This window comes from Drosophila kikkawai, chromosome X (assembly GCF_030179895.1).
Source record: "Drosophila kikkawai strain 14028-0561.14 chromosome X, DkikHiC1v2, whole genome shotgun sequence".
Taxonomy (NCBI): domain Eukaryota; kingdom Metazoa; phylum Arthropoda; class Insecta; order Diptera; family Drosophilidae; genus Drosophila; species Drosophila kikkawai.
In genome coordinates this window covers 499416-571504 of record NC_091733.1, presented here as the reverse complement: position 1 = coordinate 571504, position 72089 = coordinate 499416, and the positions used below count along the sequence as shown (strand labels likewise).

The following is a 72089-nucleotide window of genomic DNA, read 5'->3' as shown; positions in this document are numbered from 1 at the left end:
CGCTCGAAGTTCCACCGCTTGCACCATCCACAAAGGCCGCGAAATCAGTCGTGTCTTCCCAGGTCACTAGAGCAACTGAAAGAAGGGCTCAAGCTGAGGGAGACAAGGCCTTGGTGAAATTCATGACCATAAGCGATAGGATGGGTCAGTTCGAAGCCAGATTCAACACCCCGACTGACCAAGGTCCGTCCATCCACACGAGTAGGGTTCGACTCGAGCAGATCAGGGCCCTCAGGGACAAGGTGGAAAGGGAGTAAGAGACGTGCTCCGAAGTACTGGCCAGTGTAAACTGCAAGGACTCAATAACAGTCATGCAATCCAAGTATGACTACTGTTATACCGTTTACGAGCGGTGCGCAGCAAACCTCAATGAGATCATTGAAGATTCACGCGCGCCACAGTCTGTTCAGTCCTCCAATCTGACGCCGTCTCAGGGCGGATGTGGCCTACCTCCAGTCGAGTGCGAAGTTTTCAATGGTGACTATGTTCAATGGCTCACATTTCGGGACCTTTTCTCCGCCATCTATATACGCAATCCTCGGCTTTCAGAAGTCGAAAAACTGTTCCATCTCAATGCAAAGACTAGTGGCGAGGCCAAATCCATTGTGGCCTTATCTCCGTTGACCAATGATGGTTTTGAGTCAGCGTGGATAAATTTGCAGAATCGGTTCGAGAATAGGAGGCTACTGGTCAACAGCCAATTGAAGATTTTGTTCAATTTGCCCTCTGTTGCCCAAGAATGGGGAAAATCCTTGAAGCATATAGAGAGCACAATCCAAGGTTGTTTAACGGCCCTGCAATTAGCAAGGGTCGAGACCACGAATTGGGATTGCCTGCTTGTTTTCCTGTGCTCTTCCAAGTTGCCAAAACTAACTTTGTCTCTTTGGGAGCAGTCCTTCTAAGTAAGTCTGAGATTCCACTCTGGGCTGAATTCCAGGCCTTCTTAAAGGATCGTCATCGAACGCTTGAGGCGATTGAAGAGTTCAAGCCGAACGCGAGCGTTCAATCCAGGGCACTGAGGGCTGACAATAGCTCGCGGTCAATCCAGACCTTTGAGAACAGAGTAACGGTAAACCCGCAATCCTGTAAACTCTGCGCACAGGAGAACCATCCAATCCGAGGATGTCCTCTATTCTTACGCATGTCAGTCACAGATCGAGAGAAACATGTAAAACAGCAGAAGTTGTGCTTAAACTGTTTCGCAAGAACGCATCTGCTCCGGGACTGCAACAGCACGCATAATTGCTACACCTGCAATGGTCGTCATAATACTCTCCTGCATCGAAGCAGCCCTCCGCCAGTCCATTCAGTGGTTATGCCTGACCAACAGTCCCATCCATCCACAGCAATACAGTCCACTCCATCGACGAGTCAAGCGAATGTGCAAACGTTTCTTGCCGTTAACACGCAAGGGGTCCTACTGAGTACGGCATTGATAGAAGTTTGCCATTTGGGCATAAAATACTCCGCACGGGCACTCATTGACTCAGGTTCCGAGGCAACCTTCATCTCAGAACGGTTGTTCAACCTGATTAAGTTGCCGTATGAGTCCATCCAGGCTCAAGTTTCGGGGGTCAACCTTTCCGTTGCCGCTCAGCCTCGTAAGAGGTGTCAACTCAACATAGGTTCTCCCGTCAAGCCCCATATCCAGATTGAAACCTGTGCATACGTATTACCCCAGCTAGCTGGTAATCTCCCATCCTACACTCTACCAGAGGCCTCATTAAAGGATCTTCCACCGTTGCAACTAGCAGATCCAAATTTCTTCCGGAGCTCGCAGATTGACGTGCTTATTGGTGCCGATATCCTGCCATCGATCCTCCTAAGCGGCTCCCATTCCAATATTTGTGGAACACTCCTGGGTCAAGAGACCATATTCGGGTGGATTCTTTGCGGTCCGATTGCAGCGAGTCCCACAAGCAGAATCTGCACCTTTTCAGCCCGATTAGCAGTCAAGGAATCCAAACTAGACAGCATCCTCACAAAATTTTGGGAAGTGGAGGATGTTCCAGTGAAGCTGGTTAAGGAATCCACCTCGGTTTGCGAGGAGAACTTTATCCGATCCACCAAAAGAAGCGAGGATGGAAGATATGTTGTTTCGTTGCCCTTTAAAGAGCCGGACAATATTAAGCTGGGACATTCCAGACCCATCGCACTAGCTCAGTACCTCTGAAACGAAATGCGACTAAGTAAAGATCTTCCATTGAAGGAGCAGTACGACTCAGTCATTCGAGAGTACTTAGACTTAGGTCATATGCACCAAGTCTCTCCTGACGACTCCAGCAGTTTTTATCTGCCTCATCACGCTGTCTTCAAACCAGATAGCACCACGACGAAGGTTCGCGTCGTGTTCAACGCTTCCAATCCCTCGTCAAACGGGAACAGCCTCAATGATATCCTTCATGCGGGGCCTGTACTACAGTCCGATCTGACTATTCAGATTCTAAAATGCCGTTTCTTTAAGTATGTTTTTAATGCGGACATCACCAAGATGTATCGGCAAATCCGGGTCAATCCTGATCACACGCGCTTTCAGAGAATCTTATTCCGCAACAAATACGGTGAGCTCTGTGACTATGAACTCGACACAGTCACCTTCTTGTGCGCCCATCCTGGCCATCAGACATCCGAGGCCAATATCCTTTGGCCAGCGACATCATTTCGAATTTTATGTACGTGGACGATGTGCTCGCAGGGGCTCACACTCGGCAGTCGGCAGTTTTAGCCATTAAAGAGCTTCGGCTGGCTCTCGAGAGTGCCGGTTTTCCACTGCGCAAGTGGACCTCCAACGAAAGGGGACTTCTACAAGCGATTCCGAGGGAACATTTGATCAGTGCAGATTTCCTTGAGCTGGAAGATGCCAGCACGGCGAAAACTCTTGGGATCCGTTGGCAAGCTACATCCGATAGTTTCTTTTTTGTTCCAATGGTGATCCCCCTGCAAACTGCCTACACCAAACGAGAGGTCTTATCTCAGATAGCCAAACTTTTCGACCCGGCAGGGTGGTTATCGCCTTTCGTAATCCGAGCCAAGATTTTCATGCAGGAAATTTGGCTATGGGAGCTAGGCTGGGATCAGCCACTCCCCACCGACCTTGTGACCAAGTGGCGAGAGTTTTTGAAAGGGTATCCGACCCTGAGGGAAATTCGTATTCCGAGATGGGTGCGTTTCCATCCTGCTACCAAGGTGCAGTACCATGCGTTTTGTGATGCGTCGCAGGACGCATATGGGGCTGCTATTTTCGTCCGAGTCGAAACGGCTGACGGCTGTTGTGCCCATTTGCTGGCATCCAAGACTAGAGTCGCTCCTGTCAGGTCCATCTCCATACCCCGCCTGGAGTTGTGCGGAGCAGTGCTGCTCACTGAGCTAGCAGCATCAGTAATTTCCGAATTGCCTCCTAAAGCTTATGAGATTTTTTATTGGACCGACTCTACCATAGTTCTTGCATGGCTAGGCAAGCCAGCATGCACCTGGACGACATTCGTGGCCAACAGGGTCGCAAAGATCGAACAGCGCACCAACGAAAGCAAATGGGGCCATGTACGATCCGAAGACAATCCAGCTGATCTGGCAAGCCGGGGCGTCTCGCCCCAAGAGCTTAAGGACAGCACACTTTGGTGGCACGGGCCGGCTTGGCTGCCACTCAAGCAGGAGCAGTGGCCGAGTGAACCACTGGTTAATCCGAAAACTGAGATGGAGCAACGGCCTATCAAATATCACAGTGCCACAGTGCCGCCAGCAGTGGATATCCTAGAGCGTTTTTCAACCTTCGACAGGGCGCTGCGGGTTTTAGCATACGTGATCCGTTTTGCGAAAAGTTGCAAAAAGGAAGATATACCCCCATCGTCAGCACTCACTTCGGCGGAGTTGTCCGACGTGCAAGAGCGGTTAATCGTGTTCACTCAAAAGAATGAGTTTCCCGTCGAATATAAGGCTTTAAGTAACAAGCAGCAAATTCCATTCTCAAGTACAATTTCTAACCTAAACCCCTTTCTTGACAGAAAGGGGGTCTTGAGAGCAAGCGGCCGTTTACAAGCATCTGACATGCTTAGTTATGATGAAAAACATCCTATCATCATCCCAGCGCGATGTAGGTTCGCGAAACTACAAGCCCTGTTTACCCATCGCATATCCTTGCATGGGGGGAATCAGTTAATGGTGAGACTGATGCCGTATAAATTCTGGATTCCTAAGCTTCAGAGATTGGTGAAACACACAATTCACTCGTGCCGAGTTTGTGTCATCCACAAGAAGAACCTGCAGAGGCAGTTGATGGGGGATTTGCCCCGGGCGAGATCCTCTTTCTCCAGACCATTCACTCATACAGGCATGGATTTCGCGGGGCCATTTGACATCAAGAGTTATGTCGGTCGAGCCTGCAAAATCACAAAGGGGTACGTCTGCGTTTTTGTTTGCTTTAGTACCAGGGCCATCCATCTCGAAGCGACGTCCGACTTGACGACAGAGAAATTTTTAGCTGCCTTCTCTCGTTTTTCTGCTCGCCGTGGGTGTCCACAACATGTCTACTCTGACAACGGGAAAACGTTTGTCGGAGCCTCCACGTCCTTATCCAGAGACTTTATGGAGTCAACCAGAACACTGGTCCTTTCCAAACACAGCCTTCAGAACTTGGCCTGGCATTTCAACCCTCCTGGAGCGCCTCACATGGGAGGGCTCTGGGAGGCGGGTGTGAAAAGTTTCAAGGCTCACTTCTACAAGCACACAGCCGCAGGGAAGTACACCTTCGAAGAACTATCTACCCTCCTTGCGAAAATTGAGGCCTGTTTAAACTCCAGGCCTATTTCGCCAATGTCCGAAGATCCCACTGACCTTGTGGCTCTTAGCCCCGGACATTTTCTAATCGGTGGACCACTTCTTGCGGTATCGGAGCCTCTGAGTGAGGAAAATCCTATTTCCATCATCAATCGGTGGCAGAGGTTGAAGGCCCTGCATCAGCAGTTCTGTGTGCGTTGGAAGGAGGAATACCTGAAGGAGCTCCACAAAAGGAACAAATGGAAGATTCCATCGCGAGATCTCCAAGCGGGAGACATGGTTGTGATCAAAGAGGAGAGCTTGCCAGCCAACGAATGGCGGCTTGGGCGTATCCAGTTGGTCTGTCCGGGCGCCGACGGCAAGGTCAGAGTTGCAGACGTGCTTACGGCACGTGGCGTCATCCGACGACCAGTGGCAAAAATGATTCGCCTCCCAATGGACGGCCCCATTGACCATAGTGACTCCTCAATAGATTAGTCCTTCCAATTGACATGTACTAGTCCTAAGTTGTGTCATCCAACGTCGTCGTTCCGTCCTCGTGTCTTGTTCATCCTCATCCATAACACTTCATTTTCATATTTATCCATCTCTCTTTTTAATTTAAACCCGTGTATACAATGGCTCCAACGACCCACCAAAATCCTCGTCGCTCATCCGGGAGCAATGTATACAGATGCCGAGTCTGCAGGGGAGTCCACGCTCTGAGGGTTTGCCAACGGTTTCTTCAACTGCCATCGGTGAAGCGGCTCCGCGCGGTACTAATTAACAAGTACTGCGCGAACTGTCTGGCACACGAGCATTCCGGTCGGTCGTGCCGCAGTACAGCGAGGTGTCATATATGCAATGAGGCTCATCACACGCTGCTACACATCCACACTGGGCAGCCTCGCTCTTCGCGACCCCGACAAAGGCGCAACCCACCCTCGGATTCTCGGCCTCAGCGTCAGCCACAGCAGCGCCAGTAGGCGCCTGTATCCGGATCTCGGCGGCCCGCCACGCCAATGAATATGTCTCCATCCCGCAGCCGGTCGTGCACGCCTATCCTGGCGCGCACGAGTGTTAGCATCCTCCCGACCGCGTCCGTGCTAATCGGAGCCTTGGTGGATCCGTGCTGTCCTGTGAGTCGCATCCACATCTCCCTGGTTAAAGCCCTTAATCTGGCCATCACGGGCATTGGCGAGCAACGGGTGTGCACCACCGAGATGCGCTCCAAGGCCTCCAAGATGAGCTTCTGATGCTGGTGGACGAGCAGATGCAGACACGAACGCCGGGGCAATCGCTGGATCCGAAGGTGCAAGATATGTTTCAGAATGTCACATTGGCGGATGACCGGTGGTTTCACCCATCTCTGGTGTCGGTTGTGCTGGGAGCGGACGTTTACGCTGACCTGATGCTGCCGGGTATCCTCCCGGGTCTGGACGGCTTGCCGATGGCACAAAATACGACGCTGGGATGGATCCTTTCTGGACGATGCTCCCTCTCGTAGATCGCAAGTATTCCTCTTGCGCGGGGGGGGGGGGGGGGGGGGGGGGGGGGAGAATGTTCAAGCTGAACAAGGGGCAATGTCGCCAGAGGAGCATCTCTGGGAAAAAATGTACCTGTCGCCATGTTAATTGCACTTTTTCTGGGGTACTCTGAAAATAAATGTCAAAGAAGACGGATCGTTTGTCCTCCTCATCATCATAGCGAACTCTACTTTCTTTTATTGGGGATCTTTTGGAATCGTACTGCCACGGCCCCCGACAGCTTCAAATATATTTAAGTGCTAGAAACATTAGTAAAGCTAAACGACATAAAACAAAAATACATGCGAATAAATAAAATGACCATATAAACTAGATAATTATTCCTTAGACCTACAATCGAAATATCTAAATAAATTAATGCCAAATTGGATAATTTTAAACTGAACTTGCGACCGGTAGCAAAAAAAATTATGTAAACATTGGTGGCGAATAAAATAAATCAAAAATAATTCCGTCGATAGCGTAAGCTTTTGTTATGCGCTCTCCAGTTAGATGCATATAATATAAGACAAAAAGAACAACAAAAACGACCCAGGCATATGCTCGCCTTGGCCTTGCACTTGAAATGCATTCGGAGCATAAATTAATGCTTTCTTATTGGAGCGGAACAGTGGGGAAAATAACCCAAAAATGCGAACGCGAGAATTTACTCATTTATTTTTTTTGGACTTGCAAACATTTTTTTTAACCTTATATTTCACTCACTCATACTTTTCTGATGGGGGAATCCATCCGTGATGTTGCCGCCAACCTGTGGAGTTAGAAAATATTCACGAGAATAAAAGTCATTGGGCCCACTTTACGCCAATTGGTTCTTTTGTGCACTTGTTCTGTTCTTTTCCTCACATAAAAAAACAACAACTAACTGAGCATGCAACGGAATTTTTCTATTGCTCTTTGCCGACGCACATAACTTTTTTAAATCTCACAAAAAACTAGACAGTAAGCTAACTTTCGGCACGCCGAAGTTTGTATTCCCTTACAGATATTATTTCATTACATTTTACCTATACTTATTATGTTTACAGTTTGACAGTTACAGTTTTACATTCACACTTCTACATTTTCTCTACATCTACCGATCGCTTCTATGGCAGCTATATGATATAATTGTCCAATTTTTATAAAACTTATACCAAAATTCTAGAATATATCTCAGAGTAGATGAAAATACGTTAAAAAACAACGAAGTTATAATTTTTTTCCCATTAAATTTCCGATCGTTCCTATGGCAGTTACATATATGATATAGTCGACCATATCTCAAAACTGATACAAAAATGTTGAAAAACAGTCAAGTTATAATTTTTTTTCTAAAACTGTATCGATCATTTGTATGGGAGCTATTTGATATAGTCGTCCGATCCGGCATATATAGCAGAGTATAAAGAAGACTATATGCAAAGTTTCATTCAGATAGCTTTAAAACTGAGGGACTAGTTTGCGTAGAAACGGACAGACGGACGAACAGACGGGCGGACGGACGGACAGACTGACGGACGGACGGACGGACAGACGGACGGACGGACGGACAGAGGGACATGGCTAGATCGACTCGGCTGTTGATGCTGATCAAGAATATATATACTTTATAGGGTCGGAAAGGTTTCCTTCACTGCGTTGCAAACTTCTGACTGAAATTATAATATCCTGCAAGGGTATAAAAACTAAAAAAACAACTAACACTAAATTTGCATGATTTAAGCCTGTTAGAGGGAGGCGGCTCTAACTCTGAAATGAACTCGAAATAGGAACACGGAGACTTGTCGGGGTTTTACGCGACGTGCGTCGGGATGTTTATTTGGTAAGATGTAAATTGGTACTAAAATACAAAGCAGAAAACTAAAGCTAGAGAGAGCGGACTCGAAGCTCTAGGGACTCGAAGTCCGGAGGAAGAGGGAGAGAAAAGGAGAGCGTACGGGATCACACTGCCTCCCGAAATTGAGCGCATTTCTGGCGTGAACATATAGGAGGCTGGAGAGAATCGATGGTTTCCTGAGTTCTGTGGCGCTCAGTAAGGAACGAATCAAGCTCTAGCCACGTCGGAATTTCGGTTTTATTTGGTAGGGATTGCTCCCATAAGGAGAGCGTTAGCTTCGGAAGCTTCGAGGAACACAAATAAACCAATAGACAATCCCAATTATCCGTAGGAAGGCCGGACAGAGTTAGGGATGTGAGGCAATTTTGAATTGTATTTTGCAGCTCCTTCAAGGCTGCCGAGGACTCACGTTCAATGGACTGAATGTTCAACAATTTCTTCAGTTGGCTGTTTACCAACGCGCGTTTATTTTCGAAACGCTCAGATAGGTTTTTCCATGCTGAGCGGAAACCGTCGTTGGTCACGGGCGAATTTGAAACTATGGAATGAGCGTCACCACTCGTCTTGGCATTTAAATAGAACAACTTTTCTACAGAGGTCAGCGTAGGATTGTCGATATAGACCGCTGTGAAAAGGTCCCGGAAAGTCGGCCAGCGAAGATAATCGCCCGAGAAAACTTCCGTTTAGCACGGAGAACACCGACAGCCAGACGGAAATGAATTTTGGAGCGCAGGAGGTTGGACTGGAGCTACTTTAGCAGAGATCGTATCGATCTGTTCCATGAGCTGGGCGGCACACCGTCCGTAAATAAAATAGGAGTAGTCGTATTTTGCCTTAAGAGTAGGCAAGGTGTCCTCCGCGCCCTCTAACACAACTAAAATCAGCTCTAAACAATCTTCGTACTCTTTCTCGACCTAATCCCATAGCGCTCGGACTTGGTCGAGATGGATTTGGCAAGAGTACTTGGATGGAGTGGGCGCTGCTGGACTGCAGACTCGGGACTCGAAGTGATTTAGACGGTCACAGATCAAAGTAAATTTGTCTAAAATTGAAGGAGCCATTCTGGATATTTCTTTATAATTTTTACTATAAATAGGTGCAGTGTCCTCTTTTAATAAAGTAGTAACACCGACTTTAAATTAGGATATAGTTTATTTAACTCGACTTTTAACTTGTAATTTAAGTTTACAAAATATGGATTATATATTTGTGCTTATCCGAAACGTGTGCGATCAAAGCGAGATTCTGGCGGCGACTCCTGAACGAAGAGTTGCCAGAGCTTAACACTGCAATCGACTGTTCTATCTAGTATTTTAAAGAAGGGAGCCAGAAACTAGTAGGTGAGACCGCTCCTGGTGACTCTGGCCACTCCATCAACACTACCGGATCCCACATTCGGCCTTCCTGACGTTTCATTCGACCCGAATGGTTTCATGTACTCTGCAACTGTCTTGGTTCTATATGGCCGTTCTCCTTCTCCGACTCTTTCAACTTCATAACGCCCATGATTGTTAATCTTAACTACCTTATAGGGACCTAAGTACTTTCCTTTCAACTTTAAGCCTGTTCCATAGTGGGTGCGTTTAATAGCTACTAAGTCATTTACTGCATACTGGCTTTCTACTTTTCTTTTAGAGTCAAATGCCTTTTTGTTTTCTGTTTGAATATCTTGAATATTCTGTCTTGGTTTTATTCGCAACTTCTCTCTTTCATCGTTTAGCTCTGATATTAAACATTCCTGCATCAACTCCTTTAACTCTAAGTTACTGGAAATACGCATATCGAGGCCTGTTAGAATCTTAAACGGAGACACTTTTGTACTCCTGGGCTCAGTGTTATTAATCGTCTGTTGTACCTTGCCAACCTGCTTATACCAGCATCCTGGACTCTCCTCACTCAGCTTAGACAACATTGCAACCACTATCTTGTGCATGCGCTCTACCTGTCCATTACCTCTGGGAACTCCTGTCGCAATTAGCAAGTGCTGTATCTTCTCCCTTTCGCAATACTCCTTAAACAAGTGTGAAGTGAAAGCAGCTCCTCGATCGGATACAATCCTGTATGGGTTACCAAAAATGACCGACTGACGCTCCAAGCAACTCAAAACTTCTTCAACCCCAGTACTTCGTGTAGGATATAACCATACGTACATAGAAATGGCATCCACTATTACGAGAATGTGATTATAGCGCTTTTTGGTCAACTCCATCGGGCCAACATGGTCTATATGGTACGTAACCAACGGCTTGTCACCTTTATCGATTGGTGTAAGGAACCCTTCTCGCCTACCAGCTTTGGCATTCACTAAGATACACTCGACGCAGCTCTCCACGATTCGTGCTATCTTCTCTTTAGCCTTCTGAATGTAGTACGACTTTTCGACCAACTCCTGAGTCTTTTTTGAAGAAAAGTGACCTTGCTTGTGCGCATTTCGAATGATCTCGTCTTCCATAAGCGACGGCACAACTAGCAACTCCTTATTCTGATCCTTGAATAAAATTCCGTTGGATATATAAAAATCTTCATACCCTTTCGGGGCTTTGCGTTAGCTGTCAAAGGCATCGGACGTGTTTTCGGCTATTAAAAAAGAAAAAGGGAAAATTACAAAAAAATAAATAATTTTCTCATGTTTTCGTGAAGTGCAAACGCATTTTTGCTTCGCTGCGAACTTCATTGTGAAGAATCTATGGACAAGTCCACCTCTGTGGCAAAAGCTATTGCTTTTCCAAATCCGACCTCTAAGGTCGTGGTGTCAGTGCCCTTACTTTCCGTTGTTTGTTCCAATCGCGAAAACCAAGTGAAACCAAAAGACAGTCGCATTTATTCTGGGTGCCGCCCGACTGCGTGGCTTGCGTCTTATCCACTTGGCTACGCTCTTTTTTTTTTGGAGGTCGGATAAAGGACCTATTTATACAACAAGTCAGTAAAGCAGTGCATAATGTCTAATCTTTCGGACACTGAAGAAGATCTAAACATCAGCGAGATCGTGGCTCGGCAGCAACGACAAATGAGTGAGGCACTTAATTGCTCATTAGCCGAATTCAGCCGGCGACTTGCCGCCTCCTCCTCCGGCAACACCGCACCAATATCAAACATTGATGTAGAACCAGAGCTAGCAGTCATAAATGGCGACGATGAAGACTGGTGGACCCCTAGACCGGCGAACAACAAACGCCGTCTCGTCTCCGGATCACCGAGCTCAGCCACCAAAATTCTGAAAAATTCCAATTGCCCTAATACTTCTACCAACCAATTCGATGAACTGTCAGACATGGACACAGACATCGAAGGTCCTCAAGCAGTTAGCCCCGAAGACCCAGCAATAGCTAGTACTTCAACCGGCTTAAGCTCTACCAACAATGCCGGAAGCAACAACAACAATCTCAGCCGGCCTGGGAGTCAGGAACATTTATCCACCCACAAACCACCTCCGATTGTGGTTGATAACTGTGAGAATCTGAACGGACTTATCAGATCCACAGACAAAATCGTTGACCCGACCAAATACTCCCTAAAATGTCATTCCAACAACTCTGTTTCCATCTTAGCTGCTGATTCTGATACATATAGAGCTATAACAAAATCCCTGACTCTTAAAAAAGTTCCTTTCCATTCTTGGCAGTTGAAAGAAGAAAGGACTTATCGAGTTGTCATCCGTGGTGTCCATCATTCTGTCCCGGATGAAAACATAAAGGAAAGCCTTACATCGGCTGGTCACACGGTTCGATTTGTTAACAGGCCCAGAAGCCGCTTCGACAAAACCAAGTTCGTTAACTTAGTTTTTGTTGAACTGGAACCAGCGACAAATAACAAAGAAATCCATGATATTAAAACGCTTTGTAGGCAACGGGTTCAAGTTGAACTCCCTTACAAATAGGATGATGTTGTTCAATGCCACCGGTGTCAAGCTTTTGGACATACAAAAAATCATTGCCAAAAGCTTTTCAACTGCGTCAGATTCGGCCTGCAACACGGTGTGGAGGCCTGCTTAAAGGATCTTCACCAAGTGAAGTGTGTAAACTGTGGCGGAGACCATACAGCTAGCTATAAAGGCTGCCTAGTTTATCAGCAAGTTGCTAATCGACGGATAAGTGTCACAACTCATCGCAGCACCGTTCCCCAACAGCCAGCCCATCCAATAGTTCGGTCTAACCTTGTTACTTCAAGCTCCTACGCTAACGCAGTTCGAGGGCAAGTTAGTCGCCCCCAGCACCATGCTCCTATGAATGTCCTGCATAGTCAACAATTTCCCCCATTGGGCAGCAACTATACTAAGAAAAGTCAGTTACGCCACCAAAAGGAACCGCCTCGACAGCAACACCAGCAGCAGCAGCGCCAGCAGCAGCAGCACCAGCAGCAGCAGCACCACCACCAGCAGCCGCAGCAGCAACAGCAGCAGCACCAACAGCAGCAACAGCACCAGCCGCAGCATTCACAACAACAACAACAGCAGCAGTCTTTCCCTCAACAACAGCGACGCAGCTCGCAGCAATCTTTCAACGACCATCAGTGGCAGCGCCAAGAGCAAATGTTCTTGCAATCGAACGAAAGAATTTCGGTCCTTGTCGCCCAGTTTGACAAATTATTCCAAATGATGGTGTCGATGATGGGTTTTGTCTCTAGACTCCTACCACAAACTTCTCCAGGAACTGCACAAGCAGTTGCTGGATTTTTCCCAGCTAATATAGTCCAACAATGAGTCAAATCGGACTCAAAATTGGTGTGTGGAACGCCGACGGGCTGGCCAACAAAGCACTGGAGCTAGAGCTTTTTGTTCATAAACATCACATAGATATTATGTTGGTCAGCGAAACACACTTCTGCTCTCGATCATATTACAAACTACACGGATATGACGTTCACCTATCTAACCATCCCGCCGATCGCCACCGTGGGGGTTCCGCAGTCATCATAAAGTCCTGTCTCAAACACTACCAATTTTTAACAATGGAACATCAAAGTGCTCAATGTGTCGCAGTCAAAGTCAATACGGATCAAGGTGAAATTGCTATTGCCTCTATTTATTGTCCTCCAAACTTCCAGCGCACCTATGAGGACTTTAGAACACTGTTTGAGGAACTAGGACCTAAATTTCTAATTGCCGGTGATTGGAATGCACACCATCGACTTTGGGGTTGTCGAAATTCCTCTGTTAGTGGAAGAGTATTAGCAAACTATATCCTCAGCTCTCACATTCAAGTCCTTGCAACCGGAGGTCCTACCCACTACCCGTACAGCCAGCGTACGCCTACTGAAAGAGCTCCAAAATAAATAAGAAGTCTTCATGTGTTGATTTTTTGTAAGAAACTGATTTTATTTCATTCAAACCCTAGCTTATATAGCTAACATGAGAATGTACATTGTAGATCTTAGTTCTAGACCCACGCATCGGACAGTTCCCGATCGCGAGAAATATTCTAAGCGCAATAAGGGTGCACATGTCAACCCGATCGTACATATCTTAAACAAACCCAGACCGCTCACAGGAGGTCATATTTCGGGTTACTTGTTACATAGGCTCAAGTGGCGGTTTCAAATAGCTATGCACACAAGTGCTAGACAGTGCACTGTGGCCGGGACTTAATCGCTAACAGATGCGTTCTTATTTATAACCGTGTTCATGTTTGAACATTCTGCCAAGGGCCAGCAAGGTGTGGGTGTATATTTAAATTAGTTGCAATCAAACATAAGTGGACTGTATTTATTTATATTATTAATTTTGCAACTAATATTTTACAACGCCTCTGTATCATGGCTTAATAAACAATTACAATTTCATTTTAATTTTTAATTCATGTTCCTGTGTGAACATTCTGCTAAGGGCCAGCAAGCTGTAAAATTTTAGGTTATCAACAAAAAATACAATACAATTCAAAATTATTTTTTTACGAATTACACATTTTAAGAATTTGCGTACGGACATCGAAAGCATCAGCTTGTAATTGCCTGCTTACGAAATCATAATAATTTTTTATTTTTTATTAGCTGAGTGCTTTTAGTACTCCCAGATACCTCCAAAGTGAGGTCCTGCCGGCGGAATAGGCGGAATAAAATGCCACTCAATTCTATCTTTTAATGGCCTTTGCCAACTTTCTAGCTGCGCCTACAAAATTTGTTCCGTTTATCGGAATAAATAGTAGCGCATTTTCCTCTTCTTGCGACAAACCTTCTGAGTGCTGCTGCAGTCAGTGTTGGATGCGTTGAGGTGCCGCCTGAATCCTCGCTGCTGCTGTCGTCGCTGCTGCTGTCGTGGCTGCCGCCTTGTCGTCGCTGCGGCTGTAGTGGTTGTTGCAGACTTATTTGTAGTTGCTGCCGTGCGGTCGTCCCTCCTTCTCCTTATTCTCCGTCAAGGGCTGGGTAACTTCCACACAAAATTTGTTTGTATTTTGTCGATTACTCGACAATAAAAAATTTTTCATTTTATCATTTCATCTTAAAAAACCAACCAATGGAGGTGGAACAATTTTTTTTTTTTTTTTTTAACAAAAAGGACTCTTTTTTATCCTTTTGCTTTTGGCAATTTCAAATGCCACAAAATAATTTTATTTATTATTTTCCAATTTAATGCACTTTTCTTTCCTTAGCACATTCACTACTGATGTTTTCTTTTATTTTTTTTTGAAAAAAAGGCCTCAGTACGCCTCCAAACCATATATTTCCATGGTATTTTATTCACTTCTGATGTTTTCTTTTATTTTTTTCAAAAGAAGGCCTCAGTACGCCTCCAAACCATATATTTCAATGGTACTGATGTTTTTTTATATTTTTTTCATAAAAAGGCCTCAGTACGCCTCCAAACCATATATTTCAATGGTATTACAGCAACCTTTAGCTATGTCAAGCCTAAATGGTGCTTCAATTTAAACATAAAAGACTCTTTTGTGTCTTTTTGTTTTATAATATTATTCTCTGTTCCTTACCACGGGTGGGGGGAAACAAGAGATCTTTATTTTTGCAGCCTTAATCTTTTAAGGTGCTGGTTTTAAAAACTCTGAACCTCTTACCACAGGGGGGAAAGTTGCAGAGCGGTCGAAGGACCAAAATGAAAGACCGCCCGAATTAGAGGACGTCTTCATACGTTGAGTTTTTGTAAGAAACTGATTTTATTTCATTCAAACCCTAGCTTATATAGCTAACATGAGAATGTACATTGTAGATCTTAGTTCTAGACCCACGCATCGGACAGTTCCCGATCGCGAGAAATATTCTAAGCGCAATAAGGGTGCACATGTCAACCCGATCGTACATATCTTAAACAAACCCAGACCGCTCACAGGAGGTCATATTTCGGGTTACTTGTTACATAGGCTCAAGTGGCGGTTTCAAATAGCTATGCACACAAGTGCTAGACAGTGCACTGTGGCCGGGACTTAATCGCTAACAGATGCGTTCTTATTTATAACCGTGTTCATGTTTGAACACCTACTGCAATTGATTTTGCCATATATGGGGGGATTCGCTCTGAGCGCCTATCCATCTCAGGGAGCTTGGAACTTTGTTCTGATCACATCCCCTTATTAATTGAGCTAAGAAGTGCTGCTCTCAAGGTCTCCCAAAAAACACATATTCTCCCTCGAAACGCGAACATTCCACGGTTTCAGGCAGCAATTAACCAGCTTGTAAACCTCAACATGGTCCTGAGCTCCCCTGAAGACATTGATGATGCCACTGAGATCTTTGTGCGTAACATTCACATTGCTGCCGAATCTTCAACCTGTGGACAAGGTTCAATAAACCCATCAGATCCACCTCATGCTCTTTTAAAACCTGAGGTCCTGGATTTGGTGAGGTCGAAAAGAGCCTTGCGTCGCAGATTCATGCGGTCGCAAAATCCGGCCGACAAAAGAGCATATCGTCGCGCTGAGAACGATCTAAAGAAGTTGCTGCATAAGACAAAAAATGACTATTTCTCAGATCTACTACGCAACGCAGACCCCACAAAACCGTATGGATTTAACCTCTGGAAAGCAGCAAAGTCAGTTAAACGGCAGCCCCCACGCAGAATCCCTATAAAGCGTGCTGACAACACTTGGTGCAGATCGGATGCAGATATTTCTCTGGCTTTTGCTGACGAACTAGAAGGTCGAGGAAGCAACACTGGCTTTTCTTAATACTTCTTGCCCAGATGTAGAGCCCATTCGTCATGTAAGTCCGGAAGAAGTTTGTCTCCAAATTAAAAAACTGCACGTTAGTAAAGCACCAGGATTTGACGGAATCGATAATAGAGTTGCCAAAGCTCTGCCCAAAAAGGGCATATTATTCCTTGTGCTCCTGTTCAACTCCATGTTAAGTATCTACCACTTCCCCACACAATGGAAGTGCGCAGTGATATCGATGATACCTGGCCAGGCAAACCGGAGAACCTTGTTGCTTCTTACCGGCCAATAAGCTTGCTGCCAACATTCTCTAAAATATTCGAGAGAATATTTCTTAGCAGAATGATGGCAGTAAGAAGTGTTCAGGATGCCATTCCAGATCACCAGTTTGGCTTCCGAAATCACCATGGAACGCCAGAACAGGCTCATCGAGTAACGCAGCATATCTTAGATGCTTTTGAAAACGGTCAGTACAGCTCTGCTATCTTCCTTGACGTAAAGGAAGCCTTCGATAGAGTGTGGCACAATGGATTGCTTTTTAAGCTAAAAACACTCCTGCCAGCTGCTCAATATCTCCTTCTGAAATCGTACCTGCTAGAGCGAAAATTTATGGTTGATGTGAGAGGTGAAAGATCATCCATTAGAAGCAGTCGAGCTGGAGTACCGCAAGGGAGTGTTTTGGGTCCTGTGTTATACACCCTTTACACCTTAGCGAGTGGACGAAGAGGTGGAACATATCCATAAATGGAAATAAATCGCAACACTGCAATTTTTCCCTGAGACACAAAATCCTCCCTAGGGTAAAATTTCAGGACACGCTAATTCCTCAATCTCCTCAGGCCCAATACCTGGGATTGATCCTGGATAAGCGGCTCACGTGGAGGCAACACACCACCAAAGTAGAAGCAGCATGCCGTGGAAAACTCAGAAAGCTAAACTGGATGCTAAAGCCCACTAGCAAGCTGAGCCTCAGCAACAAAGTGCTGTTATACAAAGCAATAGTTGTTCCTGCTATGACCTATTGCATCCAGATATGGGGTACTGCGTCCGACTCTAACGTAGTGAAAGTGCAAAGGGTCCAAAACCGGGCGCTGCGCACAATCACAAATGCACCCTGGTTTGCTAGAAATGCAGACATCGCTAACGACCTGCAAATGCTAACAGTGAGGGAGCAGATCAACAGGCACTCAAGTCGGTACAATGAACGGCTTCTGGCCCACACCAACCACCTAGCGGCATCATTGGCCATCCCCATGTCCAGACGAAGACTGAAGAGACGACATCCAGGTGATCTTTGGTTAAGAGGGAGGCAAAGAACCCGAGTCCTACACCAATAACTGAAATGCCTTTGTAAATTATAAATTGTTATTTATCGTTTACTGTTATGTTTCCATGTTATGTTTGTTATTAGTGTTAGTCCCTACGTTTTATAATCATTAATTTGGTTGATTAACGTATAAATAAATATGAACTTATATAAAAAAAAAAAAAAAAAAAAAATCATACCCTTTCGTCTCAACAACACTCTTCACTGCCCTAGTCCAATCATCCGTTTGCTGTGCTTCTCTTAAGCGATGTATTAAGCTATCCGTCACAACAAAACAATACACCCTGCTCAACGCATCCACATGTCTCATCTTGCTGCCTGACCTATGTTCGATTTCATAGTCGAAATCTTGCAAGTACATCGCCCAACGCGAAACTCTAAGCGGAATCTCTTTCTTTTTCATAGTCATGGCAAAGGCATTGCAGTCTGTGACTATTTTGAATCTTTTCCCAAGAACGTAAACTCGCCACTTTATCAAAGCTCCGATAACTGCAAGAACTTCAAGTTCATACGAATGATATTTCTCTTCGCAAGGTTTGATCTTCCGACTCATATAGAAAATTGGGTGCCACAAACCATCTTCTCTGCCTTTCTGAAGTAACACGGCTCCAAATCCGAACTTTGAAGCGTCGGTATGAATTTCCGTTTCAAGTGTAGGGTCATACAGTTTCAGAACAGGCCCACTGATTAACGCAGCCTTTAATTTTCCAAAAGCTTCTACTTGCATCTCTTTGAACTCAAACTTTTGCTTCCTTCCGCAACAAGTCAGACAACGGCTTTGCAATACCTGCGTAGTTTTCTACGAACCTTCGAAAATACGACGTCAAACCTAAAAATCGTTGTATTCCCTTTTTATCACGAAGAATAGGAAAATCAGCAACCGCTCTAGTTTTCTCCTTACCTGGTTTGATGGTACCATTTTCTACAATGTATCCAAGGAAATGTACTCTCTTCTTCAATAACTGACACTTGCTCCAATTTATACGCAAACCGTTTTCTTCTGCCACTTTCAAAACTCGCCCTAACTTCTGCACGCCCTGTTCTACATTCTTGCTAGCAATGATCACATCATCCATGTACACTACTGCATCGTCGTTTTTTATCAAATCCCGTAAGACAGCCATTATAAATCTGGTAAACACTGCTGGAGAATTTGTGATACCGAAAGGTACAAACATGAACTCGTACTGCCCACTCATGGTAACGAACGAAGTATACTTCTGAGATTCTGGTGACACAGGAACATGAAAGAATCCATTGGTCAAATCCAGGGTTGTGAAAATCTCTCCACCTTGCAGTTTTTCAATAACGCAATCCATATGTGCTGTTGGAAAGTTATCTCTGACTATCTTTTCGTTCAATTTACGGTAGTCGCAGCACAAACGCTTCTTACCATTCTTCTTGTCAACTAAAACAACTGGCGAAGCAAACTCTGACGTACTTGGTTTAATTATACCTTCCTTAAGCCATTCTTCGACCTGAGCATCAACTATCTTCTGATCGCAATAAGCCAAACGCCTTGGGTGTTGATATACTGGCAATTCATCTGTCAACAAAATCTTCATCTCCACTGGCGAACTATGATTTCTCTTCGGATTATAATTCTTCACCAACAACCCTACTTCTGCAGCGACACCTTCAGTTAAATGATCCAATTCCAACCCTAACTCTCGATCTTCTGTGCTTAACATGCAAAGGCTACCAAATTCATTCATTAATTGCATGCAGGAACTCTCTGTTATCTGCGCCTGGTCTTGTTGGATGCACTGCACCCTTTTCGAAAACACAGTTCCTTTCTTCGTGACCATCATGTCGACGTTCTCCAAGATTGTTGTCCCTAAAATAGCATCGAACTTCATATCTTCGTCTGGGATTACGTGGAATTCAATCCACATTTCTATGCCGTCGATACTGACTGGCGCTTTGAAGCTGCCGAAAGTCAGCACCTGACTTTCTCCAATTCCTGTCAAAACTCTTTGCCTGCCCATCAAGCTGCCTACGCCTACGCCAAGTTTTAAGAATACACGTCTACGCATTAAGCAAAGCTCCGCTCCTGTATCGATAAGTCCTTTGAATTCAATATTCGTGCAAAAAACCGATTTCAGCTCAAGACCGCAAGCAACTGGTTCACGAGCTTGCTTTGGGATTACTTTCTCTGCCTGAACCACATTGGTTCTCTCCTCAGTTTTGACTTGAGCCTCTACTCTGCACTGCGCTGCTCGATGTCCTGGCCGATTACATTTGAAACATTTCTCCTGCACTGGACAATCTCTTTTCATATGTGAAGGATCGCCACACCTGAAACATTTCCTCACAGAATCTGTTGTCTTTTCTTTGTTGAATTCGGTCCCTGCCTTACCGCTCTGAGAAGCGTACTTGTTGTCTGACTTATATGCGCTTCTTGCTTTTTAGTATGCTTCAATCTGCCACTTCAAGTCTTTTAAATTTCTAGCCTGGTACAACATAGATTTATTTGACCGTGCATCTGGAATTCCTTCTACGAAGTACTCAAACGTATAGGTTTAGCTATCTCCATTAAGGCATAGAGATACTCTTGCAAAGATTCTCCCTTATGCTGACGACGTTTTCCCAACCTGCGATGAATCTCTGCTGTAGATATTTGCACTCCAAACTCCTGCAACAACGCTGACTTCAAACTTTCCCAGTCATTAATATCTCTCTGGCTACGCACAAACATTTTTGCTGCTCCACTCAGTAACTGCTTTGCATAAACAAACTGCTGCAGTGAACTCCACTCTACGGTAGCCGCACAATCTTCAAGCTCTTCGATCCACAGATCTATATTGGGAACACCTACGCTGAGAAACACTCTCTTCGACGTCTTTCAAAGTAAACCATGATCTAGACTGTCCCTGCGCTTCTTGGCCATGTTGTCTAACTGCCCTGTTGCGGTTATTAGTCGGTGTGGAGGATGTTGACCTAAACTCAGCGGCCTCACCCTCATTCTCTGACTCACCCTCATCTATCAAACCATAATGAGTTAGCAATCGTTGTTGTAGTTCAGCTTTCAATCCGGTTGTATTCAACTGCAGCTCTGACAACTTCCGTCTCAATTCTTCCACTCGCAATGCCAAGATCTCGCTTCTCTCCATTTTTCCAATTTATCCTGCAGAAAATTACAGTTAATAAGATAACAAAGTGTTTTATCTCTAATATCTTTTGCGCAAATTGTAAACGATAACTCTGTCTTTGCACTAATGCATCAGACTGTACAAAAAAAACCTGTGGCAACCCTGTTTCGGGCTGCGTCTCTTGCTGTCTCTCTTCTTTTCGTGTTCACCGCTCTCTTCTTCGTCTTCTGCGCACAGCAACCAGCGACTCTGCTATGCCTCCAATTGGAATTTGCTTTGCCTGTTTGCAAAACCACGTGCCTTAGCTCTGGCCAACAAGGTTATGCTTGCACGCACTGACGATGCTCTGCTGCTCCCGTCTGCACCTTCACGTCTGCTCCGCTGCTTGTCCACCTCTAGATCTTAAGCTTGATCTGCTTCTGCTCCTCGTGTTCCTGCCCTGGCAAACACGCTCTTGCTTGCACGAACTGCTAACGCCACCAGCTCCTATGTCTTGTTTGTTCTTGTCCGCTTGATCTTCCTCCAGCCTGATCCGCTGCTTCCTTTACTTCCCAGCCTGCTACGCTGCTGCTCCGCAACTGTACCGCTGCCTCTCCGATGTCAAACTCAATTAGAATCGCCTGGCCGTCCACGTCTGCCTCCAATTCCGTGTTCCAATCCTGGCCAACACGTTCTTGCCCGCACGAACCGCTAACGCCACCAGCTCCTATGTCTTGTTCGCTCTTGTCTGTCTGCTCTTTCTCCAGCCTGATCCGCTGCTTCTTAATTCTCGCTCTTTACCAGCCTCATCCGTTGAATCTCCATTCGTTGGTCACCGCCACGCTTTTCTGTCTTTGCCACTCGCTGTTTCTGTCTTACTCGCCCATGTGTGTGTGTCTTTTCGCCTTCTGATGAAATTCTTTTTCGCCTTCTGATGAAATACTTTTCCGCTTCTCTTTCTGTCTCTGTCACTATCTGACCAATTTTCGTTCCTTTTCCAAAACTCTTGACCAGTTTTGAACTTGCAATTTCATCAAACTCCGCACCGCACAATATTTTGTTAGTTATGCATATTTTCCGTGTGTGAAATATGCGATTTAAGGTCCAAGTTGTCGAATGGTGGGCAATATCCCGGTTGAGCCCCCAAAAATGCAGTGTCCTCTTTTAATAAAGTAGTAACACCGACTTTAAATTAGGATATAGTTTATTTAACTCGACTTTTAACTTGTAATTTAAGTTTACAAAATATGGATTATATATTTGTGCTTATCCGAAACGTGTGCGATCAAAGCGAGATTCTGGCGGCGACTCCTGAACGAAGAGTTGCCAGAACTTAACACTGCAATCGACTGTTCTATCTAGTATTTTAAAGAAGGGAGCCAGAAACTAGTAGGTGAGACCGCTCCTGGTGACTCTGGCCTCTCCATCAACACTACCGGATCCCACATAGATATTACAAAAAAATTTATAGGTCGAAGTTGGATTGGGAATTTAGGAACCAATCGGACTCGTAATAATTATTTTTGAAATAATTATTATTTGTGGAAAATTGTATTTTTCTCGTATGAAATTTAAATCGGGAATGTTTGAATTAAATACGGAATTACGAAAATACGGTCACACTAATGCGGATATGGAAGCACACTTGGATTTCTAACTTAATCGGTTAGTTGGAATTTTAATATAAAATACATAATTTAAAATTATTTTATTTGTCTGGTCTTATTTGATTGACCAGTGCTGTATTTCGGAACCAATACGTGTGTGTGTCAGAGAACGGCAAGGGTGCCTGTTTCGACAACTCTATTCACACTTGTCAAAATTTTGGTGCCGGTGTTTCTTACCACCGGCAAATAAAGTAAACGAGTCGCACACACATAAACTTGCACGAGTATAACGAGTGGCATGTCTACCGAGCATTGATTTTATTCATTTTACACCTGGTACTTTTCGTTGCTCGGTGCCGGTGGCACTCACACACATAACTAAACGAGCGAGTAGTTGAAGCACACAAAAAATACTCGGGTGTTTTGAAGTCATCCGAGTAGTTTTTGTGTGCTTTGCCCTCTCGTTCAATTAGCATTCGGTTTTTTTACTATGTGTTAACGACGATAATCGCACTCTTCTCGCTCTTGTCAACGCACGTGAAAATCGACTGCATAACATTGGTTTGGTGACGCTAAAGACAAAAAATTGCAAGATGACTGAAATTGCACAAACATTAAAAAACAAAATAGATTCGGGAACCTACAAAGTGAACAAAAGAACAAAGGGAAAAAGCTTAATTTGGAACATTTTGTACGAAATTTTGAAAGAGGACGACACTGTGGTTGACGGATGGATTTATTGCGGTAAATGTAAAAAAATTCTAAAATACGTGGTAAACCAAACGTCGAACTTATCTCGTCACAAATGTTGTGTAGAATTGAAGCAACCCAAAGAAGTTAAAAAAGTGTCAGAGAGTGACAAAAAACAAGCCACAATAAAGTGCACGGAGTGGGTTGTGCGAGACTGTCGTCCATTTTCTGCAGTTTCTGGATCGGGATTCAAAAACTTGGTCAACTTTTTCATCAAAATCGGTGCCACCTATGGCGAAAACGTGGACGTGGACGACCTAATACCCGATGAGAGAACATTAAGCCAGAATGCGGAAAAACTAGCCATGGAAAAAAGGAAAATTGTTGCTGAGGATGTTTAAGATCTAATGGAAAGCGGAGGAGTGGCAGCAACGCAAGATATGTGGGCAGACCAATACGTCCAAAGGAATTTTTTGGGTGTCACATTACACTACCAAAAAAATTATAAACTTCATGACATCATTCTGGGAATAAAATCTATGGATTGTGCTAAATCTACAGGTGAAAATATTTTGGATAAAATAAAAAGCTTGTTTTTAGAATATAATGTTGAAAACATAAAAAACATAACATTTGTTACGGATAGAGGAGCGAATATTAAAAAGGCTTGGAAAACAATATACGTTTAAATTGCAGCAGCCATCTTTTCGCCAATGTTGTACAAAAATCTTTTGAGCAAACAACCGAATTGGCTGAAACCGTGCACGCTTGCAAGAAAATTGTAAAATATATCAAGAAGGCGAACTTGCAACACCGGCTTCAAACCACAGTGAAAGGGGCATGTCCAACTCGCTGGAATTCTATTGTCGATAATTGGCTGACAATAACACAGTTGTTAAGCGAGTCTCCAGGAGCACAAAGACTTATGGACGTCAACATATCCATATTGAAGCCGTTGGTGGAGTTGCTGCAGCATTTTGAGCGGATTTTTAAAGAACTACAAACATGCAGCTTGCCGTCACTGTGTTTCGTAATACCCTCCATTTCCAAAATTTATGAACTTTGCGATGCAAATATTGACGATTTTTCATCAGTTGCCGTTTTGAAAGAAAATATAAAACAAAACGTCGATGTAATTTGGAAAAAAAAATGTGAGTACCAATAACCGAACATTTTGAAGCTATCGACTGGTGGAAAGCTAACGAGTTCAATTACCCTCGGTTGTCGAAGCTTGCCTTTATACTCCATGCGATACCTGCAAGCAGTCCCGCCGCTGAAAGGGTGTTTTCGTTGGCAGGCAATATTATCACTGAAAAACGAAATAGACTGTCTCCCAAATCTGTTGACAGTATAATATTTTTGCACTCCTTTTTAAAAAATATGAATATTTCCGAATTTGAAAAATAGAACAAATGAAAATGTATACTGTTTTTTTTTTATTTACTTTAATGTATTTTGGTTGTACCATGTTGAAAAAGGAATCACAAAAATGAACTAGAGCATCTAGTCACCGGGAGTTGTTTTTGGCTCAAGTATTGTGTTCTAGCTTTTACTTACTAGAAAATTTCGAGCATTTCTCGCTCAACTTCAACACACACACCGAATCAAAATAAGACTCCTAGACGAACTACGCTTGTGTGCACAAATATACGAGAACTATTGTCGAGTGCTTACTCGCACCCTATTCTCGTTGCCGAAAAATAACTCGGGTGTCAAAAATACTCGGTGTTTATCCGGTGGTCCGGTTGATCCGGTGGTTTGCTGCCGCTCTCTGGTGTGTGTATATTTGTGCACTTGTCGTATGCAAGTGCAAAATAGCGGAGATAAGGATAGGCGGAAAAAATTGCCAAATATTGGAGCGTCGACTGGCAGACGAATTTGTATGTATGTACATATGTATATTTAATTAGGTGAAGCTCAGGATAGAGCAAGGGAGAGTAAATAAATTAAATATACAAATGAAGTTGGCGCTGCAGTGCAGTATTGAAATAAATTTACAATCGTAGTAGCTGCGGACAGTAATTGAAATATGTTGGATTATATGTTTATATTATTGTTGTAAATATATGTTTCGGATTTTTTTTTTTATTTTTAATTCGTTTATTGAAGCAAAGAATATACAAAAGAAGTGGGGGGATAGAGGGGTTGGGTCACACAGATATCGGGACGGTATGCTCGCGCGGTACGGCCGCGAAGCAATGCTTCGCGCGGGCGATGATCCCGACCTATGTTGCCTCCTGGTTCCTGCGTCGCTCCTCTGCTAGGAGCTCCGTCATAGCCTTCGCTGTGAAGTCCGACACGGCCTGCCAGTTCGCTTCGGACAACAACATCAGCGGAACTAGGTTTTCCGCTGAGATGGTGTTGCCCAGCCAGGCTTCCAGCGATGCTCGCTCACCGGCAAACCTCGCACAGTTAAACACCGTGTGTTCTGCCGACTCCTCCAGTTGTTCTTGGCAGTGCGTGCAGGAGTCGTCTTCCTCGTGGCCCAATCTCCGCAGGTAGCTCCGAAAGCAGCCGTGGCCGCTGAGGATCTGGGTCAGGTGGAAGTTTATCTGACCGTGCTTCCTCTTCAGCCAGCAATCCAACTGGGGAATCATCCGATACGTCCATCTTCCCTTGGACGCTGCCAAGGTGGCGTCTTTCGCCGCTAAGCGTAGCACCTGCTTGTCACGAGGTGTCAGCGTTCTACCAATCGTCTGGCCGTGGATACTGGCCCTCTCTGCTGCGAGCAGATCCAGTGGCGGAGTCCCGGCTAGGACAAGCGCGGCCTGGTCGGACACCGCCCTAAAGGCGCTGCTTATGCGTAGTGCCGCGAGGCGATGGGCCGAGCACAGTCCGCGAGTATAGGCCGGGGTCGCCAGTGCCTGTCCCCAGACTGGTGCCACAGAAAGCATGCTGGCTCGTGCTACGCTGGACAGCCACGAGTTTATGCGGCTGATGCTCCTGTCGCACAGCTCTTCTGCTCTTGCGAGTTCCTTGTCGAATACGGCTATGTCGTCGGCGAATCCCACCAGCTCGGTCCGACCTGGTAGCGGGAGCCGCAGAGCACCGTCATACATAGCGTTCCACAGCAACGGTGCCAGGACCGACCCTTGCGGCACTCCGCAGGAAAGCTCGGCCGATCTGGCACCGGCCTCAGAGTCGTACACCAGAGTCCTGCCTCTGAAGTAACTCTTCAACAGCTCTAAGAGGTACGGGGGTACCCCGAAGCTGGATAGTGCGTCTAGGATACAATCCCATCTCGCCGTGTTAAAGGCGTTGCGGACGTCTAGCGTGACACTCAGGCAGTACTCCTTCGCGCCTCCTTTTCACCGTTGTCCCGGCGGCTTTTGCGATGCCCACCACTTTTGAGATGGCATCAACCGTCGACGTAGCCTTCCTGAATCCAAACTGGGAGTCGGATAGATCGCCGGCCGCAGCAATTGCCGTCTCAAGCCTCGTCCGGATCAGCTGTTCCAGCACCTTGCCCGCCCAGTCAATCAGGCAGATAGGTCGGTGGGCGGAAGGGTCTTCTGGCGGAGAGCTCCGCGAATAGGTCCGGGCGAAGCGAAAGAGCAAGTCTCAGGACTCTGTTGGGGAAGAGGTCGGGGCCGGGGGCTTTCGCCTCTCTGATTCTCGTCGCCGCTGCCAGGATTTCCGTCTCCAGGACTGGCTCGAATCCTTCCAGTGAGTGTGTAGCCGTCTCCAGCGTGGCTCTGGGGTTATCCACCCTCGGGAATAGGTGCTCGACAATCCTGTCGATGCTCTCCGCGGCGTGGGGGGCGCCCTGTTTTGCCCCGTGGATCTTCTTGACGATGATCCTATAGGTGTTCCCCCAAGGATCGCGATCCGCGGTGTCGCACAGGTCCAGGAAGCATTTGGTTTTACTTTCCCGGATTGCCGCCTTAAGAGCCTTGCGGCACCGATGGCGACCGCCTCTCCAGGTGGGAGCTCGAGCGGTAGGAGCGCTGGTAGCGGCGCCTCGCCTTGATGCACTCCGTTCTGGCCGCGGCAATAGCATGGTTCCACCAGTACACCGAGTCCCTGTGACGAGAGTGGGCGCGCTTGGCGGTCATGCAGTTATCGCATGCGGCTTGCAGCTGGTTCATAGCAGACTCCGCCTTCAGCTCTGCACAGACGTTTGCTTTCAGTCTCTGCATGTGTTCCGCAAAGGATTGGATGTCCAGAGTGTCGGCCTTGTAACCCCTTCGTGTTGGGGGAGGCAGCGGTGTTGGATGCGCTCGCCGAGTGTCCAGCGCGGTGAGGATCGCTGCGTGATCGCTCCCCGTGTAGGCGTCGCTCAGGACCCAGGTGCACTGGCTAGCCCTGGAGCAGCTCACAAACGTGAGGTCAATCACCGAACTCGCCCCGGCTCTGCTAAAGGTGGGCTGCGCCCCAGTGTTGAGGAGGGTGACGTCGAGTTAAGAGAAGGCCTCGAGGAGGGTCCTGCCTCTGGCATTGGTGATGGAGCTACCCCACTCCACCGCCCACGCGTTAAAGTCACCGGCTATAAGTGACGGAGTGTGGCCTCTCGCGTCTGTGGCTAGCCGATCCACGGCGTCCCCAAATTCCGCAAGTTACATGCTCGGTGCCAGGTAGACACTATACATCCACCAGCTTGCCATCTTGGCACGCACGAAGTCTCTCTCTGAGCGAACGTCAGCCATTCGATTGGGTGTGTTGCCGCATGACCAAAGGGCAGCTTTGCCAGAGCTAGTGATGTTTTAGCGATGTTTTCCGATGTTTTTCGATGGTTTTGTTGATATCGATGTTGACCGATGCATCGATGTTGACCGATGCATCGATGTTTCACGAAACATCGGTCTCTAATTTCACGAAACGTCGGTCTCTAATTGTTATTGAGTCGGAGTTGGTTGTAAAGTGAAAAAATTACAAAATATATAAGAAATGCCAAAGTAAGTATACTTATTAGTTTTAAATGAATATATATGGCAATAACAAATTAGAGAATAACGTCAAAGACTAGCTTTTGTTGAAAATATTTCACCAAACTGAACACAAGCAGTGTTAAATGTACGATATGCGCGAAAATATTAAAAACGTGTGGAAACACTACGAACATGAAGGATCATCTACGTGCAGTACATAAAATAAATAAGGATGATGTGGAAATCGACCAGACTGAGCCAAAAAGGATTGCATCCCAATTGTCAATAATGCAAAGTTTCGAAAATGCAGCAGAATTCGGCAGCGATGGCCAAAAAACAAAACAAATTAACAATGCCGTTGTGTATATGATCGCAAAAGGCATGCAGCCGTTTTCCATTGTTGACAATGAGGGATTCATTAACTTAATGAAAACTGTTTCACCACGTTACAGAATACCCTCGCGGGGTACTATTACGAAATGGGTGGAGCATAAACACGTGCAGTTAAAGGAAATCAGCAAGACACTGCTGCAAGACAAAACTGTCACCATCACAATGGATGTGTGGAGCGACCAGATGACGATGCGAAGTTATCTGGGCATAACTGTGCATTTTCATGATCAACATGACATGGCGTCATTGACTATCGGTGTTTTAGAGCTCTCCGAGAGGCACACTGGAGCTTACCTCGGTAATATGTTGGAAACATGCTGCACCGATTGGAATATTGAAAAACACTTAGTGACTGCCGTTGTCACCGACAACGGAGCAAATGTTGTTAAAGCTGTGGAGCTAAGTTTTGGACGAAATAAGCACATATCGTGTTTTGCCCATACTCTAAATTTAATTGCGCGAGCTGCCATGCAGAAAAATGGAATAAGCTCAATTATTGTCAAGGTGAAGGAAATTGTCACTTTTTTCAAGAAAAGCTTCGTGGCAAGCGACAATTTGCGAAAACATACGGATAAAACATTAATACAAGACGTTCCTACGAGATGGAACAGCACGTTTTACATGATCCAGCGTTTTTTGGAGCTCAAAACTGTTGTGAATGATATTCTTTTAAGTGTGTGCAACGAATTGTCTATGTTGAACGGAAATGAGTTGCAATTGCTAAATGACTTCATTCCAATGCTTCGCTCGAGGAACAAATATAATAAGCGGAGATTCCTATTGCACAGCTAGCATGGTAATTCCAATGGTAAACATTTTGAAAGAAAAATTGGCTAATGTTACACCGAACATGCCAGATGCAAAAGACATAAAGGACTTCTTGCTACAGGAAATCGATAGGCGTATGGGCGCAATCGAGGAGGTATTATTAAAATCTAGCATAGTTAACTTCAATATTTATTTTTAATGTATTGTTTTAGGTCTCAATTCTGGCAATGGCAACTTTCCTTGATCCCCGTTTTAAGAAATTGCATTTCAAAGACGCGCAGGCATGCGAAACTTCAATCCAAAAAATAAAATCAATCGTCAAACCGATGGCAACCGAGAACGTCAAGGAAAACCTGAAAAATTCAACAAATAACAATTCGAGTTCTTTTTGGGACCATCACCATCATTTGGCAGAGTCGCACAGTCCCAATGGCGATGTAGATATTGAAGTAATGTCGTATCTGCAAATGCCATTAGCACCTTTTCACAGCAACCCTTTACAAATATGGGATGGTATGAAAAATTCTTATCCTAATTTACATAGAGTAGCTTTACAATTTTTACCGGTAGTGGGATCATCTGTTCCCTCTGACAGAGTGTTTTCAGCTGCTTCTAATGTTTTGAATCGAAAAAGAAATAGGATATGCCCAGATCGGCTAAGTTGAATTTTATTTTTGAAAAGCGTAAACAAAAAATATTATTTCTGTAATTCGAAAGACTAAGATTACTATGAAACTCTAAGAATGAAAAGACTGCTAGAAAGCATTATTATTTTTAAGTTTTTGTGCCTATGCAAAATATCTAAAAAAAAAAATGAAAGACTGCTATGAAATTTTGTTATATTTGTTTTAATGTTTATTGCCTATTTTATAATTTAAAAGAAAATGAAAAACTGCTATGAAAGCAGTATTATTTTTAATTTTCATATTCTGTAATAAATTAAGAGTGCTGTGAAAGCATAAATATTGAATTTATTCGTTTTTTATAATATAAAAATAAACAAAAAATATATAAATACTTCGGAAAGTTGTTTGAAGCTTTTATTCATAAATAATATAATAGAATTAAGCCTTTTGTAATTTAGTAGAAAATTCATCGATGCATCGAGCATCGATGTTTTTTTTAGCAATATTTTCCGATGTTTTCCGATGTTTTTTGTATACCGATGTTAAGGTATGCATCGATGGTCTATTTTAAAAACATCGACGAACATCGACATCGAAGTTTTCCGTCGAACTAGCATCACTAGCCAGAGCTGTCCACCGCCCAGTGAGGGCCAGGGCCTACCCTGTGCGCCTCGCTGATAGCGGTGACATCGACACCGCGTTCTCGGATCGATTGCGACAGCAAGTCGTGTGCTGCCGCGCAGTGGTTCAGATTCAGCTGAACCACTATCATGCCCTTTTTGTTTTGTCTGCTCTACTCGACGTCACCAGGGGGCAGTGGCGGCTACTCGCCTGGTGATTCATGTCGCTACGGTTTGACTCGGCGCAACTTAAGCAGCGCGGACTGTTCTTGCAGGCGGCTATCTTATGACCCTCCTGGCCACACCTGAAGCAGGAGCTGCTCCTGTCGGAGCTGCTGGTGCATCTGGCCGCTATGTGCCCTGTCTCCCAAGCATCTGGGGCGAGATTCTATCACCTTGATTCGACATCTCGTCCAGCCGACTTTCACCCTCCCCAGACTCTCTATGGATCCAGCCACGGTCTTTGGGACGGAGAACGTTGCCACCTGACCTCCACTTGCGAGGGAGCGGATGCTCTTGATGGTAACGGAACCAGGTGGGAAGTTAGCCTGTGAGGCGAGCTCTGCCGTAAGTTCCTCCCTGGTTACCAGCTCGTCCAGGTCCCGGATAAAGAATGTGGTCTGGGGTGACACAGTGCGGATCGGCACTCCTCCGCCTAGCACACTTCCAATCTGCTCCTTCAGCGCGGTGAGGGAAGGTTCAGAGGACTTTTTCAGCTCGATTAAGAGCTCGCCCTTCGCCGTTTTCCTGACTCTGTGGGGGTTATGATTATAGCATCATTTTTCCCCCTCTTTCGGCCCTCTCGGCGCATGGTTGAGGCCCGCGCCGTTGACGTCTGCACTGACTTCTCTACCGAGGGCATAGCTCGGGTCGTCGGTGGAGCAGTCTGGCTTCCCTGGTCCACAACTCGGATGGCATCACCATCAGCCCTGTCCTTGCTGTCGATCAGCGAAAGCTCTTCCTGGAGCTCCTTAAGCCGCGCAAAGGCATTCTTCATCGACTGGTTAATGCTTCGGACTTTCTGCTCGTTAACCTTGGCTAACAAGTCGTCCAGTATCAATCCCATCTCCTTGATCTGTGGCTTGGGCGCCTTGATCTTTTTGCGTGGGTGGGCCGCTACAGGGGGGCTAGGGGAGTCCCTTACTCTCTTTGAGGGTGGGGTTGACGAGCTCGCCTCCCGACCGATGGGAACCAGGACTCTCTCCGAGTCTTGGCCAGTTGCCGTGGGGCCGCCGCTAGGTGGGGTCCGCTTCAATTTGGACCGCTTTTGGAAGGCTCCCAAGTCATTTGTATCATCACTTGTCGCTGTTAAAGGAGCGCCGGCCAAGTGGGCCGCCGGAGCTACAGTGTGGGTTGGAATGTGGGTTAGGGCCTCCAGAATCCGTGCCCTTGCCGCGGGGTCAACCGCGGGTGGATTTCCACATTTGTGGCTGCCACCTGGAGTAATATTGAATTACTCGACATTCCTGGTTTTTGCATTTTAGCCCATTGCGGGGCTGCATTTTATACCTCCTGCCAGGTGGGTTAAAGACTGCCGGCCACTATGGCTCAGACGCAGACCAAGTAGCCGCCCAATGTGGGTCAGACGCTACCTGGGTTTAGAGTAGTGTGCAGCTGGTACCTGCTGCCAGGCTGGTTCCACTGCCGGCCACTATGGCGCAGTCGCAGATCGCGCAGCCTCCCAGTATGAGCAGACGCTGCGTGGATTCAGTCGTTGTGTGTGGTGATCGCTTCCACCAGATCGGGACGACACGCGGCCTCCCTCGCTGGTCGAATATTTCCCTCCGACTACGTAATGTTGGGGGTTATACCGCCCCGCCTCGGTCGCCAGAGCCCCTTTTTGGGTGTACCGCCAGGGCGGAGGGGATGGCAGTCGGTCAGATCCGTGACCTTTTCCACCATTTGGCCTCGTGAGCGAACCTCAATTCAGGCGGAACATAGCCAAATTCCGACTCCTTGCCCAGGACTTCGGGCTGCAGCCCGGGAATATATGCTACGAATTTCCGCAGCGATCGTTAGCTGAAGCTTGTAGCGAGCAGCTTCTGTTACGTGTCAGGGTTTTTACCCCGTAGGTGGCGCTAATGTGCACATATAGAGTGCAGCGGCGCTGCAGTGCTGCCACACAGCTGCATTGCGCTCGCTTCACTACACTGCACGCCAGCTGATCGAGCAATCAGCTGACGTGACCAGCACAATTTGGTGGGGGCATCCACATTATGACCCAAAGAGAGAAAGCGGCGTTGGAAGAGAAGGAAGAGAAAGTTTCGGGGAAGAAAGATCCCCCCTTACCCCTAGCCGACGTCCGTCTCGCCATAACATTGGCGCACAAAAGTGCCCACCGCGGGCCATAGGAGCCGTGCCTCGACAGGTGAGTCTGGAGACTACCCTCACACCGCATCCTGCGTACTGCTACCACTTTTTTTCCCCTAGGGGCACTGCCACAGCACGAGTCTTTGTCGGAGCACCCACGCGGGCGTCCGCACACCGCGACTTCTCGCACACCACCTCCCTATGTTTCGGGGTGAAGTGGACTGTATTTGTAGTTTTTATACCCTTGCAGGGTATTATAATTTCAGTCAGAAGTTTGCAACGCAGTGAAGGAGACGTTTCCGACCCTATAAAGTATATATATTCTTGATCAGCATCAACAGCCAGTCGATCTAGCCATGTCCGTCTGTCCGTCTGTCTGTCTGTCTGTCTGTTTCTACGCAAACTAGTCCCTCAGTTTTAAAGCTATCTGAATGAAACTTTGCATATAGTCTTCTATATGCTTTCGGACGACTATATCATATAGCTGCCATACAAATGTTCGATAAATTTTTAGAAAAAAAATTATAGCTTAGCTGTTTTTCAACATATGTGCACTATTTTTTAAATATGACCATTTTATATTATTTCTGAATTTTGGTAAACATTTTATGAAAATCGGATGACTATATCATATAGCTGCCATAGGAACGATCAGGAAATTAATAGAAAAAAAATTATAACTTCGTTGTTATACCCTTGCAGGGTATTATAATTTCAGTCAGAAGTTTGCAACGCAGTGAAGGAGACCTTTCCGACCCTATAAAGTATATATATTCTTGGTCAGCATCAACAGCCGAGTCGATCTAGCCATGTCCGTCTGTCCGTCTGTTCGTCTGTCCGTCTGTCCGTTTCTACGCAAACTAGTCCCTCACTTTTAAAGCTATCTGATTGAAACTATGCAAATAGTCTTCTATATACTCTCACTGCTATATATGTCGGAACGGGCCGGATCGGACGACTATATCATATAGCTGCCATACAAATGTTCGATAAATTTATAGAAAAAAAATTATAACTTGGCTGTTTTTCAAAATTTTCCATCATTTTTAGGATATGGCCATTTTATATTCAGGCCTGCTCCGGTAATCGTTAAATTATTTCGATTTCGTTTCGGGCGAAAACGAATCGTTTTCGTTTTTAGCTGCTCCGGTTTTCGGCAAATTTCTGCTATCGGAATGTTTCGTTTTCTCATCGTTTCTCACTGCTCAAGCAGCTAACTTGTGTTGTTGGTAATAAAGCCTAGTACTCTGACGAGAAAAATCCGCTGTATAAATTTAGACAGCGGCCAAACTCCATATAAAAAAAAACGGTGTCGAAAAAAGAAGAAGAAGAACTTTTAGCCACGTCGTTTTTTCCGGTACTCTGACGACGAAAATGAAGCCTGGGAAAATTGAATGGCGTTGCCAGATCAAGATAGTAAACAGCTGATATCGCGCTGTCTAAATAATTCATTTGATTTATTTAGACACCCCTAATGGAGGGAAAGTTGAAGGAAAAAAAAGGCATTGATAGGGGCTGTCAAGGGGAAGCCCATAATATGGAATTTAACCCACAAAGGACATTTTAATGACATATTTATTAATATTTTTAATATTTTTTTTGAATATTTGTTTACAAATAGCTGTCCAGTGTGACCAAAGAAAATCCTTAAACGCCATAAAAAGTACATTTTCATGGCATTTTAAGATTTTCCTTAATTTTTTTTGGTCACACCAGCTCGGTAGCGAAATAAACAGCGATTCCGCTGTCTAATTTAGACAGCGGGTTTTTCTCGTCAGAGTACTAGGCTTAAGCAAACAACGTAAAGTACTGCCTATTATACTTACAATTGCCCTTTTTCTAAAGCCTAGTACTCTGACGAGAAAAACCCGCTGTCTAAATTAGACAGCGGAATCGCTGTTTATTTCGCTACCGAGCTAGTGTGACCAACAAAAATTAAGGAAAATCCTAAAATGCCATGAAAATGTACTTTTTATGGCGTTTAAGGATTTTCTTTGGTCACACTGGACAGCTGTTTGTAAACAAATATGCAAAAAAAATATTTAAAATATTAATAAATATGGCATTAAAATGTCCTTTGTGGGTTAAATTCCATATTATGGGCTTCCCCTTGACAGCCCCTATCAATGCCACCTTTTTCCTTCAACTTTCCCTCCATTAGGGGTGTCTAAATAAATCAAATAAATTTTTTAGACAGCGCGATATCAGCTGTTTACTAGCTTGATCTGGCAACGCCATTCAATTTTCGCAGGCTTCATTTTCGTCGTCAGAGTACCGAAAAAAACGACGTGGCTAAAAGTTCTTCTTTTTCTTTTTTCGACACCGTTTTTTTTATATGGAGTTGGCCGCTGTCTAAATTTATACAGCGGATTTTTCTCGTCAGAGTACTAGGCTTAAGCCAGAAAAAGGCAAAAAATGGTAGAATTAAGCAAATCCAGGCACCTAAGATGCTGCCACACTTTTCACAGTTTTAATTCCGGTGGTCTCAAATAATTATTTGGTTAATTTGGACCATTTAAGTAATCACATTAAATAGCAATAATTATAAACAACCATTTTGGCGGTTCTTTAAAGTTATTAATGTACTCATTTATATTTTATAAGTATTTTTAACTGGCTGTTTCGTTCCACCAACAATATGGCAACCTTGGCGATAACTTTTTGCGGTGAACTTATCGACCTATCGCCAAAACGAGAAAACTGGTTGAACACGGCAAAAACTTTGTTGTCAAATCTTAGGTGGGGTCAGAAATAAATTTTTTAAAAAATAACTACGTGCCAGAATGATCTGGTGGTGGTGTGGAATAAACATCAATAGACCATTGAGTAAACTATTTTTTTCCTTTTGTAAATAAGATCTGATTTCATATAAAAAAAGCCATTTACTTTTCATTCCGGCCAGAAAAAGGTGCCCGTTTTTCAAATCGAAAAAATCTTTCGTTATCGATTGCCGGAGCACCAATTTCTCGTTTTCAAAAACGAAAACGAAAAAATCTTGCCGTTTTCGATTACCGGAGCAGGCCTGATTATTCCAGAATTTTGGTAAAAATTTTATGAAAATCGGACGACTATATCTTATAGCTGCCATATGAACGATCGGAAAATGATTAGGAAAAAAGTTATAACTTCGTTGTTTTTCAACATAATCTTATCTACTTTTAGAAATGATCTTCTTTTATTATTTCAGAGTTTTGGTAAAAATTTTATGAAAATCGGACAACTATATCATACAGCTGGCATATAAACGATCGGTAAGTGTAGAGAAAATGTAAAGCTGGGAATGTAAAACTGTAACTGTCAAACTGTAAACTTAATAAGTATAGGTAAAATGTAATGAAACTCTGTTTTGTGAGTTTTTTCAGTATTATAATCTATAATATAAACATAACAAGAAAGGAAGCTAACTTCGGCACGCCGAAGTTTGTATACCCTTGCAGATTGGTTTTGAGGTTTATATTATAGATTTAAATGCTGAAAACACTCACAAAACAGAGTTTCATTACATGTTACTTATTATGTTTACAGTTTGACAGTTACAGTTTTACATTCCCAGTTTTACATTTTCTCTACATCTACCGATTGGTTTAAATGGCAGCTATATGATATAGTTGTCCGATTTTTATGAAAGAGTAGGTGTAGGGAAAATGTAAAACTGGGAATGTAAAACTGTAACTGTCAAACTCTCAACATAATAAGTATAGGTAAAATGCAATGAAATAATCTCTGCAAGGGTATACAAACTTCGGCGTGCCGAAGTTAGCTTCCTTTCTTGTTCTTTCTGTTATAAATATGTGGATATATTTATGTATACTCAGAAGTTGAGGAAGTAATAGGAGATCAGTAGTGTGGACTGTAATGGAAATATATGTACGTATGTATATACATATATAAATGTAAATAAATGCAAGCGGAACACAGCGAACGTAAAGAAATTTTAAAACAATTCGGAACTGAAAGTTTCACTGTGGCTTAGGCATTCATTTAAACAAACACTTTCGGAATTTTGGAACCCGTAGATCTTGTATAGAAATTATTTGGATATAATTTCTCGATTTGGGGAAATGTCAATGTTGACAGCGATTGTAGTCTTATGGAGTGGACTGTATTGAATATGTATGTAATGCAAATAAATGCTAGCGGGAACACAGTAAACGAGAAGGAATTAAGAATAATTCGAAATTGGAAAGTTTTACTGTGGCTTAGGCATTTATTTAAGCAAACACTTTATGAATTTTGGAACCCGTAGATCTTGTATAGAAATTATTTGGATATAATTTCTCGAATTGGGGAAATGTCAATGTTGACAGCGATTGTAGTCTTGTGGAGTGGACTGTATTGACTATGTATGTAAATGTAAATAAATGCTAGCGGGAACACATTTAACGAAGACGAATTGAGAACTATTGGAATTAAATTCTCACTGTGGCTATTGCATTTATTTATTTATTTAAACACACACTTTTGGATTTTGGCACAAATTAAGAAAATGAAACCGAATTATTTTGGATTTTTGGAAGTTATTATGCTGCCGTAGTGTCGGATAAATCGGACTTGGATTTAGACAATAATCATACAGAGCAGTTAAGACGAATTGAGTTTCACAAAACCTAACTGTATGACCGGCAGCAATAATGTAATAGACTTATCTGGTGCGGTGTTAAAGCCACCGGAGCTGCTGGTGGATGAAATCCGGCTCTGATGGACCAAATGTTGGAGGGGGGGCGGCTCTAACTCTGAAATGCACTCGAAATAAGAACACGGAGACTTGTCGGGGTTTTACGCGACGTGTGTTGGGATGTTTATTTGGTAAGATGTAAATTGGTACTAAAATACAAAGCAGAATACTAAAGCTAGGGAGAGCGGATTCGAAGCTCTAGGGACTGGAAGTCCGGAGGAAGAGGGAGAGAAAAGGAGAGCGTACGGGATCACACTGCCTCCCGAACGTGAACAAAGCCTTTTCTGGCTGGGTTTTTCTCGACGATCATAGGCACTCCAGTGCCCTGGCTTTTCCCGCGGAACTCGGGCTTAACGGTGGCACTATTGGCCAGCTCACGAACGCGGCGATCCGACTCTAGCAAATCCGAGAGCAGAGTGAAATTTTATGCTGAGCATTTATGTTTGCATTTTTGCTCGAGCCTTTCCTTCTCCTCTAAAGCGTTATGTATGCCCGTGCGAACGCTGGGCCCAATACACAGACGATGGGACGTATGAAAAAAAAAACCACAAAAACAAAAAAAAAATGTCTTCTCTGCAGCGGCCTATGCACAGCCAATTGTCCGCCCGTCTGTCCGTCCGTCTGTCCGTCTGTCCGTTTCTACGCAAACTAGTCCCTCAGTTTTAAAGCTATCTGAATGAAACTTTGCATATAGTCTTCTATATACTCTCACTGCTATATATGTCGGAACGGGCCGGATCGGACGACTATATCATATAGCTGCCATACAAATGTTCGATAAATTTTTAGAAAAAAAATTATAACTTGGCTGTTTTTCAATATTATTCCATAATATTGAGATATAGCCATTTTATATTATTCCAGAATTTTGGTAAAAATTTTATGAAAATCGGACGACTATATCTTATAGCTGCCATAGGAACGATCGGAAAATGAATAGGAAAAAAATTATAACTTCGTTGTTTTTCAACATATTCCTATCTACTTTTAGATATGAGCTTTTTTTATTATTTCAGAATTTTGGTAAAATTTTTATGAAAATCGGACAACTATATCATACAGCTGCCATATAAACGATCGGTAAATGTAGAGAAAATGTAAAGCTGGGAATGTAAAACTGTAACTGTCAAACTGTATACATAATAAGTATAGGTAAAATGTTATGAAACTCTGTTTAGGGTCTGTTTTCCGGCATTATAATTTATAATATAAATATGAAAACCAATCTGCAAGGGTATACAAACTTCGGCGTGCCGAAGTTAGCTTCCTTTCTTGTTTTTCTTTAAATTTTCCTTCCTTTTTTTATATAGGCTGCAAGCCACTGGAGAAATTAGGTCTGAGACCGCAAAAATAGGAAAAGAGCGAAATTCGCTGGGCGATCGCCGGTGGACCCCCTTCGTGCCCGCTTCGGCTTTCTTTGGACCGCTTATCCAGAGAAATGACAGAAGCCACTGTTGCCTCTTTTACTCCGAAACCTTTTGAGTCGCGCCCCCTTCTAGTTCCGCTATCTGTTATGCAGATGGCGCTAGCTATTTTCCCAAACCTAGATGGCGCGAGCCGAGGCTGCCACAAGCGCTACACAAGTTCAGATATTCCAGCTCCAAAAGTGACGACTCAAATCGCCACCAACAGAATATAAACGAATCCAGATTAAAGAAATTAAAGCCACAAAAGTCTGAATCGCGCAATGCCAAGCGTTTGAGAAAGTACCAGAGAGCCGTAAAATTAGTTTACGCTATAAGATATAAATCTGCAGATAATCGCCCTTATGCTGAAGTAGAAATCTTGGGTCGCCAGATTATGGGTCTGTTAGACACGGGAGCTGCAATCAGCATAATAGGAGGAAGCTTGGCCGAACAAATTATTAAAAGCAGAGTTCCATTTAAAAAAGGAGGATCTTTGGTCAGCACGGCTGATGGCAAGAGTCAGGAGGTCATAGGCCGAATAAAGGTCCCCATTCGTTACAACGACCAAAACAAACCCATGGATTTATATATAATTCCATCTCTTAAACAGGATTGGTATTTAGGAATTGATTTTTGGTCTTTATTTAATTTATTGCCACTAGAAATGGTAGTCTCAGAAATCAACTCCGATTCACACGAATTGTCAGCTCAGCAGAATGAAAAGTTGCAAGCGATAATACAAAAATTTCCATCTTTTGCTATTGTTGGGTTGCGAAAAACTTCTAAATTGTCACACTCCATAGATATCGAAGACGCCAAGCCAGTGAAACAGAGGCATTTCCCAGTCTCGCCGGCTGTAGAAAAGCTTATATACGATGAGGTGGATCGGATGTTAAAGCTGGGAGTAATAGAGGAATCCGATAGCGCCTTGTCGTCTCCGGTAGTGTTGGTCCAGAAGCCGGGTAAAGTTAGGCTTTGTTTAGATAGTCGCAAGTTAAACGCGGTTACCCGGAAGGACGCTTATCCGCTCCCGCAAATAGATGGGATTTTGGGCCGCCTCCCCAACGCAGTGTATATTTCAAGTCTTGATCTCAAGGACGCCTATTGGCAAATTCCACTCGAGTCGGAATCCAGGGATAAGACTGCCTTTACCATACCAGGCAGGCCATTATATCAGTACCGGGTAATGCCTTTTGGTCTTGCAAATGCGTCCCAGACCATGACACGCCTCATGGACAAAGTTATTCCGGCAGAGTTGCGATACGAGGTGTTTGTATATCTTGACGATTTGCTGATCGTGTCAGACAGTTTCGAGTCGCAAATGAAGGTACTCGGGATTGTCGCTGGCCATATAAAGGCGGCAGGTTTAACCTTAAATGTTGAAAAAAGCTAATTTTGTCGAAAATCTGTAAAATATTTGGGTCACATCGTTGGTGAGGGTGTTATTCGGACGGATCCGGAAAAGATTTCCGCGATGAAAGAATTCCCGTTGCCCAAGTCATTGAAAAGCCTGCGGAGATTTCTCGGCATTGTCGGTTGATACCGAAAGTTTGTGGAAAACTTCGCATCAGTGGCAGCTCCGCTGACAGATCTGCTTAAACCAAAGCAAAGATTCATAATGACACAGGAAGCAGAGAAAGCCTTCGAGAATTTAAAGCAGAAGTTGTGCTCAGCTCCGGTGTTTCAAAGCCCCGATTTCTCCAAGCCGTTCTACGTGCATTGCGATGCAAGCAACACTGGTGTAGGAGGAGTGCTAGTGCAGAGAACTTCGGATGGAGATGAGTATCCCATAGCCTTTGTTTCTAAGAAGCTAAACAAAGCGCAGAGAATTTATTATGTAACGGAGCAGGAACTCTTGGCAGTTTTAGTTTGCATTAAAAGGTTTAGAGCACACATTGAAGGACACCAATTCACAGTGGATATATACTTGTTGTGTTGAACGTTGAGGTTGTGTTTCTGACCGCGCTCCGTCTGATAATCCTTTCTTCGGTCGGTACCGTCGTGTATTTAGCCTGAAAAGTATCCAAAAGTGTAGTGCGAGGCTCCTAGTACCCTGGTACGTACCTGGTACTGCTCCTGGATCGGCCCCCGCAGTCTTTCCCGGTTGCCAAATCAACCTGGGCACTTGATCCACAGGAGGGACCCGAGGTAAGGGAGGCAGTGGAGGAGCTTCTTACAGCCGCGCTTAACAGCACAAGCATTTCCAGTGTTGGAAAACGCGCGTTGCTTAGCTTTCCCGCCTTATTATCTTAAAAAAAAAACATTGGCGCAAATAAATAAATTGTTTGTTTACTTATTTTAATAAACAAAGTTTATTTCCCTGAGGCCGTGCACGGCTGCGCAGTCGGCTGGCGGGAAAAGGTCACGGAGCCGACTAAAATCCGATCCCCCGCGCAAGCGGTGTCCCGAGCAAGGGACATCGGGGACCGAGAAGGGGCGGTATAACTCCCGTCGCATAGCCAAGGGGAAATCCTTGGCCAGCGTGGGAGCCCTGCGCGGACCGACAAGTCGGCCATGGAGAAGGATGAAAATCCCTTTGCGTGCGGCTCGACTCTAGCGAGGTCGCCCTGCCAAGAGAGGGAAGGGGATGAAGCAGAGGCCTTCAGGAGAAGCAGTAAGGTCTCCCGATCGCCCATAGTGCTAAGCTCTACGCCGCCCCCCAAGAGGACGCGGGATCCTGCGAGCCCGACCAGCTCGCAAAGAACTACGCCGGCCAAGAAGAGCAAGGCGTCAGAGGAGGCAGCTAGCGTGCAGGATCTCCAGGCGCTGAGGAAGCTGTTGCAGGAAGTCTCCACGAAGATGATGGATAAGACGACGCGCTACATCACCGTCTCCACGAGGGAGCTGCGGCGCAGCGCAGCAGGGAAGCGTGTAGGGGCCCAGGAAGCCCAAAAAAAAAAACTCTAGGAGCGCAATCGGAGCGCCACCCCAACATCGACTGTGAGGTCTCCGAGGACGAGGTGATCCGGACGGGAAGGAGCGTTCGCCCCAAAAAGGCGCCTGGGCCGGACGCAGTACCTAACAGGGCCCTGAAGCTGGCTATCGCGCTTCACCCAAAGGAGTTCGCCACCCTATACGCCAGATGCCTTCAGGAGGGTACATTTCCGGAGAGATGGAAGAGGCAAAGGCTCCTGCTGCTGGCTAAGCCAGGCAAACCGCCTGGGGAGCCATCCTCCTACAGGCCTATCTTCCTTACCGACACCACTGGCAAGCTGTTCGAGAAGGTGATAGCAGCAAGGCTGAATTCCGCCATCGAGAGGGCAGGGGGCCTCTCTCCTAACCAGTTCGGCTTTAGAAAGGGGAGGTCAACGCTGGACGCGATCGAGATGGTGAAGGAGATAGCGGAAACTGCAGGAAAAAAATCAAAACGGCGGAGGTCCTGGTCGGCAATAAAATCCCAGAGGGCTATCAAATACCTGGGTGTCCTCCTCGATACAAGGCTGTTCTTTAAGGAACACCTCGAGTTCGTCCAGTGGGACTGCTGGAGCACTTTCTCGGATGCTGCTAAACACCAGGGGACCAAAGCAGAACACCAGAAGGCTGCTGGTAAGCGTTGTCACCTCCCAACTGCTCTATGCGGCGCCGGTGTGGGCTGAGGCGGGGCAAAGAAGAAGTCCTTTATGCGGGGAGTCGAGTCAACATATAGACTCTGTGCAATCCGAGTGGCGAGCGCCTTCCGTACGATTTCGGACGACGCGGTCCTGGTGCTAGCCGGCCTAGTCCCACTGAAGGAGTTGGTCCGCGAGAAGTCGGACATTCGCGCTGCGTTGCACAGTCAACAAGGACCCGAAAGAGCTACGACTGCTGAGCTGAAAAGCGCGGCCAGGGCAAGAAGCTATGCCCCGTCATTGCCTATGTTTGTTGTATAGTATTGTTAAGTGTAGTTTATAAATAATAAACGAATATATAAAAAAAAAATAATTCACAGTGATCACAGATCATGCTTCTTTAAAGTGGCTGATGTCGCAGACTGATCTGCATTCCAGTGGCTCGTTGGGCATTAAAACTCCAGGGATTTGATTTTAAAATCGAGCACCGAAGCGGAAGACTGGGTGAATGAGGAAAATGTAGCTGCTTCAAATGACGACCAGAATTTGATGGTGGATTTAGATTCAGCAAAGTTTAAGTCACCAGAATATTTAAGGTTTCGAGAGGGAATCGAGGCAAACTTGGAGAAGCTGCCCGATCTTAAGTTGGTGAATGATCTAGTCTATAAACGGATGGAGCATTGCACAGGGGAAGGAATTCACGACCAATTCAGTTGGAAGTTGTGGATCCCGCAAAACTTGGTCAATGACGTGCTAAGAAATGCACATGACCATCCTTTGGCATCGCATGGTGGAATCCACAAGACCCTGGAGCGCGTAAGTTGATATTACTATTGGCCGAGTCTAGTGAAGGATGTCAAGGCTTACGTTTTGGGATATAAAATTTGCAAGGGAACTAAAGCTTCGAATATGGTCCAGAGATCACCTATGGGAAAGGCTCCGGAATCCGATAGATTCTTTCAAAGGTTATATGTGGACTTTTTAGGGCCCTATCCCCGCTCTAGAAGTGGCCATATAGGTATCTTCATCGTCTTGGATCATTACACTAAGTTTGTATTCTTGAAGGCGATAAAGAAGCAAACGGCAGACGTCGTCACCAATTATATGGAGCAGGAACTATTCTATACATTTGAGTTCCCGGAGACGGCTATATCTGACAATGGGTCGCATTTCAAATAGGATATTTTTCAAGATTTTCGCAGGAAGCACAAATTTGTTCACACTCTCACGGCGGTGTACTCGCCGCAGACGAGCGAGTTAACCGGTCAGTGATTACTGCAATTCGGTCGTACGTTCGTCCGGATCAAAAGAACTGGGACGAACAACTGAGCAGCATTTGTTGTGCCCTGAGAACCAGTATCCATTCTGCAACAGGAGCGTCGCCGTATTATATGGTGTTTGGTCAGCAGTTTATGGGCTCTGGGGCTAGTTACAAATTGCTGAGGACCTTAGGACTGCTGGAGGACAAGGCCATGTCGTTCAATAAGGAAGACTCCTTGGAGCTAGTGCGTGCTAAGGCTCGTGAGATACTGCAAAAACAAAATGAGAGAAATGAGCGTTTATACAATCTCAGGTCCAGGGCAGTATCTTACGCGGATGGCCAAGAAGTTTTCAGGAAGAATTTTAAACAGAGTAACTTCCAGGCCGGGTATAATGCCAAGCCTGGGTCCAGCCTTCGTAAAGGCGCGAATTCGCAGGAAACTTAGCAATTTGTACTATGAATTGGAAGATCTGCAGGGTCGGCTGGTTGGAAAATATCACGCCAAGGACATAAAGCAGTGTACGGCTGCCTCAGGCTTTGGTTGGTATCAATCTTGGGAGTCTGACCCCCAAGTTTGATATTAAGCGGGGACATTTTGTAGCGTCTGATGCAGCGCTGAGGTTGAGATAATTCCCTGGCGCCATCTAGGGAGTATCAGCGAGGCTCCGAGCTTTCGCGATGCAGAGATGCTCAGCGGTGCTGGAGCGAGTTCACCTCGGAAGGGGGAAACGTCAGTTTTAAGCTGCGACCCGAAGGGGTTCGAGAGATAGGCAGAGGGTTCCCGCTCGATTCGGGGCTTCTCCAATTTCGGATGGATCTTGGCAGTCGAGCAGTTCGGTGTAATTAACTTAGAATTGAAAAGACGAAGAGAAGTATAAATTTTTTTGCTGTTCATTTCGCGTTGACGCTGCCAAGGCAGAAACAATTAAGCCTAGCGCTGAGTCCCCCTTGGGCTTGGCGCTTAATAAAAGCCCAAAAACCAACAATTTTCGGCGAGGAAGTAGAGCTGATTGGATGCGGATCAGCAGCTTCAAGCTGCATCCAGCCTACCGCTATAGCAGCAGCGTCGACTAAGCAGCAGCAGTTCCCAAGAAGATCAGCGGCCGCAGCAGCCCCGTAACCCCCTCTTCGTCCAAGAACAGATAAGCTCATTTTATATGTTTCGCTTTTCTCGCGCATAACCAGAAAGGCATAAGGTATTGTCAAAAAGATTACAAAAACAATTTACTCGTCCACATGAGAGATTAAAAGGGCATTGTCCAAAAATCACAAAAACAATTTGCGTGTCCACCTGAAAAATTAAAAGGGGCAAAGCGAAAGGTGATAGATCCGCCAGAATGGACGTTATCTCCACTCCGTCTTCCTCTCGGAGGCCCGCCGAAGGGGCAGAAGACAATAATTGTTCGTTTCGAGCGGAGGCGCACTTACGATCGCTGCCAAAAATAACCGCCAATTGCTCAGAAAAATTTTAGAATATTTTTATTTATTATTTTTTTATTGTTAAGTTTAGTTAAGAATGTACGTTGAGTAATTTATTCTCGGCCTAAATGTGAGTGCAAAAGGAAAAGAAAGAGAATGGTAGAAAATTAATATGGCGACGTGGATATGAATTTTGCCATGTAAGCCTTTCATTTTTAATTGTTGTTTTAGTCGACCTTTCTTTTAAATTGTGGCAAGCGAAGTGAGGATCTTTTTAGTTGTGTTTTTGGTGTGTTTTTACTCGGCCTAAAATGATTAGGCTGACGTTTTGTTTCTCGGACAGTGGTTGTAAAACGGCCTGAATGGTTATGTGCAGATATATCTTTTTCCCTTCCTCGACGAAAGCGCTTTCATCGGTGGAAAACTGTTTTAAGTTGGTGAGCAAAAATTTGATTGTCTTTTATTCAAAACAAATTATGCGAATAAATGATTTAATCCATAATCAATCAGTTGCCCCAAAATTAAATCTAACAACCCCACTGTGCGCACCATAAAAGTTTGAGCTAACAAAAAAAATCAAACCCAAAAACATAAAACATAAATATTGCACTTCAAGACCCCACATACATATATGAAAGAGAATAAATAAAACAAGAAAGGAAGCTAACTTCGGCACGCCGAAGTTTGTATACCCTTGCAGATATTATTTCATTGCATTTTACCTATACTTATTATGTTGAGAGTTTGACAGTTACAGTTTCACATTCCCAGTTTTACATTTTCTCTACATCTACCGATCGGTTTATATGGCAGCTATATGATATAGTTGTCCGATTTTCATAAAATTTATACCAAAATTCTGAACTAATAAAATAAGCGTATATCTCAGAGTAGATAAAAATAGGTTGAAAAACAATGAAGTTATAATGTTAGTTAGTCGTCTGATTTTCATGAAATTTTTACCGAAATTCTGAAATAATATAAAATGACCATATCAAAAAAATGGTGCAAAAATGTTGATAAACAGCCAAGTTATAATTTTTTTTCTAAAAATTTATCGATCATTTGTATGGGAGCTATATGATATAGTCGTCCGATCCGGCCCGTTCCGACATATATAGCAGTGAGAGTATATAGAAGACTATATGCAAAGTTTCATTCAGATAGCTTTAAAACTAAAAGACTAGTTTGCGTAGAAACGGACAGACGGACATGGCTAGATCGACTCGGCTGTTGATGCTGATCAAGAATATATATACTTTATAGGGTCGGAAACGTCTCCTTCACTGCGTTGCAATCTTCTGACTGAAATTATAATACCCTGCAAGGGTATAATGAAACGTTTAAAAACTATAATATTTTTTGCTTGAGAACCCAATTCCTTCTTTCGATTTCTTTTGTTCTTTTTGTTAGCCATATATTTGTCGCCAAGGGATAATTCCTAACGTTATAAATTTAAAGATTAAGAGAATCGCACATAAATAACCTAATTTTTGTCGACATTTACCTATATTTTAAAATTTATTATATTATTTACACTGGTATTTATAATGTTTTTAGTTCGTAATAAATAATATTTATAATGTTTTAAACAACCGTAATTTGTTTGCCTCCACCAGCATGCCAACCACGTAAGAGGTTTTTTTTTTTTTTTTTTTTATTCGCGGGGGGTCCCGCTTCCACCTCCCGGCTAACCGACCGAAGGGCGCAGCCGTGTGACATACGGCACGAATCGCGAACTAGATAGACGCGTTAGAACGAAAGAAAAAAAGAACGAGGAAACATTAGGAGAGAACAAAATAAAAAAAATAAGGATAAAAAAATAGACTATAATAAAAATACATATATAAACAAAGACGCATGCAAAATAAATAAAAAAAAAAAATATAATATAATGTTACTATATAATAAGTACGATAAATAAATAAAAACGCATGCAAGATTAAACTAAGATGATACACTATGAGCTAACTCTACAAGTATTAAAGTTTTTAATATGGAAGGGTTATCACTACGAATAATAATATCAGAGAGGCGCTTGTAATCCGTACATAAAACCCTAAAGGGTTCATGTACTTCAAACTCCCGCCTACAATGATTTACTGCTAAAGGGATAAGGGTTCTAGATGTTAGTCGAGGAACGTTGCGACGACCCACGTCGCAACACAAACACAAACAACAACAAGACATGAAGTCACCTACCTAACTTGTACATAAAAACATAGAGTAAGGAGAAACACATGAAGTATACACAATTTAGACATGAAGTCACATTCCTCATTTGTACATAGAAACATAGACTAAGACATAGATTAAGAATAAAAACAAACTACACGAAACGACCAGATTCAAATTATGGCGGGCGCGGGGAAAGACAAGAAGTACGGGCACACTGGCACCAGGTGGCAACGCCAACCGAAACATGATGCACCCAGCCCTGAACAGCTGACACTAATCGAGTAGATCCGGTCGATCCGGTAACGCTCTGCCTATCGACCAAACGGGAGTTATCGATTATCGATCAAGGGAGAACAGCTGTCAGCCGGCTATATAAAGCGGCGCACCGGCCAGTGCAGGTTCACTTTTGCAGAGCAGCCGAGCAGTGAACTGGTGAGTTAACAAGTAGTACTAATCGTAGACTTAGCAATAGAATAAGGTTTGGCCCTGGCGGCGGACCTTAATAGCAAAGAAGGTAGGAAAGGTGAAGGTAGCGTTAGGTCTAGATCTGGCCCCCTGCAGGCGGATCTAACGAAGTAGCTGGGAGGAGCGGAGTTTGGCCCTAGTTGGCGGACTTCGCACAGATAGTCAGCCGTGGGACGAGGTCGGGCCCTTGCATGGCAGATCTCGCGGAAACAGGGTATCGAGCGCGGTCCGTATGACCTCGCCGTATAGGTAGTATAGACTTGGGGTTCTGACCTGGCCCTTGGATGGCAGATCAGGAATAGGGGAGGGCGTCGAATGAGGTTCGCCACATTCGCCAAGCAAGCATAGGAGGGGAGAAGATCTGGCCCTTGCCGGCGGATCTTGATAGCTACAGGGTAGCAGAAAGGCGTTAGGGACGGTGCGAGCTTAGGCACAACGATCGCTCACCTCGAGTGACGTCACCCGGACCCACCTACCGTGACCACGACAGCGGCCAGCCGCAACGGTCACGCACCCTAGTCGCGTCGCCCGAACAGGGTATTTACAAGCCGACTACGATACAGTCGCATCGCCCGAACAGGGTATTTACACGCCGACTACGATACAGTCGCATCGCCCGAGCAGGGTATTTACAAGCCGACTACGATACAGTCGCATCGCCCGAACAGGGTATTTACAAGCCGACTACGATACAGTCGCATCGCCCGAACAGGGTATTCACAAGCCGACCACGAGACAGTCGCGTCGCCCGAACAGGGTATTCACAAGCCGACTACGATACAGTCGCATCGCCCGAACAGGGTATTTACAAGCCGACTACGATACAGTCGCATCGCCCGAACAGGGTATTCACAAGCCGACCACGAGACAGTCGCATCACCCGAACAGGGTACTCACAAGCCGATCACCGACGATCGCATCACCGATACAGGGTATCGCCACGCCGACGATCAGCAGTCGCATCGCCCGAGCAGGGTAACCACAAGTCGACCCACTGGACCCTAGTCGCAGCGTCGCATCACCCACCACCGGGTATCATCGTCAGCCAGCCGGCTGAGCACCATCGAAGACCGGGACACGGATCTACCCGCAACCAGGGTATCAACAAGACACCCCCACAGCAGCAACCACACTGTATTCTTTCCACAGGTTTCACTATATATCTTGATCAATAAAGCGTGTATTAAAATTACCTCTCTCCTCTTGCCTATTTACTGATTATTGGGACACGAGGGACTCGGACACTACAAATTTTCTGTACGAACCCCGACTCCGGCGAGCTAGGCCGAGCACCCCAAAAGAGGGTCGTTACAGTGGCGCCCAACGTCCTGAAAACCTCGTAGTCCTTAATAACAAAGTAAAAAACCATGGCAACAGAGAAGTTAACCCGCGGATGGGTAACAAGTCTAAACAAGACCCAGCTGGAAGAATACATAAGGGAGTTTGGAATGGAACCAGAGCTGATAGTGGAAGACCTACGACGCCAGCTATCAGACTTCATAAAAAACGGAGACCACGACGAGGGAAGAGTCAACAGGCTGAGAGAACTAAGCCAGCGACACGCAAAGAACAAACAAAGCCCCGTAGTGGAGGTAAACTGGGAAGTGATCACAGCAATGCTACAGGCGGAAAAAGAAAGGAAACCAACAAACAGCGCGGATACAGAAAAAGACTTGGAGGAAGCAAGCTCCGAAAAAACTCAAGAAGGCTCGCCAAAGCCGGAACACAAAAGGAACAGCCAATCGGAACGCGCGTCAGCCATAAATACCATCCGATGATGGGGCGAAACATTCGACGGGTCAGGAGACGCGTTAGAGTTCATAACACGGTTGGAAGAACTGGCAGCAGCCTACGATATAGGGCTAGAAAACATTACAGCGGCAGCAGTGGTAATACTGAAAGGTGCAGCCCTAGACTGGTGGCGGACAAACCCAGAAAAGATCCACGATTGGGCAACGTTCAAGGCACAGGTTACGCGGTATTACGTACCGGCGGACTATAGGGAACGAGCAATGGAGCGGATAACGAGACGTCAGCAGTACGCACAGGAACCCGCAAAAGACTACGTACGGGAACTACGGAAGATGATGTCGCACACCACACTAAGCGAGGAACAAAAACTAGAATGGACATATAGGAACAGCACCGTGGAGTTCAAGAGATATGCCAAACGTAGTGAAGTACAGTCGCTACAGGACTACCTAAGGCTAACGGAGGAATTCGAAGCCTTAGGAACACAGTATCCACAGCAGACACAAGCAAGAACGGCAGGAACACCCAACGTAAACAACCTGTGCAGACGATGCAAACAACCAGGGCATATGGCGCATCGGTGTAACAACCCGGCGAGACTGTTCTGCTGGATATGCGGAAGGGACAACACAAGAACAATCGACTGCTGCAGAAGATACGTGGGAAACGGAAGAGGCGCTGGGAGACAGGTGGGACACCCAGTGCCAACCCAGACATACCACCAGAGACGATGATCAGGTTTGACGGCCGGAAGATCATCGCCCAAGTCAAGGTGGCAGGCGTGCAGGTCGAAGGAATAGTCGACACAGGCGCAACGAGAAGTTTCATAAGTGAAAAACTAGCGGACAAACTCCGACGGTATGGCGAAGTCCAACCAACAGACGAGGTAATAAATCTAGCGGATGGAACTACAACGACGGCCACAGAAGAACTACGTCTAAAGATCGAGCTAGGGGAAAGAAAAGCAGAAATAACGCTACTAATTCTGGACGACGTTATCGGAGGTATACTACTAGGGGTAGACTTCTTGGCACAGTGGGATACGACACTGCGGTGCGGAGGATTAACCACTCAGCTCAAGCCACAGACTGGAAAACAGCAGAAACACCAGAAAGTAGGAATAGCGGCAGCAGAACCGACAGAGGCAGAAGTCGAGGAATTCCTAAAAAGGCAGCTAAAGCTGATGGGTGAAATCCACGGAACAAGTCACAAACACAAAAGTAGTTGAATAACCCGGGTTTCGGGACCTTTGATGTCGGTAAAAAGGGTAATAAAAATGCAATTAATGGATTAGCTGTCAAAATTAGAGTGGTTTAGATAATAAAAATGCACTTAGTTAGGGGGAGATATGAACCTGTCATAAGAGGGGGTAATAAAGATGGAATAAATTAGGGTCAATGCATGTAAAAGGACACTTGAGATCAAGTGTTCAAGGGGTTCCCACAGGGATATGGATACGAGTGCGAATGCAACGGACCGATCCCGGTAGCGACCCCGGATCGATGCACGTGCACCGACGACCCCTCACTTAGAGGGTGAGGCAATTGAAAAAGGGCGCACCGGGGAGATCCTGCACCGACAGGAGTGATCCTGACCCACACGTGTACGTTCACCCACGTTGCACGGCGGCGGTCCTGCTCCGCCCGGATAAGGCAATTGAAAAAGGGCGCACGGCGGCGGTCCTGCTCCGCCCGGAGTGATCCTGAGCATCCCGTGTACGTTCACCCACGATCCTCGTTTGAAAAAGGGACAGGGTGTAAGTGAAGAAGGGCGCCAGACGTGAACGTTCAGGCAACATCCTCACTTGATAAAGGGACGGGGTGTAAGTGAACAAGGGCGCCAGAGTCGAAACATGTTCCCACCCATGACTCAGGACTGTGATTTTCCCTGTGAGATACCTCACTTGATAAAGGTCACTTGTTTTCCCACTGAAGGGCCGCTGGAAAGAGGATCAGAGCAGTCAAATTTTCCCACCCTCATCCCACCTATACTAGATCAAGTGCGTGCAACAACCTGCTCAATTAGCTCACCAAAGTAGGGATGGTGAAGGATGCACTTGTAACGGTTTCTCAACAGTCGGTGCAATGTGAAACACCCCATCCACCCAAACTCAAATCCACAGTCAATCTGAAAAGTAAAGGCTGCAAAAGAAATATCCCATATCCCATTTCCACCATTAAAAAAATACTATCTATTTATTTATTTTTTTTTTTTTAAATATAATTTTATTTTTCAAGTATAATAATCAAAAGCGATGTTCCAAATTGACATACATTTTCATAATTTTTAATGATTTTTGTGAGCGTACAGTAAAGAAATGGCAAGCACATGTATCAACTCCATCCTCGACATTATCGTGTGCCCAACAACAAGATGTGAAATGTTGTCCATGAATATTAGAAACCAGCGGTGTATCAGCCATCCTTTTATAAAAATATTTGAGCGACTCCTCCAGATATTGCTCATGTTCGGTGAAAATTTGATGTTTAAACATTTTCATGAAATTATTTATTTTTATTACAAGTTGTTGAATGCTATTACTGGTTGAGATGATGTCTTTGTTTTTTAGTGCTAGCATTTTGATGGATCCGTGTACGTCTACTTGCAATGAATTCAAAAATTTAAATGAAGTAATCCTTTCCAAATTGTTAGACGATACGTTGAACCAATCCAGTTAGTGGCGAGTATTCAACTAGTCGATCATGGATGAGAAGGCAATATGCCTTTGTATTTATCTCACTCGCAACAGTTAGCTCAGTGGAAATTTTTATATCAGTCGCTCCTGATTTGACACTCTCGTTCTGGTATGAGAGATCAACAACCACAATAGGAGCCTTCGACATGAATTCCATCGGAGATAAAAGAGCTCGGGGTTCTCGATTGTAATAGCTCTCTTGAAATTTTGTATACATGTCATACAAGACAGCAAACCGATTCTCATTATATTTAACATTCAAAATCTCATAGGGATATACTTCAGAATTAAGATATACCTTTGCATTTCTCAAATTGTTTGTAATTAGTTCTCCATTCAATGTAAATGCAATAACAGCAAAACGTGGACGTTCTCTGTTTGCAGACATCTTGACATTCCATATATGATGTGTTCCCTGAACCAATGTCGGATTTATATAACAATCCCAACTCCGGAATGCGAGTGGGAGGCTAGCTCCACTCTTTACTACATTAAACATTTTAATTTTAGCACTGTCACTTGGAACGATGTGGGGGATCTTCCAACTTATACTATTTATAGCAATATTATGGATTTTTCCATCAACATTTTTCACAAACATATCATCAGGGTTTTTCGTAAGTAACAGAACGAGCTCATGTTTACAGTTTAAAACGACTTTCTTATAGTCTTCAGCGAACCCCATCAACATTTTTAAAGGTACAGAAAAACTGAAATGTCCTCCAGAAGGGATATTGTCCCCGCCACTCCACCCCGCATTGCGATAAGCCGCTCCTTCCTGTTGGCCGACTGAGAGAAAGTTCTTAATAGTCGTTGTTATTCCAGTAAAACGCGTCCTATCCAATTCACAGCCATTCAACTCATATCTTATTTCATCCAGAAAATAGGCCATGCAATTATTTTTGAGCAAACCGCTAACGCCATTTGTACTAGTCTTTCCTGTATTTGAGTCAATAATTTTGCTAAGCGTTCCTTCAAAATGGAGAAAACTTTCACATGGAAGGACATACAAATCTTGGTTTTGCAAACTGATCCGTACTTCATCATTTGCTTTGAAGTTCTGCTGATATGGATAATATGAATGAAACTCTTTTTTAATAATAGATTCATCGTTAGCAGGCTTTTCCTGGACATAAAAGATCTCATTCATTTGAATATTAGTTGATAAACTTTATTTAATATTAAATCCCAACGATTTCAATATCAATTTATTTTTTAATGTGAGGGCCGGGCGTTGATGTGAAGATGATGGTGCTTTCACTTCAGCTTTAGATTTGATAATGTTATCAAAGGATCGATGAGTACCCCTTTTATTGTAAATAATCATTCTGTCGGTCGTAAGTGGAGACGGATTGATACAGTTTCTCCACGCAAATTAACTAAATCTCCGTCCTGATCAGTTATCCGTATTTCTAGTGTGCTTATTTCTCTGGTGTTCACAGGCAAATAAATCAAATTTCGTGGTGTTATGTTCATTTTATATCCAGGGGGGACATTGATTCCAAATTCATGAAGCACATGATTTGGTTTATTCCCTACATATGACCCGCTTATAATGTTGCATTCCAATCTAACAGAATTTATTTTTAAAATATTGACCGGATTATCCGAGATGTAAACTTCTTTCTCATGTGGTCTTAATTTTCGTTTATTAAATCCGAATAAACGACCAATTGATCGTTCATGATTAAAATATACGGTCTCATTTTTAGTAATAACTTGAACTTGTAAAGTGTTGATATTACACTCTATTTTTATACTGTCTTGAAGCTCATACTCCTTGAGCTTATTAATAATATATTTTGAAATATCATCAAACTCATATGAGCCAATTGGTATTTCAATGACTTTGTTCCCAATATGAAATAAGTTGTTCCCCTTATCAACATTCGGTATAGAATTGAATGTATAAAAATCAATTAGAGCACATTCATAATTACGTTTTAGCTCAATTTGTGGGAAAAAATTCTCGCTAAGTACAGATGTATTCCCATTTAGAGCTATTGTCAATGATGTAGTCATTATGATGCTTGAGTCTGAACTGACTTTATTCACAATAATATTATTATATTTATATTATCATTATTATTTATTCAAGTATAATAAATTGATCGAATCCTTTTCTATATCGTCCAGCTTTCATATCATCGTCTTTAGAGATTACAAGAAATCCAAATTTATCGACCCAACACTTTCGTGAAATTTCCATGAATGTTTCAAAATTCATATCAGAATGAACATGATCTCGATATATGTGACGAAGGTTCATATCGTCCTGCTTAAACATTATAATAAAATTTGCATTATCTCGTATTAAATGTTTTGGAATATGTGTATACGTTTGACATAAATAGAATGAATCAATATTTCTATGTCGCCCCATACAAAAATAATTGCGAATAGCAGTTTGCTTTTCACACGCTACGTCATCAAACACCATGATGGAATTGTTTTTAGCTTCCTCTGGTGACAAAACACTGTCATTCGCTGAAAATGTATAATATCCCATTCCTCGTATTGGTTTTACAAGTTTTTCCAAATACTCATATTTCGGTTGATATAAACTCTTTGAATACACGTATATATTTTCGAATTTCAGGCCGTTTGGGTCCTCGATTAAGGCAATCATCACATTAGTTTTTCCGCAATTGGAGGGACCTACCACCAAAGCTCTGATCGTGTTTGGGAGCAGTGAACTGTGACGCCGATGTTTACTCTCCCCATCACCACCACTTTCAATGTTTTTTACTATGATTTTTTTATTTTGTCTTAATAAACGCATGTTTTAGAGATATGTACTTCATTCAAAGACAACCAGTCGTTAATTGAGGTTGATATAAAATGGGTAAACATTTTTATAATATTACCAGTCATAAATCAAATGTCAAACAGGGTACAGGTCTCATAAATAATTTAATAAACACTCTTCCCTTTGAGGCTCATATACCTGGGTATAATTACTGTGGACCTGGTACGAAGCTAGAGAAACGATTAGCTCGCGGTGATCGGGGGATCAACGGCTTAGACGAAGCTTGTAGGGAACACGATATAGCATATTCAAATACAAAGGATTTGGGGGAACGTCATAAAGCAGACTCGATTTTAATTGATAGGGCTTGGGATCGAGTAAAAGCAGCGGATAGCAGCATTAGTGAGAGGGCTGCATCATATTTTGTTACAAACATGATGAAGCTAAAAAAGAAATTTGGTATGGGAGCAAAGCAACAGAAAAAGAAAGTGGTGAAAAAATCTCTTGCATCAATCATCAAAAAGGCAACCACCGAATTGCGAAAGCATAAGCCACTTGACATATTGAATGCTGTTAAAGTGGCACGCAGTGCAGTATCGAAATCAATGGGATGTAAGAAAAATGTTGTAATTCCACGGGTAATAGCAGTTCCAAAAGTTGGTGGTTTTTTACCATTGGTACCTATTTTAACAGCCCTTAGCGCTGTGGGTAGTTTAGCGTCAGGTAGCGCTGCAATTGTAAAATCAATTAACAATGCAAAGATGGCAAAGGCACAACTTGAGGAAAACCAGAGACATAACAGAAAAATGGAATCTGTATCGTTGGGTAAAGGCTTGTACCTGCAACCATACAAGAAAGGCTATGGCATATCATTTTCAAAAAATAATAATAAACAAAAAAACTATTAAATGAGCTACCCAAGAGAGCACTTTCCAATTTTGATATATTGAAGTTTGCCTTTAAAAATATTCCACATTTTCGGGGGGTTTATATGAGAGATGAGATACCCAAAGTACCACATTATTCCGAGTGTGGAATAATAAATTTAGCAGACTCATCATCAGAAGGAACGCATTGGGTGGCGTATTATAAGAAAGGATCAGACTCGTACTACTTTGACAGTTTTGGTAACTTGCAGCCGCCTTTAGAAATAATTAGATATTTAGGGGAAAAAATAAGATATAATTATCAGCGTTTCCAAAAATTTGGTACTTTTAACTGTGGGCATTTATGCCTTAAATTTTTGCTAGACTGTAATTCTTCCCATACCCTTCGTAACCACTTCACATGAAGTGGACACTTTGACCTTTTACAAAGCTAGACGTTCTATCCCTTGAGACCGAATACCATAGTACAAGTGGATAGCAGTGGGAGGAGAAATATGCTCCTTGGCGGGTATAAATTCAGGGACCTCGTCTAGGAAAAATATCATTCAGCCACCAGCATCAGCAGCAAAAACAGTAGCAGCAACAGCAGCATCATGAACCAGTTCACCACCACCACCACCAGCTCTACCAGCTCCACCAGCTCTACCAGCTCCACCAGCTCTACCAGCTCCGCCAGCTCCACCGACTCTAACAACGCATCCAGCTCCACCAGCTCTACCAGCTCCACCAGCTCCAACTCAACCGCCTCCAACCTCCCCACTGGGGTCACGCAGGAGGACATCGATGCCCTTTTGAGGGATATTGAGGAAGACCCTCAGATGCAGGCCTTCAACGCCTGCAGAGTGAAAAGGAAGTTTACCTTTCACAAGCTGCCGATGAATATACCGTTTCATATTTATTCGGCCAGGCGGGTGACGGGAAGGTACGGCACCAATATTATGGTGGAACTGGATACAAGGAATGTATTCCTCCCGGAGAGGTTCTCGCGCCTTAGTGATGAGGTAATCCAAAACATTTCTTCAGGGTCGTATTCTCTCCAAAAGCTGAAGGATGGGAACGTTAAAATAGATTTAAGTACAAATTTCAATAAATAATAAAAAAAATTAAAATTAAAAAAAAATTACAAATTTTTTATTGGGAAAAGGGACTTGGGAAAATTCTTTTTCAGCCTTTATATTTCAATAAATAATAAAAAAAAATTAAAATTAAAAAAAAAATTACAAATTTTTTATTGGGAAAAGGGACTTGGGAAAATTCTTTTTCAGCCTTTATATTTCAGTTAAAAAATGAAAACAAAAATAAATTAAAAAAAAATTTTTTTATATATATAAAAAATATTACAAATTTTTATTTGGGAAAGGGGACTTGGGAAATTTATTTTTCAGCCTTTATATTTCAGTTAAAAAATGAAAACAGACCTCAGACCTGGTAAACAGATCAGGTCTGATTATCAGGTCGGTTTATCAGACCTGATACGGCTTATCAGACCTGGTAAACAGATCAGGTCTGATTATCAGGTCGGTTTATCAGACCTGATACGGTTTATCAGACCTGGTAAACAGATCAGGTCTGACTATCAGGTCGGTTTATCAGACCTGATACGGTTTATCAGACCTGGTAAACAGATCAGGTCTGATTATCAGGTCGGTTTATCAGACCTGATACGGTTTATCAGACCTGGTAAACTGATCAGGTCTGATTATCAGGTCGGTTTATCAGACCTGATACGGTTTATCAGACCTGGTAAACAGATCAGGTCTGATTATCAGGTCGGTTTATCAGACCTGATACGGTTTATCAGACCTGGTAAACAGTCTGATTATCAGGTCGGTTTATCAGACCTGATACGGTTTATCAGACCTGATAAACAGATCAGGTCTGATTATCAGGTCGGTTTATCAGATTAGGTATATATGATCATGATTTATTATTTATTTCTCAGTGCATACCGGACTCCGAGAAAGATATAACCAGTATTGTTCTTTCGATTGAAACATTCTAAAATTTCATCACAATGAACCAAAATATTTTATCACAATTGAATAAAACTCGAAATGCTTTAAAAAAAAAATTTTTAGAGCTAAAACAATTTAAAAGTCAGAATACTATGGGTTTAGAAGAAACATTTAAGCCGATAACTGAACCGCTAAATGAACTTGTCAATCATACCAAAAAAATTGAGTACAATAAACACAAAGAGAACCAATATGATAAAACTAAGATGGAGATTGAAAATAAAACTCCGCATATGAAAAAGAGGAAACTTACATTTTATACTGCGCCTAACAAAAATTCAAATGCTGAAGAAGATGAATACAATCTATCGGATTGGAGGTTGAAAAGTGCTGAAGAAGATGATTATGAGAATACTCGCAATGATAATAGAGATGATGATGATGATGATGATCAATTTTACTCCCAACCCGCTATAGACGATGATTTTTCATTCTCACCACCCGATCACCACTTAAATAAATCACCTGCAATATCAAGTCAAACGTCTCTCCACGCAGCAAGTGTATTATCAAGGCAATCCTCCCCCAATTCATCTCCATTGATAGCAACTCAACCTCTGTTTGAAGAGAGCCCGAAAAATTTTAATGTTAGTGAACTGGCACGAGAACGAATTTTGGATAAGACATATGGACCATACAAAAATGAAGCTGGGCAATTAATGTTGGGAAATAACAAAATAAATGTAACCAACAATATAATTGAATTTGATGATGGTCAAAACTGGCGACTCACAAGCGGATTATATTCTCTAATATGTCACCACCTCCCAAATAATTATAGTGCAGATGACCTGGAAATATATCGAGAAATATTAATAAAAACAAATGTGTATCGAAGAAATTTTCAACCAAATGGACAAGTGAAAGGAACGAGAGCATTGAAATATTCGAAAATTATTAAACCACTTTTAGCTAAGGTACCCGTCGCCGAATCTACACCCAAAGGGAAAAAAGAAATAATAAGTGGGTCTGGTTTCATGACACTTGAGATGAATAAGCCTAAGTTCATATACTGGGACGACCCAAACGAATTAGTGGAACGACTTCAGCTCTTAATAGCATCGGAATCAGCAGGCAATCAAAACCACAATAATGAGATTACATCGATAATTGAGGAACTAAGAGAGGCTAAAATTATATTCTAATTAAGTATATAATTATGAAACATTTACAAATAAGATTATAATCATAATGTCCGTTGACAAGTTTGGACGTTTTTTACATGACAAGCAGAACACTAATTTAAAACGATATGAAAAAACTGGGACAGGACTCTTCATAGATACGGATGGAAACTTTAATATTCAGCGAAGGCGCTTAAAAAATGGAGACTTTCCAAAAGAGAATTCGGACTTAGTCATTAAAGAATATGTTGACAAGGCTATACTCGATATAAGAGCATCGCTAATGTCACATCAAGAGGAGTTAATTATTAGTATTCCTGATGTGAGGGCCACCGATATTGAGGATCGTTTAGACAGACTTGAGGTTATTATTTCAAGTATTATTGAAAAAAAAGGATATTCTAAGTAACTTGTGTGAAAATGAGTAGACGGGGTATTATTAATGAATTACATGCTCCTGCACGAAAACATTTTCTACGTCGGAGAGTTATTACAAAGGGAATAAATTGGTTATGGCAGGCTGACTTGGTGGATATGCAAAAGTACTCTCCCACGAATAAGGGATATCGCTACCTTCTTACAGTTATTGACACCTTCTCAAAGTTCGCCTTTGGCGAAGCACTTAAGTCTAAGACTGCTTCACATGTTTCTGAAGCAATGGAAAAAATTTTCAACTCTGGGTATGGAGTACCTAAGCATCTACAAACAGATGACGGGAAAGAGTTTTTTAACATACAATTTAAGTCGTTGATGAATCGTTATGAAATAAATCATTATTCGACATTTAGTACTCTAAAGGCTTCCATTGTGGAACGATTCAACAGGACATTAAAAGAACTAATGTGGAAGGAGTTTTCTTACAATGGGACCTATAAATGGATCGATATGTATCAAGCCTTAATTAACTTTTACAACAATAAAGTACACAGGACTATAAAAATGGCTCCCGTAGAAGTAAACGCCGAGAATGAGAGGCATATCTTGCAAACGGTGTACAATAATATCAAAATGTTTGCAGGTAGCAAACTGAAAATTGGTGACAATGTTCGAATTTCAAAATATAAGGGAGTTTTTGAAAAAGGATTTACTCCGAATTGGAATGTTGAAATTTTTACAATATACAAAATTCAAAACACTTATCCGGTAACATACCTATTAAAGGACTTGAATGGAAATCCCGTAAAAGGCGGATTCTATAAGGAAGAGCTGAAAAAAACCCGATTTCCCAACACATATCTAGTTGAAAAGGTACTTAAAAGACAAGGCAAAAGAGCACTCGTACGTTGGTTGGGCTTCCCGAAAAGTGACGACAGCTGGATAAATACATCTGAAATTTTGTAATGAAATAAACATACACATACAACACATTTTATTTTTATTTTTTTATTTTTTTAATTTTTATTTATTTTTAATTTTAACTTTACATTATACATTATATTTTAATCTTAGATCTAAACATTTTGAATAAATTATTTTAGTTTAAAACTTAAATACAATGTTTTATTTACAAATTTGAATTTATATTTTATATCACAAATTCTGGATTTTCTAGTTTAGCTATTTTAATATAATGCCAAATTAAATCTCGTTCATATTCGTCGAGCGCACTGTTTGTTTCCTCCAACTTTCTTTTTAAGTCTTCTCTCTTTCTTTCACTCATTATCACAAGAGTTTCATTATTTAACCCCCGTGCTCTGTCTGCTAGAGATGAGATACACCCCATAAGTTCCCCTTCTCTTGTCGAATAGTGTCCTATCGCTTTTGTGGCAATTCCGTCTTCACATATTAACCTCTTGTCATCCTTATTATCTAATGTAATTTTTGTAATTTTGTATGTATTAATTTCATGCCCCCTAGACCGAAACAAATACATGCTATCACTTTCTTGTTGTCCTGTGAACAAACAATTTTTATATTTCTCGAATGTAATTTTCTCCAAGGCACTTCGCTTCACGCCCTTATTTTTTTTGACACATTTTTCGGGCTCGCTACCTGCACTTGACGCTGTATAGGCGTACATCTTAGACCTTAGACCCACAAACTCTGTCATTGGCCTGCCATGCAGCTCATCCTTAAAGTACCCTAAGCGCTTCTTGTTACACTGCGGAAAACCATATTGCCTAGCCAATTCATCAGGGTATTCAGATGTATCAAATTTTAATTGAATATCATCTCGAATGTCCTTATATAAATCCTCTGTCTTTATGGAATAGATAAATGAATCTGTATCCATATAGTTTAATTTCAGTGCATCTTGAAATTTTGGTTTCATATAAGAGTAGTGAAAATCGTACATTTTCCATTTGGATAACTCCAACACTACAAAACCTAGATATGTTGGCTTATCACAAACGTTACGCAACCTATTCATTTGAATTGCGTACATGTTTTCACTAAACTTAGTTGCACTGTGAAAATTTGATTTAGCTATTAGGTCCCTAGCACATAATCTCGGACGCCCACCTTTTGGACCCACAGGTGGAGCTTCCCATTCTGTCACTATCCGAATATCTTTGCGCTTTAAGCTGTTTTCCATTGTTTTACCATAGACGCTGTTGTTTAAAAGCTTATACAAGTCTTTTTCGAAGTTACTTTTAGCCCTAGTCCTGTGTGCAGTGTTAATGTCAATATATTCTTTAAGCCAGGGTTTTTGCTTGAATCGAAGGATATTGTGAATCTTTTCAAGTTTCAATCCATTAAGTAAGCATTGCTGCAAAGTTCTGTAGTGCATAATGTATTTATTTTTATCGCAAAGATCCGCTATTAACTTTGCAGTCTTGGATTTTTTTGAAGGACGTCTATTTGCGGGACAGAAAGGCAGGTCATTGTGTTGGTCGTGAAGTGCATATGGGTACTTCAAGTCGACCTCTAGAATGTATCCATACTCACTACTTTCAGAAATAGAATTAATATTAAATGATTCTATTTCTGAAGGTTCCATCCATTTAAAATCGCCATAGGGGAGTGGTTCAGACATTGCCCATCCAAATAAATTGTTCGCGTCCACATACATCAAATATTCCGATTCCTTAGTTGGATCGAAATCTTTGAGGTATTTGTGGTTCGCTTTTGTATATCGATGACTACTTTGAACTAAACCCCCCCGAATTCCACTTTGAATAAATGAAATCATGTCTATATCCGATATTAACTCGAGGGATATTTTGGTAGTCTTCAACATCGCATCCCATGAGAAGCCCGGAGTTGTATAATAATGGGCAGGATCGAGATCGTAGATACCTTTACAGATAGCCCTAAAATTCTGAAAGACATCTGTCAGCAACAAAACGTCTGTCTTCAAATATAGCTCTAAATAATCTCTAAGTGTTTTACACTTGAAGTGGGACCAAACCTGAACTGCATGGAGATAATCAGCTTCACAACATTCTGAGTCTGTTAATTTGCTGAAAAATGCACTCCTTGGTGGGAGACAAGTTTCCATCAGCTTGCGCTCAGAATCTAAATATTCATAGGGAAATACACCTTTCCTACGAAGCAAACTAAAATCAGTACTATTTGGAAATTGATTTCGAAGAACTTTGAAATCCCCTTCATTTAAAGTTCCTGCAAGGTTGTCTAGGCTAGAGGGCATGAAACGAATAGTATCTAAAAATCTAATTTCTAATTTATTTTTTCCTATAGGAATATATTTTGAAATTGAAATATATACCTCCTCACCCTCAATCTCCCCGAGTTCTTTCACAAATAAATGAGCATCGTATTTAGACATATTGTGAAAGAAAACAGGTATGAAATCTCCTGTCTTATACTTAAGGTTACACTCGCTATGTGCAGCCCCTCGAAATTGACCTGTAAAATGACAGTGATCTCTCACTCTATCATTTCCTAAAACTCCCTTACATATGTGGCAGTTAAGGGCCTCATCAAAATCATAAGCATCCTGTGCACTCATTTGAAGGGGGACTATATAATTCATGTACTTCTCGTAAATAGCAGACAAATCAGACGTTAAACTATCTACAAAAGTGCGCCCGACATTTGAACCTGTCTTTGAAACATATTTGTCTAAGGCAGGGTCAAATGAACACTTAATATAATACCCGAAGGCAATCGGAATATGCTTATTTACTATTTGCGTCTTCTCACTTACATCTATCGTTGTGGGCTCGAGTATACACTCGAAGTCGGCATACACAGCAAAGGGTACCTCCAGCTGGCGGTTAATATGGTCGAATTTGATGACATCTCCTTCCTTGGGTGCTTCGCTCACAATGTTGGTGCATCTTTCTGCATGGCGTTGAGCTCTGGCCTCATTTGTTGAGTATGAGAGGCACTTGTTGCAGAACCAACGCTTATCACCGCTTTTTCCCAATTGTGATGATAGAAGTCTGTAAAACAAAAATGTATTTATATGTATAAGTGGATTGACATAAAAATATAATTATTTCATATATATTTTTTTTTTTGATATATTTATGTTTTTTCTTACCCGGACATATTTTTAATCCACATGTAATGGCCATAATTATCGGGGGTTGGTCCATCGAGGAAAAGCATATTTACGTGGTTCTCCTTCTCCTTTCCATTCGAATATAGTGGGCCGTATACGGTGTCCTTCTCCTCATCATACCCAAACACATTTACACTTATGTGAGGGTTTTGAAGCACGAAATTGTCAATGCTCTTTATTTTCATCGGGAACGTCAACCCAGTAAAATCGATTTTTATATTATTGGTGTGGATAATTGGTGATTTAATATCCACACCATAGGCATTGCACCTTTCTCCTTTCTCTTTTAAGGGGTTAAGTGCTGAGACTATTGCCCACTTGAAGCAGAAAACATCCCTATTCTGCACATTGATGCATGCTCTGCGTTTTTTAAGAGAGGGAGGGAGATCGAAATACTCAGATCCCTTGAGAGGAACACATTGCATCATGTTCAACTCGACCCTAACTATGCGTGTTAGGGTCCATCCACTGTCCTTCTCTTGGAACTCACCCATTTTCGTAATAATGGCTTCAGTGTGGGAATTATATAAATCGGATAAATTTGAGCCAATCGTAAGCAGAGTCATCTTACTCTGAAACGATTTCATTTCCACTTGTGTTTCATGTTCTTTAATTAACATGTATTCTGCAAACAGTTCAAAATTTATTTTTGAAGCTGTGTGGAACGATAGCACTCTTTCGATATGAGGGAGCAGCGCTTGGCCCGCTTCATTTAGGAATTCAACAGGAATCCTAAGAGCTGCTCCCTCATTTATGAACATATACTGAAGGATGCGTCCCTTGTATCCATCGACGATTTGCTTTACACTCCCATCCAGGGGTCGGGTAGCAAAATATTTGTGCTGCTCCGTCCGCACATGGCTGTGCCATTGAGTGGATAGGGGTAGGTACCGCTGGCAGGAGTTGCAATAAATTGCATTCATGTTGTTGTTGATGATGTTGTTGTTGTTGTTGGCGTACATTTTTGTATTTGTTTGTTTTTAAAAACTTTTGGTTTTTTGTTATTATTTTTTTAAGATTTTTGGTTTTGTTCGTTTTTGATTGTTTTAAAAAACTTTTGTTTTTTTGATATTAATTTTTTTTAAGGTTTTTGGTTTTGTTTGTTTTTGATTGTTTTTAAAAACTTTTGGTTTTTTGTTATTAATTTTTTTAAGGTTTTTTTCGATTTTGTGTATTTTGTAAATTATATTTTACAAACTTTTTTACACTTTGCACTTGATTTTTATTTCACTTTGAAATTTTCGGTTGCGGTTGCGGCGGCGGTTGATGGTGACGGTTGAGACACAAACTAGAAGTGATTCTTAAGTCACAACTAGTCTTTTCGTAGACCCACAAAAAGATCAACAAACAAATACGAAAAATGTGTGACAAACACTTGATGTCCATTCCCAACCTTTCCATCCTTTTTTGATGTGTGATCCAACTTCGTTGAGAAACCGTTACAAGTGCATCCTTCACCATCCCTACTTTGGTGAGCTAATTGAGCAGGTTGTTGCACGCACTTGATCTAGTGTAGGTGGGTTGAGGGTGGGAAAATTTGACTGCTCTGATCCTCTTTCCAGCGGCCTTCAGTGGGAAAACAAGTGACCTTTATCAAGTGAGGTATCTCACAGGGAAAATCACAGTCCTGAGTCGTGGGTGGGAACATGTTTCGACTCTGGCGCCCTTGTTCACTTACACCCCGTCCCTTTTTCAAGCGATGGATGTTGCCTGAACGTTCACGTCTGGCGCCCTTCTTCACTTACACCCTGTCCCTTTTTCAAACGAGGATCGTGGGTGAACGTACACGGGATGCTCAGGATCACTCCGGGCGGAGCAGGACCGCCGCCGTGCGCCCTTTTTCAATTGCCTTATCCGGGCGGAGCAGGACCGCCGCCGTGCAACGTGGGTGAACGTACACGTGTGGGTCAGGATCACTCCTGTCGGTGCAGGATCTCCCCGGTGCGCCCTTTTTCAATTGCCTCACCCTCTAAGTGAGGGGTCGTCGGTGCACGTGCATCGATCCGGGGTCGCTACCGGGATCGCTCCGTTGCATTCGCACTCGTATCCATATCCCTGTGGGAACCCCTTGAACACTTGATCTCAAGTGTCCTTTTACATGCATTGACCCTAATTTATTCCATCTTTATTACCCCCTCTTATGACAGGTTCATATCTCCCCCTAACTAAGTGCATTTTTATTATCTAAACCACTCTAATTTTGACAGCTAATCCATTAATGGCATTTTTATTACCCTTTTTACCGACATCAAAGGTCCCGAAACCCGGGTTATTCAACTACTCACAAAACACAAGATATACATGAAACACGACAGACCACTGAAGCAAAGGTACTATCCGAAAAACCCGGCAATGCAGAAGATAATTCACGACCTAGTGGAGGAACTCCTACAACAAGACCTGATCGAACCCTCACACTCAGCCTATAGCTCACCGGTAGTGCTCGTTAAAAAAAAGAACAACCAGTGGAGGCTATGTATTGACTACCGGCAGTTGAACACGCACTCGGAACGAGACGCATACCCAGTACCACGGATGGACCACATCCTTAACCAACTGAGAGAGGCAAAGTATATCAGCACACTGGACCTAAAGAACGGCTACTGGCAAATACCCATGGAAGAAAACAGTAAACAGTACACGGCATTTACAGTACCGGGACGAGGATTATTCCAATGGAAGGTCATGCCATTCGGTCTGCACACCGCACCAGCAACGTTCCAAAGGGCACTGGATTCAGTGATAGGCCCGGAGATGGAACCATTCGCGTTCGCCTACCTCGACGACATTGTAGTGATCGGTAGAACAAAGAGAGAACACCTGGAAAAGCTCCATGAGGTACTGGCAAGGCTACGGAAAGCGAACTTACGAATCAACCCGGAAAAGTGCCATTTCTTCCAGGACAAGTTGAAGTACCTAGGCCACGTAGTAAGCGAGAGGGGGATACACACAGACCCCGACAAAATAGCCGCAATCAAGGACCTGCCCGAGCCGACAACGACAAAACAAGTTCACAGCTTCCTGGGAGTCGCCTCATGGTACAGAAGGTTCGTACCCAGATTCACCGAAATCGCGAAGCCGTTGTTTGAGTTGATAAAGAAGAACGCGAAGTTCGAGTGTACAGAAGAACACGGAAGAGCAACAGAAGAACTAAAAAAGGCACTGACAGAAGCACCAGTACTCGCATGCCCAGATTTCACAAAGACATTCATATTGCAAACAGATGCAAGCAACTGCGGCTTAGGGGCAGTACTCACGCAAGAAGACGACGACGGAGAACACTTCATCTCATATGCGAGCCGCAAACTAAGGAAGGAGGAAATGAACTACTCAGCAACAGAAAAAGAATGCCTCGCGATACACTGGGGTATACACAAGATGAGGATGTACCTGGAAGGATACCACTTCGTGGTAATAACGGATCACCTGGCGTTAAAGTGGCTGAACTCCATAGAGAGTCCGTCAGGACGGGTGGCGAGATGGGCACTAGCACTACAACCATACTCATTCGAGGTACGATATCGGAAGGGTAAACTCAATGTAGTAGCCGATACACTGTCAAGACAACCTACCGAAGAGGCCCAAAGTGCCGAGATAGCGGAAGACAAATGGATTAGAGAAAAACTAATAGACATTGAGAAGAATCCGAGTCGGTGGCCAGACTACTGTGTCGAAAACAACAAATTATATAGACACCTACCGTCATGGGCAGCAGACGAAGACATACAACCCTGGAAACTCTGCGTAGGCAAACACCAACCAAAGAAAACCACAAAACAGCAACGGCAGGACACCTGGGAGTAAGAAAGACCAAGCACAGGATTGCTACGCGATACTACTGGCCAGGAATGCATCGGGAAGTCAAGAATTATATTGACCGATGCACGACATGCCAACAATACAAGGTGTTAAACAGCAGGCATCCGGAAGAATGCTCACACAGATAGCGGAGGAACCGGGTGAAACACTATGCGTCGATTTCGTGGGCCCATTACCAAGGTCAAGTCACGGCAACAATATGCTACTGGTATTCATTGACAAGTTCACAAAATGGGTAGAGCTGACAGCAATACGGAAAGCGACCACAGACGCAGTCCTCAAAACGTTTTGGGAGAAAATACTAGCACGCACCGGGGCTCCAAAGGTGTTGATCTCAGACAACGGAGTACAGTTCACAAGCCACAAATTCAGGATGCAGATGGCAAAATGGGGAGTACACCAGCAGTTCACGGCTCCATATACACCGCAAGAAAACCCGACTGAACGTGCGAACCGAACCGTAAAAACCATGATCGCACAGTTCGCGGGAGAAAGGCACGACCGATGGGACGACGTACTACCGGAGCTGACACTAGCATTTAACAGCAGCCGATCGGAATCAACTGGATACAGCCCGGCATACCTCACGTACGGGAGAGAACCAAGGCTGCCGGGAAGTCTGTTCGATGAAACAACGAAAGGCTCAGCGATAAACGAGGAGACCACAGAAGAAAGAATGGCGCGAATCAAGGAAACATGTGAGCTAGCAAGAAAGAACATGGAAAAAGCAGCGCAGGATCAAGCCAGAACATATAACCTGAGGAAACGCGAATGGAAGCCGAAAAAGGGGGACATGGTGTGGGTTCGACAACACCCACTGTCAAAAGCGAACGACAAGTTCTCAGCCAAGCTCGCACCGAAGTTTGAGGGTCCATTCAGAGTCATAAAGCTAGAGTCCCCAGTAATAGCAGTAGTAAAAGAGATAGGGTCGGGCAAGACGCAGAGAGCATATGTAAATAATATGAAGAAGTACCTAGGAGAACAGGGAATGACACTTGACAAAACCGAACCTAACAACACAAATACAATCACACAGGAACACGAACATGGACAAATTCAAGGAAACCTGCGAGAAGTTCCGGAACCGGATGAAGGAGATCGCAGAGCAGCGGAAGAAGACGGCGATCACCACGGCGGCCCCGCTACTACCCAGGAGGACCACACGGGCGGCGCCAGTGGCACGGCAGGCACCGAAACGCCCCGCGGAGACAGCTCCAATCCAGGCAGCGCCGAAACTACGAGCGGACGCCGAAGCAGGACTAACGACAACACAAACACGAACCAGGATAGCGCACAAACCCACGAACACGGAACGAATAGACGCAGGAAGGGCACAGGTGAAGGAAAAAGGACCGGAAAGGACAAAGGAGAACGGAACAACAACGGCGGGAACAAAGGATGCAACAGGAAAGGCCAAAGAGACAATAATCGACCAGGAAAAACCACGAGGAGCGACAAAGGACATGCAACAGACACCGATAATGACACTGATTAGGAACCTCGGAAACACCGCAATAGACCCACGGATTACGGCAACACCCACAATCGACCAGGAAAAACAGGACGGCACGAAACACATGGAACGAAGCGCAACAAAAAGGGAAAATCTGTGGGACGAACAAACTGAACAGACAACATGGAGAACGCCACAGAAAATCTCAGATTGGGAACGAGAAAACGAAGACATATTGATCATTCACGCGGACGAAGAGGATAACACAACACGGCCTGGAACTGATAGCGATATACCCCCGGAATTAGCGGCCGAAATAAAACGGAAAATGGACAAAAGACCAAAGGGAAAACGGATCACGATCAAGATGACAATTAACGGGACGATACACGAAGCACGGATCACGGCAAAGGGAAAGATTTTCACGACAATGTTGAACTAAAACTGGCAAAGGAGGGGGGAGTGCGACGACCCACGTCGCAACACAAACACAAACAACAACAAGACATGAAGTCACCTACCTAACTTGTACATAAAAACATAGAGTAAGGAGAAACACATGAAGTATACACAATTTAGACATGAAGTCACATTCCTCATTTGTACATAGAAACATAGACTAAGACATAGATTAAATATAAAAACAAACTACACGAAACGACCAGATTCAAATTATGGCGGGCGCGGGGAAAGACAAGAAGTACGGGCACACTGGCACCAGGTGGCAACGCCAACCGAAACATGATGCACCCAGCCCTGAACAGCTGACACTAATCGAGTAGATCCGGTCGATCCGGCAACGCTCTGCCTATCGACCATACTGGAGTTATCGATTATCGATCAAGGGAGAACAGCTGTCAGCCGGCTATATAAAGCGGCGCACCGGCCAGTGCAGGTTCACTTTTGCAGAGCAGCCGAGCAGTGAACTGGTGAGTCAACAAGTAGTACTAATCGTAGACTTAGCAATAGAATAAGGTTTGGCCCTGGCGGCGGACCTTAATAGAAAAGAAGGTAGGAAAGGTGAAGGTAGCGTTAGGTCTAGATCTGGCCCCCTGCAGGCGGATCTAACGAAGTAGCTGGGAGGAGCGGAGTTTGGCCCTAGTTGGCGGACTTCGCACAGATAGTCAGCCGTGGGACGAGGTCGGGCCCTTGCATGGCAGATCTCGCGGAAACAGGGTATCGAGCGCGGTCCGTATGACCTCGCCGTATAGGTAGTATAGACTTGGGGTTCTGACCTGGCCCTTGGATGGCAGATCAGGAATAGGGGAGGGCGTCGAATGAGGTTCGCCACATTCGCCAAGCAAGCATAGGAGGGGAGAAGATCTGGCCCTTGCCGGCGGATCTTGATAGCTACAGGGTAGCAGAAAGGCGTTAGGGACGGTGCGAGCTTAGGCACAACGATCGCTCACCTCGAGTGACGTCACCCGGACCCACCTACCGTGACCACGACAGCGGCCAGCCGCAACGGTCACGCACCCTAGTCGCGTCGCCCGAACAGGGTATTTACAAGCCGACTACGATACAGTCGCATCGCCCGAACAGGGTATTTACACGCCGACTACGATACAGTCGCATCGCCCGAGCAGGGTATTTACAAGCCGACTACGATACAGTCGCATCGCCCGAACAGGGTATTTACAAGCCGACTACGATACAGTCGCATCGCCCGAACAGGGTATTCACAAGCCGACCACGAGACAGTCGCGTCGCCCGAACAGGGTATTCACAAGCCGACTACGATACAGTCGCATCGCCCGAACAGGGTATTTACAAGCCGACTACGATACAGTCGCATCGCCCGAACAGGGTATTCACAAGCCGACCACGAGACAGTCGCATCACCCGAACAGGGTACTCACAAGCCGATCACCGACGATCGCATCACCGATACAGGGTATCGCCACGCCGACGATCAGCAGTCGCATCGCCCGAGCAGGGTAACCACAAGTCGACCCACTGGACCCTAGTCGCAGCGTCGCATCACCCACCACCGGGTATCATCGTCAGCCAGCCGGCTGAGCACCATCGAAGACCGGGACACGGATCTACCCGCAACCAGGGTATCAACAAGACACCCCCACAGCAGCAACCACACTGTATTCTTTCCACAGGTTTCACTATATATCTTGATCAATAAAGCGTGTATTAAAATTACCTCTCTCCTCTTGCCTATTTACTGATTATTGGGACACGAGGGACTCGGACACTACAAATTTTCTGTACGAACCCCGACTCCGGCGAGCTAGGCCGCGCACCCCAAAAGAGGGTCGTTACAACGTGGAAATTGAGCTGCCCCAAGAGATAGAGGCTCTATTAAGTTGTTAAGAAATACGACACCAAGCGTCGTTCTACAGTTAGCTAGCGAGGTTAAGTTAATTAATAGATGTTTACTGGAATAGGATCGTAGTCTCTATTCAGCATCCCAAGGTAGGCCACGGAGGGCGAAAAGTAAGAAGTTCTTTTGTACAGATTCAATACGGTTAATATGGACTCCGAATTGAGGACTCCAGACGCATGAACCATACTCCAATATAGGGCAAACTAACGAAGTAGAAAGGGTCTTCGTTATATAGGGGGAATCGAATTCCTTCGACCATCTCTTAATAAAACCTAGCATGCCTCTGGTTTTATTAAAAATGCACAAAATATGTTCAGAGAACGAAAGTTTAGGGTCTAAGCGAACGCCTAAATCATCAACAAGAGATATTCTTTCAAGAGCGCATTGATTTAGCATATAAGTGGCAAACTAGGGAGTGACACGTGAAAATGTCATCAGCTTGCATTTAGAGCTATTGAGATGTAATAAATTAGCAAGAAACCATGCTTGAAAGTTATTAAGATCCGATTGCAGGTCTGACTGGCAAGAGCTGTCCTTATACTGCAAGCATAGCTTAACGTCATCAGCTTACATAAGTACTCTAGAGTTCGTTAGAACCAGCGGGAGGTCATTGATAAACAATGTAAATAGCAGCGGGCCGAAGTGGCTACCTTGCGGGACGCCAGAAGTGACTCTGAGGAATTCGGATAGAGCATTTTTAAACAGAACCTTTTGAATTCTGTCACTCAAATAACTCAAAATCCATTTAAGAAGATCGTCTGGAATCCCGATTGAGTCAAGCTTCCTTACAAGAAGAGAGTGATTAACCGAGTCAAAAGCTTTACTGAAATCTGTGTAAATCACGTCGGTTTGAAAGTTACGTTGGAAACCTCTAATAAGGAAAGAGGTGAGTTCCAGGAGATTTGTAGTGGTCGATCTTCGCCTCATAAAACCATGCTGACATGGTGAAATTACGGATCTGCATAAATGCTGCAAGTGGGGTGTGCGGATTTAGAATAAATCCTAATGCTGAAATAGTTTTTGTTGCGTGCCTCAGGTTCAGTACCATTGGCAATGGTCGCCGCAATAAGTACTGTGGAGCTCTGTATCGGCAGCGGAGAGCGATGGCAGAGATGAGAGTGACGCGCTCTCTTACAAGAAATAGAGAAATGCATTACTGTACACGCAACACAAATAGATTATGATAGTTGACCTGACAACGCTGGCAGTGCCAGTACTAATAAAAGAGCAAATCTAAGATCATACGTGTGCCTTGTTATTTGACTCGGGAAACGGGCGTTGTTACACTGGCGACAAGGAGAAAAACTGGACCTTAAATATTTACCAAGTATAGTATTGTA

The 72089-nt window shown here is 43.8% G+C and overlaps 2 protein-coding genes and 1 long non-coding RNA gene across 3 annotated transcripts; 2 read left to right on the top strand and 1 right to left on the bottom strand.

The window, feature by feature from the left end:
- The first annotated feature begins 2254 nt into the window (after positions 1 to 2254).
- On the top strand, positions 2255 to 5250 carry LOC138929084 (uncharacterized). The gene is made up of 3 exons (XM_070288064.1): positions 2255 to 2561; positions 2624 to 3887; positions 4620 to 5250. The coding sequence occupies exons 1-3, from the start codon at positions 2255 to 2257 to the stop codon at positions 5248 to 5250; spliced, it is 2202 nt and encodes a 733-aa protein (XP_070144165.1).
- Positions 5251 to 25134: 19884 nt separating this feature from the next.
- LOC138929083 (uncharacterized) lies at positions 25135 to 25968 on the bottom strand. The gene has a single exon (XM_070288061.1). The coding sequence runs from the start codon at positions 25966 to 25968 to the stop codon at positions 25135 to 25137; it is 834 nt and encodes a 277-aa protein (XP_070144162.1).
- Positions 25969 to 52181: 26213 nt separating this feature from the next.
- LOC138929168 (uncharacterized) lies at positions 52182 to 53077 on the top strand. Its single transcript, XR_011445614.1, has 3 exons — positions 52182 to 52510; positions 52562 to 52717; positions 52774 to 53077. It is a non-coding gene; the product is annotated as an uncharacterized lncRNA (long non-coding RNA).
- Positions 53078 to 72089: the final 19012 nt, after the last annotated feature.

What these genes read in the sequence shown, in the direction of transcription:
- LOC138929084 (XM_070288064.1), top strand. Translation starts at nt 2,255, where the DNA reads ATGCACCAAGTCTCTCCTGACGACTCCAGCAGTTTTTATCTGCCTCAT. An exon ending in CTTATTCCGCAACAAATACG is followed by an intron (nt 2,562 to 2,623) that starts GTGAGCTCTGTG and finishes CCTGGCCATCAG; the next exon opens with ACATCCGAGGCCAATATCCT. An exon ending in TTGTCCGACGTGCAAGAGCG is followed by an intron (nt 3,888 to 4,619) that starts GTTAATCGTGTT and finishes TTCCAAACACAG; the next exon opens with CCTTCAGAACTTGGCCTGGC.
- LOC138929083 (XM_070288061.1), bottom strand. Translation starts at nt 25,968, where the DNA reads ATGTATGACGGTGCTCTGCGGCTCCCGCTACCAGGTCGGACCGAGCTG.